This window comes from Cupressus sempervirens, chromosome 8, assembly GCF_028749045.1.
Source record: "Cupressus sempervirens isolate cs-2001-9-10 chromosome 8, ASM2874904v1, whole genome shotgun sequence".
Taxonomy (NCBI): Eukaryota; Viridiplantae; Streptophyta; class Pinopsida; order Cupressales; family Cupressaceae; genus Cupressus; species Cupressus sempervirens.
Genome location: NC_143125.1, coordinates 810874142 through 810946230, shown reverse-complemented (window position 1 = coordinate 810946230; position 72089 = coordinate 810874142). Strand labels below are relative to the sequence as shown.

The following is a 72089-nucleotide window of genomic DNA, read 5'->3' as shown; positions in this document are numbered from 1 at the left end:
GCGACAAAAATAATTTGTTGCAATTGCGACCAACATGGGCATGTTATAAAACAAAAACAAAAATTTTCTTTATAACTCGACCAACCAACCCATTTAAAATACTTGGTCACAATTTTTTGTCGCAATTTAGGGTAAAATGCACTAGTGACCAAAGGTTTCCCACTCCTTTCCAGATTCCACCATGGGGACTTCTCACCACATAGTTTGAAGGCACAATCTATTATCTTGTTACCACCAATCCATTGCCTCACTTGTTCCCAACCTTTCCAAATGGCTTTAAACACTACTAATCCACATACTTTGATCTTCCATTTGCCTGATAGAAGGTCATGGATATGCAAATTTTTCTAAGTTTTTCCCCTACATGGGACCTCCTGAGAGACATTGCTTCTGATTAATATCTTCCAAGGTTCATCAACTTGGAGAGCTTTGGCAATCTATTTCACTGCAAGTGCACATCCTTGCCACCTTAAATCTTTTAGCCATAAACCACCAATCTTCTTCTTTTTGGTACACCATTCCCATTTCACTGCATGTTTCTTCCTCTTACCTATGTCATCTAACCAAAGAAAATCTCTGATAACTTTTTGAATATAACTGATGTGGGCAAAATTGAAAAGGTATGCTAAGGAATAGTAGATGGTATAAGTCACTAAGATTTTTTGACAAACCTAAACTCTTCCAACCAGGGATAGGTAATTTATGTTCCATTTACCTAACTTCTTATCAATTTTGTTTTTGACTCAAGTTCACATGTTATTTAGGTTGGGAGATACTAAGAAGGTTATATCCAAGTACCTAAAAATCTAATTTGGACCTCTTGATGAAAATACTAGGTTGGAGGGTCTTCTTGCCACCCTAGCATAATGGATTTTCTAATAGAGATCTTACTGCCAAAGGCCCTACAGAAGATGTCAAATTTGTTTACAAGGTTTTGGATGTTCATTTCTTAGATTTTAATGAGGAGAGTAGTATCATTAGCAAACTCACATTGCAGACTTCTTCATTATTAGGAATCCTAATGCCTTTAACTTTGGGAGACACGGAGTTATCTCTCAGGATATAGTGAAGGCAATCAACTGCTAGTACAAATGGGGAGGGCGCCAAGGGGCACCCTTGTCTAATAGATCTGGAGAGTTGGAAGTCATCTGATCCTTGATCCATTGACTTCAACTACAGTAGTAGAATCTTTCATGAGAGAAAATACCATATTTATGAACATTTTAGGGAATCCAAGACATTTCAACATCATTTTTATGAACTTCCAATCTACCCTATCATATGCTTTCTCATACTCTACAAGGAACATAGAAGCATTCTAATCTGATTGATTGGCCCAATCCATAGCTTCCCAGTAGGTAATAAGGTTCTCTAAGATATACCTTCCTTTAACAAAACCTATTTGTGAGTGGCAAACAACCTTTGAAAGAATATCTTGTAGCCTATGGGCTAGTATCTTGGCCAATATCTTATAGGAAACATTTAGTAATGTGATTGGCCTCTAATTTTTAATGAGTGTTCTATCCCCTTCCTTGGGAATAATTTTGATTATACCTTTGTTAACAATGGGACCCAACGACCCAACCTACAAAGCCTGTTCATATAGTCATCGAAGATCTTGCCAAATCCACTCAATATGCTTTTTATAGAATTTGACAGGGATGACATCTGGTCCATGGGCTTTACCATTATTCATCTACAGATTGCATTGGTGATTTCTTTTTTAGATATTGGTTGCTCTAATTTAATCTTGTCCTCCTCTTCTAGTTTCTCAGGAATAAGATCTCTAGACTTCCTTCTATCCTCCTCCATCCTAAACCCATCACCTTCAGTAGAGAAGAGAAAAGTATAATAGTTAGCAAAGGCCTTGATAATATCCTCTTGTGTTGAGATGGTAGAATTCCCCTCCACAATAGTTTCAATTCTATCTCTTTCTTCCTTATATTTCAGGTTCTGGAAGAAGTACTTGGATCGTTTGTCACCATGCTCCAACCAGTTTATTCTAGATCTTACTTTGGCTCCTTGAATTTTATAGTTTTGGAAACTCTGAAGGGAGTCTCTAGCCTTCACTAATGTATCAAATGAGAAAGGGTCACAAGGGTTTTCTTGGAGGTTACCTTCTACCAACACAAGTTCCATATGTAAGGTGTTTTTAGTTCTTCTAGAGTATTTAGCTTTCTTTTTTCCCACTATTTGAAAGAGATTCCTCCAACTATCTACCATAGTACTCCATCTACTAACTACATCACCATGTCTAGCCATATTCACATTATACCATCTGATGAAATAGGTAGCAGAGTTAATTTCACTCATGTCCAATAGAGAGGTGTTAAGAGAAAAGCTCAAAGTCGTAGGGTTAGGAGCCTTAGAATTCTTGATCAGAAATATAGAGGCAATGACACCATGGTGATCAAACAGGGTAAAGGGATACACCTGAATGGAATCACCATTGTTGATCTTGTTAGATGAAAAGGTATCTCTGCAAACATAGAACCTATCTAACCTCGAGTATATTATTTTATCTCCCTTTTGAAAGTTAGTCCAAGTGAACTAGATATTTGTATGCTCTTTTTTATTGCCATCTAGGGGATCAAAAAGCTTGAATTTGTTAATAAATCTACTCCAAGAAATCTTTTCTTCATATTTTCATTTCACTTTTTGCCCCCCGATCATGTCTCGTTGATTCTCTACCATGTTATAATCTCTTGCCATGATCCAAGGGATCTTTTTTAACTGATAACACCAATTCCATAAGTTTATTCTATTAAATACTTCATATGGGGCATAGATGGAGCATATCCCCACCTCTCTTCCTTGGAACAATACATAAATCTAGACTATCTTATTGCACGGAGAAGTAACCTAGTCAAGAACATGATTAGACCATTTAGGGTGGACTAGGATGGCAGAGCCCCCTCTTCCTTTAGGATGATTAGTGAAGAAGGGTTTAACATCCTTCCAAATACATTTTAAGGCTACATCTAATTAAAATCCACAAGCTTTAATGTCTTGGAGCAAAAGGAAATCCACATCTTCATGAGCTCTAAAGAGTCTCTTGATTATATACTTCCTGTTAGGGGACTCTAGTCCTCTAACATTCCACATAATGAATTTAGCATTCATTAGCACAAGGCTAGAGGATAGATTCACCTATGGGTTCAATATTCTTAAAGAAGCTACGAAGCTTACATTTTTTAATCTTGCCTGGCTTGGATGAAGTAATGGAATAAGGAGGTCTCCCTCTCTTTGTTTGTACTCCAGGTTCTACATCTTCCTTATTGAAGACTTCTTTCAATGTCTCTTCTCCAACTTCAGTATACCACCTTCTTGGTTTCCTAATTTTCTTCTTTGCTCTAAGGGCGAAGAGAGTATCAATCCTAGCAATAACCACTAAACTCTGGCTACTAGTTCCACTGGACTCTATCTCTTCACTACTCCTACATTCCTCATTTCCCAGTATAAGGATGGCTAAAGCTAGTCTCCTTGAAGACTAAATAGTATCATCTTCCATAGAGGCTGGAATAACCATTACCTTAAAGTTATTCAACTTATCTTTATTTCCAAGTGTGACACCAATACCATCACATTTTTTGGATTGTTCCAGATCTACACTTTTGAGAGGTTGAGGATTCTTGTCTACATCCATATTATTATAAGCTATTGATTCCTTCTCCTTATGTGAAACAAGAGGGGTACCAGATAGGAATACTTCTACTTCTTTAGGAGGGGGAAGGACAAGCTAGACAACTTCCTTATTTCTAAATTTATGCCCTAATCTATTCTTTATCTTTTCCAATACGATTTGTTAAGAATTCATAGTTCTATGCTTGGGGCCTATATTAGCAAAACCCAAAGAAATTGGATCTAGTGTAGGAACTTCAACATTGAATGTATCAACACCAAAGTGGGCAGGGGGGCGGCTACTAATGGGGATTTGAATGGCTCATAGAGTGAGTCAAGTTTCATAGCAAGCGTAGAAGAGAGGAGGATGGGTGCAACATCAAGTTGATGCCTCCACTCTTGAAGTGAATCATAATTCTTGGAGAATTTAGGGCCATGAGCTTACAATTTTTCAGTCTAGGGCAGTACCTCCTCAAGTGTCACTCTTTCCTGCAAAGGAAGCAAGCATTAAGACCACCAAGAAAGGTAATAGGGCAGGTGTATCTACAATCTTAAATTTCAAAAAATACTTCATTGGGAAATTCTTTTCCTAGATCAATGGAAATCAAAATTATGGCATCCATATGTAGAATTAAGGAGGAAGATTTGTCAAATCTAATGACCTTGCCAAGGGGTTCCAGTGCTTGAGCAATCAAGTTCTAAAGGAAGGGTGGAATGTTCCCTACATATACCCATCTAGGGGTGGAGAGAGAAAGCACTTCATTTGTTACAACATATGGGGACCAAGGGATAACCCTAAAAGTTGAATACCCTATTGTCCATAACTATTTCTCAACAACTTTTTTTTGAGAGTCCAGGTTGTTGAAGCAAACCAAAAACAACCCTTTCTGAGCCATACAAAGGAAAGAGAAGTGAATATCTAGTTTTTTACTCCAATTATTGTGAAGCAAGTCATTCAAGAAGGCTCTAGAAGGGATTTTGTTAGGGTCTTGAGTGACTAGGAAGATGGCAGTATTGTGGAGTCCAAACATCTCTTCTTTAATGGTGGATTGCATCTGTGAATTAGGAACGATGATACAAGAGGAGGACAACGAGTTTTTACCTACGTCTCATGACTAGTTTCCTTTGTCGACCTCTCCTTTTCTTTGCTCAAACTTGGCTCCATCCAAAATGGTTAGTACATTCTTTAATGCCTAAATGAACGATCTCCCAGCACCAAGGCTTGCACTCGCTTTTGCCTAAGATGAGATATAAGGTTTTTTGGATACCAAAGGTGGTCAATTGAAACCTAGAGATTTATCGTACATTGTAAACAACCATCCACACCTTTGTATTAATTATTTGCAAGGCTCGTAGACTTTGGTGGGTGGCCATGAAAATAGATGTATATTTCTTTCTTTTTTATTAGAAATACTTTTTTTTTTCTTTTTTAGTATTTATCGATAGGCATATACTATTGTAATTAGTTTGGCTTAACTAGTTACTAACCAAATTCATTTACACCCAATTAGAATGATGTATTTTGATTTTGTAAGGGTGCGTAAATAATTTTCTAAAATAATGTGCAAAATATTTAAATAACAAATTGAAAAAAAAAAATTCTTCACACTCATTGGTTAATAAATTTGAGGTCTTATACACGAATTTAATGGAAATTTAATGACTTTGAAGCCAATTTCTTCATATCCACTACCTCATTCAAATGTATGTTATGAAAAAAATTAAAGTTTTTTTTTTTTTTTGCATTGCATATCAAGAAAACAAGGATCCAAATACATCGAGAGTATCAAAATACAACCATTACAACTTAACTGAAGCGGTCAAGAGTAACAAAATACTAGGAGAGCCCAACTAAAAATACAATTGATTACATATGATTCACAACGAGTTGACTTAGCCAAAAAAGAGATTTATGAGACCATGATTAACTTTCTTCATCATTGGAATTTGAGGTGGTACAGCGGGTGAAGGCATGGAGCTAAAGGACTACCTTTCATGCTGTGGGACCCAACATCCTTCCTCACGAACCCTTTTTTGCAACTAAGATAAAAGAACATTGAAGATATCCTCTTGCTAATCAAGTTCTTTGCCACTCACGGTCATAAACCCATAATGAAGATCCTTCTTGGTGAAGGTACCCTATCCATCTTTAAGGAATTTGTTGAACTGCTCTTCCTTAAGCTTGAATATGGCTATAACCTGCATGATGACATCCACAAGGTTGAGTCTCAATCAAGAATCAGTAAGAATGGTTCTAGCTCCTTGAAATATACAATTATTCCTAAACTTCCAAATTTGCCGAAAAATACACGACAATAGGATAGACCAGAATAGATTGAGAAATTTGCTACCACCACAAAGTTTACCATAAAAGACATTACCAATAGTGAAATTGACACCAAAAAAGAACCCAAACATATTCCAAATTCAAATAGCAAAGGGACAATCAATGAAAACATGCATGATAGACTCAGTTTGGCTACACACAGAGCACTTTTTAGGATCTCCACCAGGTTTGGAAAAAGGAAGCTTGTTCAACAGGAATCTCTAGAGAAAGCATGTAATTTTGGGTTCAATAGGTCTTCTCCACAAATTGGTAAGAATTTTTGTCCACTTTACATGGGGAAGGGTGAGATTCTAGTAGTAGTTAAGATGATCAAGGATAGAAGAATTAGCAATGAGCAGGGAATAGATATATTTAGCTTTTACCAAATGCAAGGGAGAGGAATCCGGCCAGTAGATATTGAAAGTACAAACATCAGAGCGGCACTTCTCACCCAATCCATCCTTGTTCAATGATTTAGATATAACAAAATACGTTCTCTTCTGAGAGTCCTCCAATGAGAACCAGTGTTTCAACACAGTCCACTTAGCAAGCTTGCCATTGACTAGAATATCACTGAGAGTTCTAACACCCAGACCTACCCACCTCTTAGCCAAACACTCTTGAAGAAGAGCCAGGGGTTTATTATTACATCTAAGGTTCCACCAGATGGAACATTTCCCACACCAAATATTACTCTTCTCCTTTCTCAAGACTTCCCCCAATAGGGGTCTAACATACTTCCAACATTTCCACAAGGCTTTCAAGACATTAGACCCAAGAACATTTGTTTTACAGTCTAGAGTAAGGAAATCCAAGATGTTCAAGATACTCCAAGATTTGGCACCACACAGATAGCCACTACACAAGTTATGCCTAATGAGCACTTTCCATGGTTCTTCCCCAACAGTGGCTTTAGCAATCCACTTAGTTGCTAAAGCAATGCCTTGAATCCTTAGATCCTTTAGCCCAAGCCCTCCCTTAGCCTTCTCCTTAATACACCATTCCCAGTGGACAACATGGGTCTTATGAACGCCTTTCCCATCAGACCATAAGAAATCTTTGACAATTTTTTGAATATAAGAAAACTGATTAACATTAAACAGCCAGGCTGAAGAAAAATAAGTGGTATATGAGGACAAGATCTTTTGATAGACCTGAACCCTCCCTACCATGGATAAATACATATTATTCCACTTACAAAGTTTCACCCTAATTTTGTCTTTCAGTCAACTCCACATGTCATTGATATTAGGATTAACAGGAAAAGGAATACCAAGGTACCTCACTACATGGTCAGGGCCTCCCTAGCTAATGCCAAACTTACCACATCAGCTAGGAGGAGAGGGATCGCAGCCTAGAAGAATAGATTTAGGCACTGAAATTTTCCTACCAGAGGCTTTGCAGAAGATTTTTAGTTTGACCATTAGCCAACTCATTCTATCCTCCTCCAAAATGAATAAAATAGCAGTATCATCTGCAAACTGGATGTTATAAATTTCTTGCCCATTGGGAAGGAGAGGCTTGTGGATTCTATGAGATAAGGAATTATCATGGAGAAGGTAGTGGAGGGCTTCAGCTACAATAACAAAGAGAGTAGGGGCTAGGGGACAACCTTGCCTGATGGACCTAGAGAGCTCGAAGCAATGAGACTTGTGCCCATTAACATTCACAGCAGCATTAACATCCTTCATTAAAACTTTAACCATAGAGAGAAAAGGACCTAGAAACCCCATAGCATCCAACATCATGTAAATAAATTCCCATTCAATCCTATCATAAGCCTTCTCATAATCAATCAAAAACATCCCAATTTCTTGGCCAAAAGATCTTGCCCACTCCATAGTTTCCCAACAGGTGATCAAATTTTCCAAAATATACCTACCTTTCACAAATCCGATCTGAGTGGGGCTAATAATTTTTGGTAGGATAGAAGACAACTTGGAAGCCAGGATTTTTGCCAAAACTTTATCAGAGACATTCAGTAAGGTGATTGGTCTCCAACTTTTTACCAGGGTTTTATCACCTCCCTTGTACAATAGCTTGATAAGTCCAGAATTAATACTAGAGCCCAGGGTGCCATTCATCAATGCATAGTGGTAGAGGTCAAGGAGTAGGGGACTAATCCATTCAGCATTGACTTTGAAGAATTCAACCGTAATGCCATCAGGGCCAGGAGCCTTTTCTTTTCCCATTGTAGAAATAGCCCATTTAATCTCACATAGAGAAATAGGAGCCTCCAGCCTTAAAGAGTCGGCAGCCTCCACTTTGCTCGAAATAATAGCTCTGATCCTTTCCTTGACCACCTTCATTTCATCCCCATAGTCCTTAGAGGTAAATAGCTTTTTCTATAATTGGGAAAAGGCATCCAGTATACCTTCAGGATTAGTGACCCATGTTCCCTCATCACAAATATTGGTAATTTTGTCCTTAGCCTCCTTGACTTTTAAGGCTTTGAAAAAAAACTTAGAACCTCTGTCTCCAAGGTTCATCCACTTCAATCTAGACCTAACCTTAACACCTTGAATCTTCCTAGTTTACAACTTTCTCAATTCATGTTTAACAACAACATCTTCACAGAACTACAGATTAGATGGTTGACTTTGCAAAGTCACCTCAGTAGAATGGGGAGAGTTAACAAGAGAAAGTTCATGGGCCCTAGGAACCAGGATACAAGAGGATGAGCTTTTACTTGCATCTTGTGACCAATTTCCTCTATCGACCTCTCCTTTTCTTTGCTCAAACTTGGCTCCATCCAGAATGGTCAGGACATTCTTCAATACCTGAATGAATGATCTCCCAGCACCAGGGCTTGCACCCATTTTCACCTGGGATGAGAAATAAGGTTTTTTGGATCCCAGAGGTGGTCAAATGAAACCTGGAGATTTATCATGCATTGTAAACAACCATCCACACCTTTGTATTAATTAGTTGCAAGGCTCGTACACTTTGGTGGGTGGCCATGAAAATAGATGTATACTTTTTCCTTTTTTATTAGAATTTTTTTTTTTTTTCTTTTTTAGTATTTATCGATAGGCATATTCTGTTGTAATTAGTTTGGTTTAACTAGTTACTAACCAAATTCATTTACACCCAATTAGAATGAAGTATTTTGATTTTGTAAGGGTGCTTAAATAATTTTCTAAAGTAATGTGCAAAATATTTAAATAACAAATTGAAAAAAAAAAATTCTTCACATTCACTAGTTAATAAATTTGAGGTTTTATACACGGATTTAATGGAAATTTAACAACTTTTAAGCCAATTTCTTCAAATCCACTACCTCATTCAAATGTATGTTATGAAAAAAATTAAAGTTATTTTATTTTTTACACTATTTAATTTTAATAATGATTAAATAAATATATTTCCTATAGATATCGTGTTGATACTTTATTATAAAATTACTTGTTTTAATATATATATATATATATATAGTTTCATAATATTAATAAAAATTAATTTTTACTTTTTACTTTTTATTATTTATGTATAAGTTCACATATTAAATAAATATTATTCTTTATACTTATATTAAATTTTGACATTACCACTTTATTTTTACTATACTTTTATATTCAATTCTATTTTTATACTATATTTTTATAATCAATTTTTTAATATTATTAAATATTATAACTGTAATCAACAAATACTAGTGGTACTTGTTTGCTTTTTCAATTAAATGAAGTTGGGGACACAAAATATAGTTTAAATTAGAATAGCTGATAAGCAACTCATGATGACTATATGTAAGTTATTTTATATTTTCAAATAATTATTTAAAATATTTGATCTTTATATTGATGTTTATTTCAAACTAAAAAGTTTAAAAAGTTATTTATAAATTTATAAATAATTTTTTATGGTTTTGATTTATATTTTTTAATTTTTTTATTAGTAAAAAAATCTCAAATTTTAGTTAAAATTTCATTTTTTTCATTGATACATAAAGAAATAATTAATAAATACTTTAAGTCACGTGGCATTTATATATTTAGAAACTATTGAAAATGTTTGTTAGACAATAAGAAAATTTCTTAAACAAGATACTAATTATTTTTCTTATTTTTAAAATATAATTATATTAAAGTTTTTTTTTCAATTTAAATAATACAAAAACCATTGGATGAATAATAAATACTAGAAAATTGAAATACAAATATTACAACATTGATTTCCTGAAGTACAGCATTTGCTATTATTGGCCTATTTTTTGAGTAGCCCTTCCCTACCATCAAATACTCTGCTCTAATGTGTTGTTGCTCATTCATGGTTTGTGTTACCCTGCTTGTTGTATATTGTGTTGAGTTTTTGTGCCCATCTTGACTATTGGAGTTTTTTATTGGCAATCTTGAATTCTTTTTGCACATGGAGATTCCTTGTTGTGATACATGCGGTATTCTACATGTGGAACTCCTACCTAAAAACTACCATGTGTTAATCCAGCCTCTCCCCTCTGTGCTTCCGTTTCAACATAGGATTCATGGTCCTCAAATCGAGCAAGTGTTCATTTGTAATTCCATGCTCCACTATTGGGCTATTCGATGGGTAATTGGTGAGCAGGCACTTCTACCAAGGACAAAAGTGTTGGTCTTCCCTTCGCAACTCGTCTCAATCTTCTCGTCCAACTTAGTTGATCTTCTTCAATCAGCTGACCTCATGTTGCTTATTGCCAACAAACTCATTTGTGCCTAGTTCATTTCAGATGCTCGACTCATGGTTGCCCTTGACAAGTACGATTTCTTGTTAAGCAAAGCACTTGTTGGTGGTTTGTTCTCTCATCGTGATATCATGGTTAGTTACGAGCACTTCATGGCATACGATAGCTTTAAATGGGCAATGGAGAAGAGGAGTTATCGTATCGTCAATAACAACTTGCAGCAAGTATCTCCAGTTCTCGAGAAGGACCTCACAGATAAAATTTGGTGAACAACACATGTTGTTCTTGACCTACTCCTCTCTCCACTTCCTTTGGTTCAGCCTCCATCTGCGTTCCCTACTTCGAAGAGACTTCTAGGCTCCTCAAGCATAATGCCTGATTTGAATGTGTCTTTATCTCCAGTGCATTCTTCTACTATTCCTTCGGCTGCTCAACCTTCAGTGGATGGGTGGGATGCTGTATCTGCCTCAGGGTCACCTACGGGCTGGGAATAGGCTTGAAATTTTGTACCTCGTCCTTCATCTCCATTGGATAAGCATTAGATTTCGGTTCATGGTGGTGAATGGGTTTTTGGTTTGAAATGTTAAACTGCTTTGTATCTTCCCATTTAGTGGGACTATGTATTTTGCATCCATTAGATATGGCTATGTGGTTTTCATGTGTAAAACCAAATGTAATTATCGTTATTTTCTAGCATGTATATGATTACAACTCCAGGGTTTCTTTCTAGTTCTTCCACAGATGAGTCATTGAACTAGTTATATTAATATAATTATGATGGATCTCTCACTTTCGCTTTAAAATAAAAATAAAAAATCGCAACATTGATTGAGTGTCTCATTACAATACATGGAACGACTACTTATTATCAATGAACATATACAATTAGAATTAGATCAATGACAATTACAAAAATTAATAACAAAGTAATTGAAGTGTTTATGATTAGAACATAGTTTATAATTATCAATAAATTTAAGAATCTACTTTTAACACGTTTTAACATTTAATCTATCTTATAAGTAGGACATTCTAGAATAACAATGCACAAACTGAGCACTTTGTGGAATAACAAAGCCAACAAAGATTAAGTTTGGAAAATTAAGCAAATCCAGTCAAAAACATATAAAGAGTAATGTGTTTTCCCTTTTAATCGCACAAATCTATCTCTTAAAAGATGGGGACTCAAAGTATTCACATGCTTGACATACATTCTACCCTTGCCTTGGACTCCAGCTCTCCTAGAGCTCTTGTTGGTTTGATTCGTACAATTAATTGACGACGATGAACATGTTATACTAATGTAAATCCATTTGTGAACTATCTCTAATACAAAAACTATATATTACCATTAACATATAACATTACATCAAAATAAAGAGAAAAAAAAAAAGGATTTGCTTTGATAAATACAATGTACAATAAAATAAAACTTAACAAAATGTGAGAACAAACTTATTAAGTGGGACAAATGCTTATTAGTAAGTGAGGGTAGGCTAAGTACCATTGTATCACTTTTTGAATTGTGATGAATGCAATAAAGTGAATGTTCATTCCAAATAAATATTATAGAGTATAGTTATTTTAAATAAAAAAATTATTTGATGTTAAGAATATTATATTTATAATTACTATATATGTTTACATATATTTATTTTTATCTAAATTTTTTCTTAAATATTTATGATTGATATTATATCTTATTTTAAATAGTTTAGATTTATAATCATAATATGTAATTTCATTAACAAAATAATTTTAAAAATAGAATATTTAAAAAACTATTATATACAACTAAAATATAATTATTAAATAATACTATAATATATCGCAACATAATTTTAAAATATTAAAATAAATTTAATAATTTATATTTAAATATTAAATTTAATTTAAAAATTATATCTATATTTTATATTTATTAGCACTTGCTGGTAGGCTAAGTACTATTGTGCCACTTTTTAGATTAGTCACCTTAACTAGTTATTAAATGAGTTGTGATCCACAGTTCTAAATTTATTTGATTTGATATCTTTTTTACGAATATTATGTTTCTTTAAAAATACATGCAAATTTTTTAACTCTATAATTTCTCTATATTAATTTTCTAGCTTTTAATTGGATGAACGAATTTGAGTCTTATATGTAGGGTGACTTGGCGAGATGCAATTTTTTATTAAATATTCGAATTAGTTTTTCTTATCTAAACATTTCTTGGCTTAGTGGGTTTGTTATCTATTTATTGAAAGTTACATACAATTTCTATTTTAATACTTTAATTTTTGCACATAGATTTTTAGGATAGTCTTAAAAAATTTTATTATAATAATATAATCAATAATTTGATATTTCTTATGTTTCTAGAACGATTGTAAATATGTTAGAGAATATATTTAAAATAAATATGTTAATTATAAATTTATATTAATAAATTTAATATGGGTATATTTATCAAAATCTAATGAATCAAATCAATTAATTTCAAGGTGCTTTCCATTTAATACTTAGTAATATGAACATCTATCTCCTATGTATGTAAAATCATAAAATTGAATCTAAAATAAATATTTAGCCCATTAACTTATATTGAATTAATTTCAAAGCTCTTTCCATTTAATACCTAGTACTATAAACATTTATCTCCTAATTATATATGTAAAATAAATATTTAGTCCATTATCTGATATTGCCAAGGACTCTATATTAAACATTAAATATTATCAAAGGTACTATCTTGTCTATTAATGTTATTTATATGACTTTTTTTCTATTATATAAAACTTTATAGTAACATTACTCCTTTGTATATATATATACATAAAAACATTAGTGCTATGTTAAATTATAAAGAAATATAATATAAAATTAAAACTATAGTTAATTACATAACTAAAGGCAAGTACTTAGCCACTATGTGGCCCTTGTTATAATTTGGCAAGTACTACATGGCACTTGTTCTATTTGCTTCAATTTGTATTGATATTTATAGTTCTTCGACTTTCTTTTGTTCTCCTATAGCTCCTTTTAAAATGTTCCTTTTAATTGTTTTTTTTTTGTTAAATAGAGAAAACAAAAGAAACTTTTTAGAAATCAAGATAAAGAGAGAAAACAAAATATTTGTTATGAAACAATAAATAAAATGTACAATGAATAATCCTTCTAAAGAGAAAGAAGAATCTAAATTAAACAAGTGCCACATAGCGGCTTAGTGGCTTAGTACTTGCCTTTATTTTTTATATAAGTCTAATTTTAATTTAATAAATTTATTTTAGTATGTTAAAATAATTATTGCATATATGTGATAAATAAATTATAATATGAAAATAATATTATTTTCATAATAATAATATAAAATAACATCTCTTAAAAATTTATATAATATAAGTGATATTTTTTTAGTATTTATTATTGAACACAAAAATTATATTATAAGAAAATACAATATAAAAATATAAAAATCTAAATCAATGCACTTACATTCAAAAAATTATTACATATTAATGAATCACTAGAAAAACAAGTGTGAAAAAGTATTAGTTTTACAATCCATCAAATTAGAGCAATATTGCATCTACAATATGCAACGTATTAGTTTGATAAGGAAATTTAAAGAATGATTAATTCGAACACATAAAAATAATAATTTAATCACTAGTTAAAGCATAAAGTTCAAAAAGTATCACAATAGTACTTAGCCTACCGACAAGTACTAAAAAGAGGAAAAATAATCTAAAGGAAATTTCTACGTAAAGATAAAAATATATGTATTAGGATGAAAGGTTATCCAAATCCTAGAATGCACATGCATCCATACCCCTCATATTATATAATGGATATCTTGGTGCATCCTAAGCACTAATAGCCATTTCTTATTCTTATGAACTCATCATATAGTTTTAATAAGATTAAGTATCTAGTTAAAAGAACACTTAATTAATACAAAAATAATAATTAGTTAAAGAAATATCTTTTCAAACTTAACAACTTTTGTAGTGCTCATGATCTCATATGATTTTAATAAGATCAAATAGCTAGTGAAAAGAACACCTAATTAAAATATAAAATAATATAGTTAAAGAAACATCTTTTCACACTTTAACAACTTTCTAGAAAAGAAGCTAAAAACTTTAGCTAGTATTCCCCATTACTTTAATTTGTTTATTGAATGAAAATGTAGAAAATTATTGTCTTATAATTATAAATTAAATTATTAAATAGTTAAAAATAATTTATGAACAAAAAAAGGACCAACAACCAATATCAATATGGAGCTTAAGTCGACTTGAACCTAAGCCTTCTTAAATGAGAGACTTGCAATTTATTACAATTCTTAAAATGTTCCCAAAAAAATTATAATTATTGTAGGCAAATACTATTGCATTCACTTTCTTCGATCATTCAATTAATTTGAACCAATAGAAACACTTCATTTTTTTCATTTCTATAATTTGTATAATGTTCAAATTTATATTTCTATTTATTTTTAAATACAAATATAATTTATTTGCACTCTCATTGGTTCAAAGCTATTTGTGTTATAAGAACACTTTTTCCGGAATCACTTCCTCCACCTTCCATGATTTTTGCCTTAAAAAATGTTTCCCTTTTCAAATATAAAATGAATAGTGAGATCACAATTTTGTTTTTTAAAATGCACTCCCCGCTCAATACTCAATATTGGTTAAAATTAAATATCATTTCTAATAAGAGTAAGATAACAATAATGTGTTTTTCACAATTTTAAACTATGTCATTGAATAATAATTAGGTTTTCTATCATTTCTATATTCTACCACACAAATGTTAAATTAGGGAATTATTTTTTAACATATTTTAAAATTGTAATACCTAATATGATTATTTTAGAGAAAATTATATTTTTAATTTACTTAATAAATACATAAGAAAATGAATAGTTAGATCACAAATTTTTTTTAAGTCCACCACAAACTCAATATTGTTTTTAATAATATCAATTTTAATTATTAGAAAACAATATTATGTTTTAGTAACATATGTTTGACTTTTTGATTAATTTAAATTAAAATAATAATAATTAAATTAATTTTAAATTAATAAACACCAAAAAAGTTATAGTTTGATATTGGAGTTAATGATCTAATTTAGTGAAATCGTTAAAATAAATTATTTATTGTATAATCTATACTAAATGTCACAAATTATTTGAATTGCTAACAATTTTTTTGATATAATTAACAAAGGGTTAAAGACTTCTTCTTTTTTTGGAAAAAGAGGGGTAAAAATTTATTCAATCAAATCCAAGTTACAGAGCAAAGGTCGAAGGCCCAAAACAGCACTACATACTCCTATCCTCCAGTAACATCTGATCAATGATCTCACAATACTCAGAAGGTAACTCATCCCTACCATTAATATCCCATCTACTCACATTCTTTGAAGCCCACTTTGCCAAACAATCTGCCACTCTATTCCATTTATGAAGGATATGACAAAAGGAGACAGAGTCCAAGGAACTATAGAGACTAAGAAATTGTCTGGGCAAAGAGGCGAGTTGCCAACTAACATCTTCCAACCTTTGGTTATTCAGCATATCCACAACAATCTGAGAGTCAGACTCACAGATGATCTTCCTCCACCCTAATGAGCAGCCACACTCAATAGCAATCTTAATAGCCAGGGCCTCCATCAGATTATTATAATGTTGACCCTTGTAAATAGAGAGGAGAAAAATAGCACCACCATCATTGCCTCTACCAATAGCCCCAATACCAGCATGACCAAGGTTCCCTTGAGAAGACCCATTTGTATTGATCTTCAAGAACCCAATTGGGGGAGGAGACCACCTCCCATCTCTACACACCCGCTGCTTACCATAGCTCAATCTTTTTCTGGGAATGCATCCCCGACAGTTATCCTCCAAGTTTAGATTCCTCACAATAACTTGATCCCTAAGATCTATATTAATAGACATATCACACTTTGCATAAATTATCTCCTAGAGCCTATTAAGAATCAACTTCCACAATTGAGAGCTTCCACCTTTGGAATCATAAAATATTCTACGATTCCTTTCCAGCCAAAGGTTCCAGAGAATGAAGATCGGACCAACCAACCAGACAACTTGTAAGAAAGAAGTCTTCGCTGGAGGTCTGCCCAAGCTTTCCTAGAAATCAATAAGAGAAGTAGCATGAATACAACCATGACACCAAGCCTCACACCATCTATGCCATATCTCTCTCGGAAAGGGGTAGAGAAAAAATAACTGGGAGACACACTCCTCATTGTGCAAACATAGAACGCAAACTGACAGTCCCTAAAAACCTCGTTTGTGAAGATTCTCCCAAGTGAGGCATTTCTTCTGAGCCACCAATCATAAGAAAAAGTTACACTTGGGCCACGAAAAGCTACTCCAAACCTTCTTCCACCAATGCACTTTAGCCAAACCATGAAGGTTCCTATCGAGAATAGCGTAGCCTTGAGCCACTGTAAATTTACCTTTTGGACTTGGACTCCAAGCCAAGTTGTCCCTCCCTTTGAGAGAGCTGCAAAATCTATCCTCCAGAACTCTAGAAAGAAGGGCATGGTCCTCATCAGAGCCACCCATCAGCCACTCCTAAGGGTCCTTCTAGCAAGTCATCTCAACCTGCCCTAGGCCCTTGATGGTCTTAAAATGCTCCACCTTAAGCCACCCTACATTAGTAAAAGTTTGGGAGAGGGGGAGAAGCTGGGGAAAACTAGAAAGAATGGGAGGATGGCCATCCTATGAGTCCTGCCAAAATAGAGTATCTGGGCCTCTATTACAAATCCAAAAGAGCCCCTCCTTAACTAGTTGGGCTCCCTTCTTAAGAGTATCCCAAATATAGGAGTCTTTACCCACCAAAGGAAGTTGTGGCACCTCAGAGCAATTCGCACCAGCAAAGTACTTATGGGTAAGAATCTTGGCCCACTCTTAATCTTGACTGTTACACCATCGCCAGTATAGTTTGGCAACCAAAGCAGTGACAACAAGAGCCATCAAGCAAAGCCCAAGGCCACCCACATGTTTTGGCCTACACACATACTCCCACTTGACCAGGCTCCACTTCGAGGATAGAAGACTACCAGACCAAAGGAATTGCAAAGATAAAGCATCAAACTCCCTCACAAAATTAGAAGGGGGAACCTAAACACAGCTCCTATAAATGGGAAGAGACTGCACCACAGTATTTAGCAGAACCAATCTCCCAGCAAAAGATAACCATCTACAAGTTCAGTGACTAACCTTACTCCTGAATTTATCCAAAATCCCCTGCCAATAATCTTTTCGCTGAACACCCAAGGACAAAGGGACCCCAAGATACATCAGAGGAAGGGAGCCAATTTGGAACCTAAGAATTCTAGCAATCCTGTTCTGAATAAGCCAAGGAGTATTAAAGAAATAAATAGAAGACTTATCATCATTAATTTTTTAACCTAAGGCTTTCAAATAGATATCCAAAGCTTTCCTGATATTCACTGTCTCTCTGATTCTAGCCATGCCCGTCAATTTGGTATCATCCACCAACTGAAGATGAGAATACAAAGGAAGGTTATTATTCCAACTCCAACATTGGATAAACCCCTGCTGAACTTGAGCTTTTAAAAATCTACCAAGACTCTCTGCCATGAGAATGAATAAGTTGGGAGATAGAGGGTCTCCTTGTCGAAGTCCCTGAGAGGCACCAAACAACTCAAAAGGCTCTCCATTAATAAGAACTAAGAAGGAGAACGAGGTCACACAACTTAGAACTCATTCGACCCATTCCACAACAAACCCAAAAGTCAAAATAATTTTCTATAAGAACTCCCAACTCACCCGATCATAAGCCTTGGCCATGTCAAGTTTAATGAACATAGCTTTCTTCTGCCTCCATAGAAGTGGCCATAGAGTGGACTGCCTCCATTGCTATCACAACTCCATCCAAAAAATTTCTTCTGTCAACAAAGCCACCCTATTCAACAGAGATCAAAAAACTAAGGAATGGCTTGAGTCTCTCAGCAATCAATTTGGTGATGATCTTGTAGACAACATTACATAAAGCTATAGGCCTAAATTGATCCAACTGATTAGCCCCTTCCTTCTTAGGTATGAGAGCCAAGAAGGTAGAATTTAAAGACTTCAGCATATGTTTATTCCTGTATGATTCCTGAACCACATCTAGGAGATCATACTTTATTATCTCCCAGAATTCTTGGAAAAACTCAATCGAAAACCCGTCTGGATGAAGGGCCTTACCTTTCTTCATATTAAACACAATTTTCTCCAATTATGGAAGCAAAATAGGGCTTAAGAGGGCACCATTCATTTCTATAGAGACTAGGTGAGGGATACAATTTAAGATGTCTCACTCCACAAACCTAGCCCCAGGATCCTCCCTAGAAAAGAGATCAGAGAAGTAATTGATTGCTTCCCTAGAGATATCTTCACAAGAAAAGACCTGAGTTCCATCTATTAAGACAAGAGAGGAGAGAGAGTTCCCATGCCTTTGTGCCTTAACAAAGTTGTGGAAAAAAGTAGTGTTCCTATGCCCCTCCTAAAGCCAATCAATACGAGATTTTTGCTTCCAAAAAATCTCTTCCCGAAGCTCCCATTCTTCTAGCTTCTTAAGAGCTAGGGAATCAGCTTCACTCATCTCAAAGTTCAGCCCATGGTCACGAATCTGGCGGGTAATGTTATCTAGCTTGGTTTGAGCAACAGTCTTCTGAACATGTAGATAACTGAAACACTATTTATTCCATCTCTTAAACCTATACTTCACATGTTGAAGCCTCTTACTGAAAGTATACATGGTCGTACCATGATCAGACATCCCCTCATACTACCAATCCACCATAAGATCAGGTAAAGACATGTCTCTAAGCCACATCAGCTAGAATTTGAAAGAGGGATTCTTGGTGACCCTATATGAAGTGATGGAAAGCTTAAGGGGCTAGTGATCTGATCCCCTCCAGTCAAGAATTTCAGAACTGGTGATCCACCTGTTGTCCATCCAATAGCATGAAACCAAAAATCTATGAAGCCTTTTCGAGATAGCCTCACCACCACATCTCTGATTATTCCATGTAAAGACACCATTAGTCAACTTCACATCAATGAGAAACAAAGATCCAATCATATCTCTAAGCAGATTTGAAGATTGGTCCAACCTAGCTAGCCCTCCTCTTTTTTTCTCTAGGTTAATGACTACATTAAAATCTCCTACCATAATCCATGGGAGATAAGGTTCCAGGGATTAGATGAATCTAATATGGGCCCATAACTGGGATTTACCTGCAAAGTTCGTAGGAGCATAAATGTTGGATAAGAAGCACCTTTCTTTGTTCTCAAAACTAGTGGCAATCAAAGAAATGGATGATCAACTAGAGATCCACCATAATGGGGAGACTTTCCTTGGGTCCTAGAAGCAAGCCACCCCTCTTGAACTATTCAAGGCACCCACCCCCTACCAAGAGCCCTGGGGCTAGATATGCGTAGCACAATTAGCCAATCCACCCAATGAAAGCTTAGTTTCCTGAATAAAGACCATATCAAGAGACTAAGACTCAATTAATCTACGAACAACCTTTTGTCTGGGGATGCTATTCAACTCCCTTGCATTCCATGATAGCACAATCATTTATGGGGGTGAGAGAAATGAGAATCAATGGGTTTCACAGACCCTAACTCAACCAAATTTTCACCCATTATCTTCACTTTCTCTTGATTAGTCTTCCTACCACTTTTTGACGATTTATCTAAAGGCCCCTTTTTGAAGGGTTTTTGCTAAATGCCTAAAACCAAAGGAACCTTATTACTCTTAATAGAATTAGATGTCCTCTTAGATCTAAGGGGGTCAATGGCCACCAAGGCTGGGCCCTATGAACCCTGTGCTCCATGGAGATCCTCGATATCCTGAACAAGAGGGGGCTCATCAATATCCAATTGCTCAGCCTATAGGTTCCCTATAAATAAAATATGATCCTCTCTTTGCATATCCCCGACTTGAATCTCATGCTAACTTTTGGCCTCAGAGGAGAGCTCGACTGGGATACCTTCCTCGTGGACCATGTCTCCAAGAGCATCAAACTTGTTAAAGGTGTCGTCAGTCCGCCTATCCATCCAGGTTCTCTTCTTACCTTTGCCCTTGTTATGAGATTTAACTTGAGTAAATCCCTCACTATCAACTGGTCCATTAGGTACCGTAGCCTTTCCCTTGTCCTCCCTAGGGGGACCTAGAGCATCCAAGGAGGGATTCTTATACTTGGGACATCTACATAGTAGATATCCATATTCATGGAAAATTCTGCATCTAAATGGTAGAGTCTAGTAATCCAACTACTAGATCTAGGAAACTGAGCCCATACAAATCTCCATAGAGTTTGGCAACGGATTATTCAAATCAACTTCTACACAAATATGAGCAAAAAAAATTACCTTATGATCTTGAGTCTGTGTAGCCGATCCCACAAGTTTTCCATAAGCATAGAGATTGAGTGAAGAATATCTTCCCTCCATAATTCCAAAGGAAGTCTCAGTAAGCAAACCCACACTGGAACCCAAGAGGGGATTTCCTCAGCAGAGTTAAAGCCTGTGTGCCAAGGCTTGATGAATAGCCCCACCTGGTTAAAGAAATAAGGGCCACCTTCAAAAGCCTTATTTCTATCCAACATGCATGAGAAGATAACCATAAAATAATTATTAGCTGCTAACAGAATCTCCATATCTCCTTCTGGGTTCCACACACGACAGGCCCAGGAATCCAATGCTGGCAATGAAAGATGAAGGCCCATAAATTTGCAGATAAGAGCATGATTACTCCAGTACTCGACATCCTCCAAAACATGTTCAGGTTGAATGACTAGAATTGGCCGGACCTCGGCTTTCTACAAACATCCATTGATTTTTTGTAGTTGGAGCTTCCCATTCGAAGAGGATTCTCCTTTCCTTGATTAGGATTTACCATTCAGAGCCCTACTATTGGCATACACCCCTGAAACCGGCTCACCCATCTCCAAATCTCCACCAGAAGGTTGGGGAGAGGCAACACCAAGATCCCCCATTCACCCCGAGCTCAGGCTTAACAAGCAAACAAGGAAAAGACAAGGGGAAAGCCCCTCAATCCCACACTACTGCAGACTCCCACCAAAGACACAGCAATTAAAACACAAAATCGGGCTACAAGCAGTTTCCCACGCCTAAGGAGGAACCAGATGCCCAGAATATCGACGAACACCCATGTTGCAGCAACCCCCAAGCCCTGAAAACATAGACACAACACCACAGGGATCACACAAGGTTGCAAGTCGGGCTAGGGCATGTAGGCCCTAGCAGATCGAGAATCACACTCCATCATTCTTCATCAGTCATTATAGTCAATATTATTATTAACCAAAGGGTTATAGACTTATTGTAACGATCCCATAGTGTTATTGTTTAATACAAAAGCATAACAAATTTTAACTATTTATATTTTTATGTTATACTTACAATTTATTCCATATTAACTTCTTCTTCTTTCACTTTTTATAATAATTATTTAACGTTTTTAAATAATAAGTAATAAATATATCATGAATCATATTAATAGTATTGATATATAAGTTTAGTAGTTGTGATTTTTGAGGTCAATATTGGTTCCACCTCACAATATCCAAGACTAACACTAAAGTAGTATTTTATGTAATATTTTTCTATTTATATATTCATCTTATTAACAAATAATATATTACTATTTATTTATAAAATCATTTTGTATTGAATAAGGACTATATATATGTTACCCAAATATTTTACAGAGAGTTTAATTATATTAATTATTCAATAAGAGAGAGAGATTAGTCCTATTGAAAAATCAAATTTTCTCTCTCCTCGTACTTTTCTCTCTCCACGTACTAAAATCTTTACAGAGAAGTACGGGTTAAGGTTTTGGTTTGAGTTTCCACTCTCTCTCCTCCCATTTTTCTCTCTCCACGTACTAAAACTTTTAGAGAGAAGTACGGGTTAAGGTTTCGGGTTTGAGTTTCACTTTTTCTCTCTCCATGTACTAAAGCACTCTCTCTCCCCGTACTCAAACTTTTTAACCTAATTCTAACCCAAACTTAATTTCCAACTTCCAATTAATTTCCGGCTGGAAGTAAAGATTGAAAGATGCAATCTAAAACTAGTTCCTGACAAAGGTTTTGGAAATCATTACACAGGAAGAATGTGCAGTAAAAATGTTTATGGATAGCTACCAAAGCAGAATAGAGACGTAACTTTCAATCTCAGGCATAAAACCAAAGGAATACAATTAGAGATTATTATCAATTTTCAAAGACATCACTTTGGCAATGCAATTAGGGAGATTTTCGAACATGGTTATGATGATCTTACAATCATTAATGAAGATCACATACAAAGATAACACTCGCTGCTCACAAGGATTGGAATGCAGTTATCATGTCTCTCACTTATGCACATAGTGAATGGAAAGCCTGTGGAATCATTAACCCAGAATGTAAGATTGTTTCTATTGGCAATTCCCATGATGGCTAGGCAGCATGCCAACATTCTATCTATTGATCCTAGTGAAGAGCAACCGACCCAAAACAGTACAGTTGAAGTGAGAATGATACAAAGATAAAGCCGCAAGCGAGGAAAGTTAGGAGCAGAGGAAGTTTCCAAATGTTTGAGAAAATGTCCACATCAATCCTGCACATAGTAAGGAGGGAATACTGACGCTTGGCGTGGGTATATCTCACATATATACTCATAGATGGTGTTGAGATACAACCAACACAATAATGGTTTGAAGAATACATTAACAAGTTGCAGGTGGAGAGTGGAGCTTTTAAGTAATTCTCACTATGTCTGAAATATTGCTAGCATGAAATCAAAGGAGGATCATGTCATTTTAACACACTCCATAGTTGATAAGTAGTTGTGCAGGTTGAAATATTTCTCTAACCATTGAGAAATCAATGCTTTTAAACAGAGATTATAAAGTAACTCCCATCTTCCTAGCGTGCAGCTGGCTCACTAAAAACATCAGAATGCGTAGAATCTGTTTGACAGACTACCTCAAAGAGGCATAGCTACTCGATGACAATGATAATTGCTTAATAAAATCTAGTTTAGTGCAAAGTGTGAAGCCATGGATGATGCAATGAATCCACCTAGCACGATATTATTGCATTATGCATGAGCTGTTTGGAAAAATGGCAAATGAGAGTCAAATAAATTCAAAACAGAACCACACAAGTTGGAAAGCATCTACAAAAAAATTTCTCCTCCATCTCAATTCAACAACAAATGCTCATAATAGACTAAGAAGCTTCCAACTGTAGCAGATTTTTGTTTGATGGAGAATTCTCATCGCAAGGCTAAAATTGGGTAGAAGAGAATGATGGCATTGATGTGATTAAAAGAAGATATCGCCAACTTGCATTATCATTGCATCCAGATAAAAAGAAGCATCCCAAAGCAGAGGGTGCATTTAAGCTTGTGTCTGAGCTCTTTGTTTGACATTGAAGGGTGTGTTTGTTGCTCTGACTTGACCAAATCAATGACCTCTGATTTGCTATCTACCTTTCTTGGCCACAGTTGAAGGTATATAGATGTCTTTCAGACAAAGATAAACGCATGCTATTTGATGCTCATAGATCGAAGAATACCTGCAAAATTTGCTTGAAGAATTCTAGTGATCAAAATGGTAGCTCTGAATCCTCGGTTCTTGGGGAGGTTAAGCCAGCACAGAAGCTTCCAGAGTATTTTGAATCATCAATTGACAAGAATGATCATCATAAGAAAAACAAATCTGATGATGAGGAACTCCAAACATTTCGTGAGAGGGCGAGAGCAAGAGTTGATGCCTTGGCTCGGGCATGAAAAGAGAGAAAAACTAAATTGAAGGAGAAATTGAAGGTTTTGGAGGAAAACATTTTGTGGGTGTGTCATATTTGGGGGAATAAATGGGATCCAATAACATGAATAATAACAATCTAGTAAGTTTGGCACCAAACCAAGCGTGTGCGGCGTGCAAGCATCAGAGGAGGAAGTGCATAGCAGATTGCCCATTGGCACCATTTTTCCCTCTAGAGGAAGCGAGAAGATTTCAAGTAGTTCACAAGGTGTATGGAGTGAGTAATGTGTTGAAGATACTAAACCAGCTGGATTCCTTTGAAGATAAGAAGATGGTGGTGAACTCCTTGTGTTGGGAAGCAGAGTGGAGGATCAGAGAGCCTGTCTATGGTAGCATGGCCTTTCACAAACAGTAGCAAGATTATTTTAGGAATGAGTTGCAAAAGAAGTCTAATGAGGTGGAGTTTTATAGAAAGCTTCTTCATTCACACAAGAGAATAAGAGGGATTCAAAACCCTGAAAAGGAAGAAGAAGAAGATTTCAATCATCATAACTGTTAGAGTAATTTGTTTGCACTTATTAATTAAATCACTTTGATTTAATTAATTAAGTTGCCTATTACTCTAGTTTGCTTAAGCTATCTTGTAGGTGCATATAATTAATATTTTATTAATTATATTGTGCAACCCTAGCCTTTTTAGGCTTTAGTTTCCCTTTTCGGGTTTCATGATTCCTTTATAAGGATTCACCTCTTTGTATTTTAATAATTCACTTATTGGATTATATGAGATATTGCTCTTTGCATGTCCATAAGATGGATCTGGCTTTTTGGCCTCCTTGATTTTTCCTTGCCTCTGTTCTTTGCTTCATCCATGTGACAGGGTTATGCATGCAGGTGTTCTTGGGAGATTAGTTTTTCACCTAATCTAACATGGTATCAGAGCAAGCTTGTTGCTTGTTGTTCGTGGTTTGTTGAAGCGTTTCAGAAGCTGCATTTTTCGGAGCAGTGGGAGGCTATACGGACAACTTTTTTGCACTTATTGCAAAAAGTTTTTTTTTGGAGAACTTTGGGCTCAAACGGACGCTTCCATTGGATTCGAAAGGCTGTTTGCAGTCAAAATCCATATTAAATTTTTCCATTTTGGACACCGTTGGTCTGGGAGGCAAATTTTTTTGTCCGACAGGGCCGTACGGCCCCCTGCATGCAGTACGAGGCGAAAATAAAAAAAATTGTAAAAAAAAAAATTCTGCGGCTTGTTTTTTGCCGCCGCGATTATCTAACCGCTAGCGGCTACGCTGTGGTTACCGCAGCGGTCACCACTGGCGGTCACCGTTGGCGGCCCGCTAGCGGCTCCACCGGTGGCTCCGCCAGCGGCCCGCAGCGGCTCCGTCGCAACTCCGCCCCGAGGCGGCCCTCCACCCTCCCGCCACCCGGCCGCCGCTCCGCCGGCGGTGGAGGGATTTTTTGGAGTTTTTTGTTTTTTATTAAAAAAAAATAATTTTTTGCATTTTCAAAGGCCCTGGAGGTTTTTTCTCCGTAACTTGAGCATACGGACGTATTTTTTCAATCCGAAAAATGCGCCGGAAAGCTGGTTCCAAGACGGAGATGCTGGTATAGGTGTTTTTGGGTTTTGATGTAGTTTGGTTGCCTATTTTGGCAGTCAAAAGTTGGATGTTCTATTTTGCACTCCGGGAGGCGTATCTTGAGCATTCGATCTCTGATTTTGGACTTCTTTATATCGCTGGAAAGCTCTTTCTGTGCTCTTTCCAGCAATGCTGGTTGTTGTTCCAGATTCTATTCCAAGCACATCCTATTCAATCTTTTGCATTTTAGCATTCTGGTGGATATCCTGTTTGTTTCAGGTCCGGGGATCGATTTTGTTGCTTCAGTTGCTTCGTTTTGGGCTCTACCTTCTGTTGTTTCAGCCTTTTTCTTTTTTGATCATTGTTGATATTCATTGTAAGCATTTTTATGCAATGCACTGAGATAAAGTGCCACTCTTGCGTTTCAGGATCCTTTTCATCATTGTGATTCGTTGTACTCGCACTATTTTATAAAGTGCCATGGGGGGGATAGTTGTTTGCTGCTTATAGGCCCTCTCTCTCTTTTGCCTCATGCAGTGTCGATGACACATGCCTTTATTGGTGTCTGTACCTCACTCTCGATGTGTCTGGTTCCTGTGTTGTAGGAGATTTTTTTGGCCCACCTTTTCAGCTGCCTGTCACCTCACCTGCCTTAAGGGGAGGTTATATTGTTGTTCTATTCTTCTTTGGTTGATGGTTCGTTGGTGTGAGCTATGTATTTAGTACCTAATCCTACATACTAGGCGATTGTAGTGGCTGGCTACCTATGCATTTCGGTGAGATGGATCATCTACCATATAGACACACTTGGTTCATGCCTTCTATTTCCATGGAGATTCTACAGATCAACATTTTGACAGAGTTTTGCGGTTCTTCATGCTTCAATGATTCTCTTCTGATCTCTTTGTTCCTTCTTCTGGAACATTCTTTGCTATCTCTTTTTGGAGTAGGGTTTTTCCCATGTGGTTTTCTCTATTTCTCCTCTTTATAGAGATTTTGTTGTGATTGGGTACCTGATCTGGCCTTATTGCCAGGACCCAATTCTCTTTCATAGCTGTGCTAGGTTAGCTTCCTCCCAAGCTTCGCTTAAGGGGGGGTGTTAGAGTAATTATTTGTTTGCACTTATTAATTAAATCACTTTGATTTAATTAATTAAGTTGCCTATTACTCTAGTTTGCTTAAGCTATCTTGTAGGTGCATATAATTAATATTTTATTAATTATATTGTGCAACCCTAACTTTTTTAGGCTTTAGTTTCCCTTTTCGGGTTTCATGATTCCTTTATAAGGATTCACCTCTTTGTATTTTAATAATTCACTTATTGGATTATATGAGATATTGCTCTTTGCATGTCCATAAGATGGATCTGGTTTTTTGGCCTCCTTGATTTTTCCTTGCCTCTGTTCTTTGCTTCATCCATGTGACAGGGTTATGCATGCAGGTGTTCTTGGGAGATTAGTTTTTCACCTAATCTAACAATAACAACAACAACTCTTTGCTTCCTACAACAATGGAGGTGCCTCACTACTATCATCCTCACTTTTTTGTACACCAAGGTGCTATAAATTCAAATTTTGCGATATTAGAGGAGACCAGGGAACACATCTAACCAGGGATGGTGATTCAACGGATGTTTATGATCAGTCAATGTTAGATGAAAACTTAGGTATCAAAGGAAGAGGATCATGATTTATGTTTCTTAGCGAAAATGTGTGGAATTGGTTTTAGGATAAAGTTGTCTTAGAATTTTATTGATGTATTTTGTAAAAAGGTCAACTTTAGAGTTATCTCTAGTTTTGGTTTTTCTAACTGTAGTTAAGCTTTAAGGGTTAGAGTTGGTTACGAACCATCTTCAAGTAGTCCAAACTCCAACTTTTTGGGTAGTTACGAACCTCAAAAGTTGGTTATTCTAAATTGGCTATAAATTCCTAAAAAATTCATCTTACAGAGGACTTTTTGGACTTGGATAGAGGAGAAAACTTATGCTCTGATCACAAAGCAATTTTTGGAAAGTATGTACAATTGTTGTTTTTGTGTAATCAGTTATTTCTTACTTTCTTGGTGCAAGGAAATAAAGGAAGTACATTTGAGTTCTCTGATTCTAAATCTAAATTGTTTAGAATGTTGATTCTCTTTGTAGTGAGCATTCTCACGGTATGGTGTAGATGTTTATGAATCTGTGGATCAACATTGTGCTAGTAATAGTTTTCAAGCATAGATCTTGATTGTTATTATTAGCAGTTTTAATTTAGTAGTTTGGGAAAGCCTTGAAGTCGTATGGTGCATTCGTCATCATGAGCTTTCTCCCCTTTCAATTTTAATTTTATATCTATTTGAAAAGCTTCAAAATTATATCATACGAGGGAGCTACCCCTCTAAACGCAGAGGAAGGCCGCATATCAAGGGCCTATCCAACTATTGTGAATGGTTTGCCACACACTCTGTTGGGCCAATTCTACTGTGACAAATCTGTTTACCAACAGATTTTTGGTGACTCTGCTGGGGAGACTGAACAGAAAGATTGACAGTCGCCTGTAATGAAGCACAATGGTGCTTCCACATGAGAACATTTTTCCTATTCTCCAACCAAACCTCGACTTTCAAGACACCCAGGAGGATATCATCTTAGACTTGAGCGCTCTAGCCTGGAGGTGTAGACGAAGTGCATAGCAATATCATCAAGTAAACCAAGTTCTTGAAGAAGAAGAAGAGTTCAAGGAAATCTTGCGAAGGGCTCCTATTGGTCAGAACATTGTAGTTGATGAAAGGATAGTGGTCATTCCAAGAAGGAACAGGCAAAATCTTGGTCACATCCAAGGTCAAGTAAATAAAAATCACTAACTCAACTGATGAAGGTACCTTCCCTTGAAAGAAGGTTGGCGACTCTATTTAGAAGATTGAATATTGGCAACTCTACCTGAGTTTCAAATTTAAAGCATGGTTTGGTACAAAGGGAAAGTGGAAAGTGATAGTGACAGTGACTCTGATGAGGAATATTTTTCCTCTCCAAAGAAACCAATTCCTAATGAGCCTTTATAGGTAGATTTCTTGAAGAATTTTTATGGTGGCAGAAAGCTAGATCCAAGAATGGTTCATCCTTGCTGCAAATTTTTCAGAAGATCAAAGAAGATGATAGAAAAGAATATGGGTTTCTTTCTCATTATCAAGAATCCTTCTTGGAAAGAGGTTCATCATATAAAGATAAAGAAGGCCTTATTGAAAAATGTGCTTCATCTAAATCGGCAATGAAAAATAATGGGAATGTCTCTCATTCACCTGTCTCCCAACAAAATTAGATTTTCATTGATCCTAAGCAAGCTAGCTTCTTGAAGAGTTTCTATGGTGGGCGAAAACTAGATCCAGAAAAGATCCATCCATATTTGTTCCAAACTTTGCAAAAGATAGAAGAAGGAGATGGTAAAGATTATCAATTTTTCTCTCACAAGACAAATTCATCTTTAGAAAGAAGTTCCATACGTGAGCATAATGAAGAACTTGATCAGAAAAATAATTCATGTGAATCGAGAATGGATAATGGTTGTCGGAAGAATAGCCCAAAGCCTGCCCCTATTGCTCATCAAAATCATGCTTCCATTGATCCTAACCAAGTTGAGTTTTTAAAAAGCTTCTACAACAATGCATGCTTAGATCCTAACAAAGTACATCCTTCTTTACTTCAAAAATTGCGAGAACTTGAGAAAGAAGACCCATGCAAGAATTATTTTCTTTATGAGAGAACATCACCAGATCCAAATGTCTCAGCCAAATCTTCATGCGTGAAAGAAGATGAGGATTCTATGTCTAATCAAGGAAATGGTGTCTATGGGAGAAGGGTCTAGTAATGTAAAACAAGAGAACATATTCAATCCTAATGAGAAGGGAAAAGAAATATCAAATATTTCTCAAGGAATTACAAAAGATATGATTAAAGATGGGGGAAATGCGGATCAAGGTGAATTTCATACTACTTTTATTCCTACTTGGTGCCTAAATGCTTCACAATCTTCTACCACCACTAGTGAAGAAATAAGCTCAAGTGAAATATTGCAGACATCTCCATTAACTCCTGAGATTGAAGTCTTTACTTTTGCGGATGTTGAGGAGTTTTCAGAAAGTGGAATGATCATCACAAGAGTAGAAGATCATTTTCAAGAGAAAGATGATGAGCTATCAGGAGATCCCCTTCCAAGTTACATGCAAGTGGAATATGAAGTTTTCCCATTTTGTGAAGATGGTCATCAAGAAAAATTAATGCACCAAGCTTGTGTAAACATTGATGAATATTTAATGACAAGTACAATAGACATGGAAATAAAAGATAAGTTTCAAGTAAGAGGAGAAGACACATCAAAATCTCACTCTTCCTCATGCATGAAACCTGAATTCGAAGCATTCAAGTTCACAAGTGGAGACTATATTGAAGGAAACATTGTGATGATATCTCGCACTAGAGAAGTGCTTAGCCTTGAAGAAATATGTTGTGATCTAATGATTCAAAAATGTGAAGATGAGGGCATATATGATGATGTTCTTTTAAAAGAATTTCCCTTGCATCGATATCAACTGATGATCAATTCTCTTGATCGGATATGTAGTGCCTCTCCCATTTGACTTTTGTAAGTCATCCTGATGGATGCAACCTTGCTGATCTTTTTGTTGTGATGGATCATGATTGTGACCCTGAGTGGTCTACACCGTTGAGGTGTTTGGATTTATGTTTATGTATCAGTTGCTTTGTTTATGCTTTTGACTGATCTTTGAGATTATGATGTGAGTTTTGGTTCACTGAGGTTTGTGCCAGTGGTTACTAGGATCGATGTGGTATCATGAGGTTGTTCCGTTATTACCTTGAGTTGTGTGCAGAAATTGCACTATGTTCTATTACCATGCTACACTGGACTAGGTTCCTGTAGCAATGGTTAGTCATGTTTATGATTGTGTTTGCTTATGTATTTTAAATGCCTTTTTAATGCAGAGTAATCAACAATTATTAAATACTTAAGTAATTAGAATGGATTGTTCTTGTTGGATTATTTGGTTATGTGTTGCGGACATTTACCTTGTTATATTTCTGATTAGAGAGATATTTGTTACTCATGTTATGGTCACATTTGAGAGGACTTGAGGGTCAGATGTTCACTTTGATTTCAGTATCATAGATATTAGACTACTATGCTATTCAGTTAATCATATTGCATGATGATGCCATTTTGAGATGACAGTGTGTTTTATGATGATATTTGGTTATCTGGTATTTGGACATACCTTTGATTTTATGTGATGGATTTAATGCTATGGTTATTTACTTCATTCCTGCGTTGTTATGCTTTATGCGAATGTGAGTGATGTAAATAGATTATTTTAATATAATTAAATAAATGGTTAAATTAGGTGATTTAATGCATTCATTGCTTTGGCTATGTTATTATATGCAATTGCACTTGATCGTGTTGTTTAGTGTGCAGGATTTATATCCCTGGCAATGGCACATGGAGTTAGTGATTCAGCCTTTCATATTTTACCAATGTCATCCTTGTATGGTCGACATATCCTTTATTAAAATGTTTAATTTAAACCTTTCGGTGATTATTAAATCCGAACTCATTGCATTATGTGATTAGACCCATAAGCGTGTTTGTGCATTTAGAGGTTCGCATTGTCGCGAAAGTTGTTTATGGAGATTTATGTGTTTTTGGGTTTTCAGGCTTTTTAATTGTTTTATTTTAGTTTCTGGCAGTTTTGCCATAGATGAATTCCTATTTATAGGAATAGCCTGTTTTCATTTGGGTTGATTCGAGGTTTAACTAGATTGGCTGGTTAAATGCCCTAATCAATTATTCACTTGAAAAGTGAATAAGTATCCAAAGAGGAATTTAATTCCTCACTTCTCATTTTCAAATTGGAAATTTGGAGAGTAAAACCCAAAATCCTCTTCATGAGGATTTACTGTTTTGTTCGTTGTGGGAGCTACGGGCGTGGGATCGTCCCGAGGTTGAGCTTGTTGGATCCAGCTCGGGGAAACCTTCGATTTCCGCAATTTTCAGCTACTTCTGCGGGATATTTATTTTATGGTTTAGATTCCTGTTTTGCCCTTTTGGCTGTGAGGTAGGGCTTTCCTGTTTTATTGTTTCTGCTTCGTTTCTGCTTCTGTTTTTGGTAGCCATTTGTTTGGAGGCTGAGAACTAGTGTTCCCCTTCGTTTTTGTATGCTAGTTCTACCCGGTTGGGCAGGTATGAACATTTCCCTATTTTTTGGGATGAGGGTTTGGGATTTTACGCCGTTATGCTGGCCATTTTTGCATACGGTGTTCGATTCCATTTATTTTTTGGATTTTTGGGGTTTTTGAACCCAAAGGCCAAATGGGTTTTAATTTTGAAGTTTTCCAAATTTTTAGGGTTTTTACCTCATTTTGTGTGTCGCCCTATTTTCTCGAGTTTTCTTGGCACAATGTGGGTCGTGGACCTTGATGATCTGTTTGGATATCAGTCATACCACTTTTGCACTTTTATGTTGCATTGGGATGCGTGTTGCATCCGTACTCCCGATGTTGTGTTCGGTTGAGTGATTTTATACTTGTTATGGTTTCTTTTGGACCTTTGCTTTTGTTTCATGAACGCTAGGATTCGTGTAGAATCCATACTCTCGGATTGAGGCCGATTGAGTGAGTTCATGATGTTTGGTCTTGTTACATCATTGGGATTCGTGTAGAATCCATACTCTCGGATTGAGGCCGGTTGAGTGAGTTCATGATGTTTGGTCTTGTTACATCATTGAGATTCGTGTAGAATCCATACTCTCGGATTGAGGCCGGTTGAGTGATTTCATGATGTATGATTTTATTGGCTTTGGGATTCGTGTAGAATCTGTCCTTCCCGTGTTGCTTTCAGTTGGGTGTTTTCTTTGCATTGTGTTCTCATTCCTGTCCTTGTGTTATGATCTTCGTGATGGTGGTGTGCCACACACAAGTACGTGTGCGTACATTTGCTGGGTGACTTGTGAGGCCTGATCTTTCATGGATTTGCCAGAAGTTATGATCATTGGGGTTGGGATGGGAGTATGCATGCCCACGGGCACTTGTTGTAGGATGAGCATGGGTAGGGTAGGGTAGCATATGGAGGGGGCTTCTATCCTGTAACCTGGTGACTACTTCCCGATTGGCAGAGGAAGTTTTATATAAGTGATAATTAAATTAAAACTTTGGGTGGTAATAAATACAAGATAATTAAAATGTGTGGGTTGTGCACCTTCTGTCGTGAAGAGTAGCTGCCCTAGGTTGTGCGCCTTTTGTTGAGAAGAGTAGCTGCCTGTACTAGCTTGGGCTTGTCGATGCCAAGCGACTCTCCATGATGTTAGTCCCTACATAGTAGCCTATTGAGTGTCTGACCAGGACCTGTACTCCTTGAATTGTCTTAGGTTCTTGGTTGCAGCCATCATATTGTCTGGCGTGAGTGTTGGCCATGGATGTTGTGTTTTATGTGTGTTTGTGGTTGGATCATTATCTCCATCAGCACGGCGGGTGTGGACCTATGGGTGCCACGTGGTTGGGAGGCGTAGCTACCTTCACCACTGCTAGGGATTGGTGTACAGAGACGATCTTTTGTCCTAGTGCGACCGTTGTTGGATGTCTTCACTTGGTACTTCGGGTTCCGGAGTATGCTTTCTTATGATTTATGCTTTCATTGGGATGCTTGTATATCATGTTTAGATGATGTTATTTTATTTGGCGCATTCCCTTATTATGATGTTTAGCATATGATTAGATGCTGTGAATTATTGTATTAGCATATTTGTTGCTTATTGTTGTTTAGCATGTGATAGGTGATGTTATCTACTGTAGGATTATCTTATGCTTTTCTACTAGCATGTTAGATTTCCTTATGCTTATATTGTTGCATGTTTTTAGTAGTGATGTCCCTATTACGACAGTACCGACGACTTGGTCGGTGGCTTGGGATGTTACGCGCGGGGGATGGCTAGGATCTACGATGGTCTTATGATGCTATTGACGGTTGGGAGGAATCGCGTACTTAGTTTGGTTGTTTGTTCCTGAGATGTATTTCTGTACATTACGATGTTGCTTTTGTTCTCTACAATGTTTATTTCAGTGTGTTCTTTGTTGCTGTAGTTTAGATGGATAGATGTTCTCCTTTCTGTGTTGTTCTTGCGCTTGAGTGTTCATTCCTCAAGCCTTCGTGGATCCGGTACTCCTCGGTGTGGAGGTTCCTTTGTCGGTTTTTCCCCGTTTTTGAGTTTTGGAAGTGTTTTTACTTTCTATGGGCGACATTTGTTCAACATTGTGCGAGACTGATAAAGTATCGCACGCCCATAGAAAGAATGTCATACGGTACTATAAAGTGTCATACGCATTACTGGAGAAGTGTCGTACGACACTGGAAGAGTGTCACACGACTTTATGAGAAATGTCGCGCGATACTTTTCCAATATCGCACGCCTTCTTGAGAAGTGTCACACGTAGTAAGGGAGAAGTGTCACCCTCCCTTAGTGAAAAGTGTCGCACGCCCTTTGGTTAAAACCTGTGCGTGCCAACATCGAGCACTTTTTGTAGTGTTCTGATCTTTTTGAGAGTTGATCTGGATACCCTTTTGGGCGTTCTTCAAGCCTATGTTGTTGCATTTTGAATTCAGGAGGGATAAGTTGACGTATATTTAATTCCTTATACTTAAGATATATTTTAATATATGCGACAAATCTTTTGAAATAGGTTTCAGACCTCTCGGAGACAAGTTAAGGATTCTAGGAAATTTCAGGGCTTCAGAAATTCAGACTTAGCCAATTTTCAAGGCTTCAGGATTTTAGGCTTAGCCAAATTTTGGGATTCTGCATATTACCCCAGCTTGGTGTTTTGTTGATGAGTGGTTATTTCTTGTGCCCTCATCATGTGCGTTGTCGTTGTTGGCTTTGGTTGTGTGTGTCAATTTGGTAGTGGCGTTTGGAGATTCATTGGTTGCCGGGATTGTGTTGAAGTCTTCCATTGCGATCTTTGTGATCCCTGTATGATGTTGTCTTGTGCATTCATACTTGTAAAAAAAAAATTATCTTGGCTTGATTTGAATCCTTGTTTCCAAAGATCTCTGAGCGGGGCATTACAGGATAGATTCATTAGAGCATGTGTACACCAAAATGGAAAAGATGATTGTTTCTCCTTTGAGCAATCTAATGGGAGAAAAGGAAGGAATACAACATGGGAAGATTCAATGTGACAAGGATGTGTGTTCATATTGGAGTAATTTCATAGAGAATACAAAAAAAATCATTCCCGTGGAAAAGGAAGAGTGTCTAGTGCCAGAAATAAGTTCAGGAATTCATGAAGACCAATCACTAGAATTTCAAGTACAGGGCTTGTCAAATAGAGAAAAGGATCATAAATGCATTCAGGAACTGGAAAGCCTTATCCTCCAAGTCTTTCAAAATGAACTCATCAATGACATGCAACATGAAGCTAAGTTGATTCCGAAGTTAGAGATTTTTGATGAGACATGGTTATTTGGATACATTCCTTTATCGAGTGATGTGAGGCATGCTAAGAATCTTAGAATTGGAATTCAAAGAGAGAACATATACTTGAGTGCACAGGAACTTGAAAGTTGCCACATGTTAGCACGCCATGGTATCTATTTCCCCCAGCCAGTGAATGGATTTGCATGATTATACTTTGAGTTAGTGGAGGTAGGGACACCTGCCTTGTACATATCTTAGCTAAGAGTTTTTGTTGTGCCTTCTTTTCTTTTCAATTCGGTTGTGTTCCCATTTTTTTTGTGCTTAGTCCCTTTTTCCTGGATTTATCTCCTTTTGGTGTGACTCTATGCCCTTGTGATAAAGCACTATCATTTCTTAACTCTGGGTTCATTCTGTATATGAGCAATGTTAGTATGCTAATAGAAACCAAATTTAAATAAAGATTCTACAAACTAAACAAAATTCATAAACTTCAAGATAGACTAAGATGAGCTCTTAATTGAAAATATGAGTCATTAATGGGCTCTCTCAATGAGAAGCTCTCTTGTTGAGTGGCTTTATCTAAATGGATAGGATGTATGCTCAATATGCTTCCAAAGGCTTCAATGGATGATTGTGGATTTTTGGTGTGGATAGATGGCTTTAGTATGGATTTGGCTCTCAAAATAGCATTATAACTTTACTTCATGGATTGTGTTATTTTGCAAAGGGGAAGGATCCAATTTATAGGCAAGAGGCTTGAGGGATTGAGGGCTAAGATGCAAGGATGGGAAAAAGCTCATGGAGGGCTTAGATTGCATGAGAGAAGAGCACATGGATTGTGCTTCCTTATAGCCAATCAAGGAGTGACACATGTCACATGGTGAGAGGATGGAGGAAAGGGGAAGGATGAGTCAACAAAGGAGGCTCAAGGGATAAAATCTTCACAAAGACCCTCATAATGACTTGTAAGAGCAATAAAAGGGCTTGTAAGAGTCATTTATGACCTAGTGGACTTCATAAAGTTTTATGGTTGAGATATTTTGAGGGTGATGAGAGCAATTTCGACTTGGACTTGATTAGGAAGGTTTTAAGCTTGTTTAGGCTTGTGCAAATGATTAGAGGATGGATTAGGATGGTTTATGATTAGCTTAGGGATAGGCAAGTGGATGGCATTTAATGAGGGTGGGTGAAGGAGGAGATATTTGTTAACTTTGGCTTGGGTTAGTAATTCTTAACCCATGTTTAGGGAATGTGACAAGGTTAGGAGGGGATTAGGATTAGGTTTAAAGACATCTTCTAGAAGAGTCTAGACTTTGGATGAGGATAAAGACTTTCTAGAATAGTCTAGAATTTCCTAGGATGAGGATGAAGACTTTCTAGAAGAGTCTAGAACTTCTTAGGATGAGGATAAATTAGATTTTTAGGAAATAAATAAAGTTTTATTTATTTCAAGGGTTTGGGTTGAGGAGATATTTATTAAAACTTTTTTAATAAACATGAGGATTAATATTTAATCTTAATTAAATATTTTGAGTTGGGATTAGGGGTAGGAAATGATGGGATTAGCCTTTAATTAAAATTAAAGAAGGATTAGAAGATTCTGGAAGAGGTTAGTGGTCTTAAGGAAATTGGCCAAGTTTTGGGCAAATTTTTTTTTTAAAATTTATTTTGGATTTTTTGGTCAATTTATTAATTAAATAATTAATAAATAAGGAAATAATGTTTAAATAAGATTTAAACATTTTTGGGAGGGATTCCTTAATTAAATATTTTTAATTAAGATAAAGGGATTTAATGGCATAATAATTAATTAATTAATTAATTAATTAACTAATTAATAAATGATGATGTCATCAAGAATTTTTTAGAAAATAAAAATACTTTATTTTCTAAAGGTTTTTTAGGTGTCTACATTTTGCCCCTCTTTGATGTGATGCCGCAAGTGGCATGACATCAAAGATAAGAAAATAAGATGCCCAAGGCTAGAGCAGAAGAGGAGAGAATGGACTGTGAGATGCCCCCATAAGAAGGCAGCGTGGAGAGAAAGCGAGGCTCGGTGGCTTCTTGAAAAATACAAGAATTTGGGATGAGCAAGGAGACTCAGATTGGATTAAGAGAAGAGGTTTAGTTAGCTCAAACTCTCACTATGGGAGAATGATAAAGGGAGAATCAGAGGCACAAGAGGAAGCAAGCTTAAGATCTCAGGGATTGTAGACGATGAAGGAGCAGAGTGCTATAAAAAGGAATCCAGGATAGGGAGATGGATGAGGGGATTATAAAGCTGATGCAACAGGATTTCAAAGAGTCAGATTGGTGGAAGATGGGTTTTGGAGATCCCTAGGACTAGGATTGTAGATCTCGAAAGATGAGGCTTGGTGGATTGATTTGGATTGGTGGATCCCTAAGACTAGGATTGTGGACCCCTAAAGCTAAGAGTGATGAGTGATTCAAAGAGATACTGATGCATAAGCTAGGGTAGGAGAGACATATGCTATATATGGATGGGAGATAATGGAGATGAAGGAAAACTATTGAAGCTTTTTGAGCGGGGGGATACTTCAAAGAGAAGTACCACCATGTAGTTGAGCACTAGATTTGCTATAGGACTATTGGTTAATTGCCAAGGTTACCAAGAACATCACGGCCTTTTCACCAACCATCCAAAGGACTGAAAAACTAACTCAAAACAAACACGCAAGGATTGCCCCAGCATCACACATGAATCCTAGAGGAAGCAGCGTGGAAACGACAATGGAGAACCCACAAGCAGAAAAGAAAAACAAATGAAAGACCTGATCAAGACCTTACACTCTAATTGCCCCATTCGCAGCATACCATGATATGGAAGATTGTGGCAACCTTGAGGAGGGAACAAGGAGATTGCTTGGAAAAGATATTTCAAGACCCAACAGGGAAGAGTCCAAATCAAAAGAAAGCGAAAATCCAAAAGAGAACCGTTTGCCAACGAGATGGGTAGGATGAGGTACTAATGGACCAAGATCAGACATGAGGAAAGCTATATCCTACAAGGACCTATCGGAGAGCACCTAAGCTGGTGGATTTGGATGAGTGATGCGTCTAGCAAGCTGAACTAAGAAAGATAACACTTTGGTGACAAGAAATCTAGCTAAAGGATGCATTGGAATAGCTAACCAAGATGTGTGATGGGTTCAAGATGCTGATCAAGGATGAACTAACATGAACACTGGATAGATACAATGGTACTAAGCTAAAGAGGATGTACAAGCTGACAGACCAAGATATTTACAAGCTGAAGCTGACCAAGACAGTTACAAGCAGGCAAAAGCTCAGGATGATAGGATAGTGAGATGGTTCGATGTTGTGCAAGATGCGAAAGCTAAGGGTGGGGTGATAGCAAAAGATATGGATTTGGCAGGATGCATCCAATGATGATGAGAGATTTTGTGACCAAGGATAGCTAGAGGAGCAGGATGAGATGGCTGGATAGGATGGTAGATAGCTAGGATTATGATGGATATAAAGAGATGACATTGGGTTTGCATGAGGATAGCCTAGAGCTAGATACCAATGACAAGGGAGGATGGACAAGACAAGATGTCCAAGGAATATAGTGCCCCCAATCAGAAGATAACATGCGGAAGGAGGTCTTATGATGGATGTGACAGGATTGAAGCTAGGATGGAAAAAGCTGAAGGGGCTAGGGAGATGGATGATAGCTGAGATGATTGGCTGAAGCTGCATAAGATTAGTGGATGGTGTGAGATGGAAGTTGGAGAATGGAGGATAGGTGGATAGATTGGAAGATGGAGTTGGATGTCAAGAGATGACCAAAAGCATGAGGGTGATAGGCTAAGCTGGGGATGGCGGGATTACGCATGACGCTTGTTTGCCATGTTTTCATCATGGTACTTGTCCAAGGCGCTTGAATTGCCAAGTTTTCACCAGTGGACGCTTTATTTTTCTTTTCTTTTTTGACTTTTTGACTTTGGACTTAGCTGGAATGATTTTGGCTTTCTTCAGCTATTTTGGCTTTTTTGGGATTTGTCACTGGCTGTTGGAATGTTCAATTTTGTTGCTAGCTGTTGGTACACCAAATGTGTGATTTATGCAATAGATCGGATTAGATGGGATTGATGGTAGGAGATGGAGGGATGAAAATGCTGGAAAGGAGCATGAGATGGGGATGCTTGCAAGAGCAACATCGGCACATGTTGGGACAGGTGTGAAAAGAGCATATGGGGGATATATGGTAGATGCGGGCGTGATGGAGGATTTGTGGAAGCATGCTTGGGGATATCGGCACCCAAGATGGGGGATTAGCAATGGTGGATGCCATTATGCATTGGGTTTCAACTTTTTTCTTTGGGATCCACATGGTTTTGGTATTTCTTTTCATAGGCGTTTGCATTATTTTGCATTCTTTGATTGGATTTTTCCTTTCTGGAGTATGTCTTTTAGAATAGACATATGATTGCCTAGGATGTGGATTTTTAGCTTTATGCATTTTGAAGTTGGCATTCACATTGTTGTGGTAAGCTTTGGGAAGATGGTTCAGAGAAGCTTTGTGAGATGGAGAGGGTATGAAAGAGCATGTAGGGGGATGGTGATGGATGATGTGCCATGATATGTGCCTTTGTTGATCTTGCATAGAAATGGATGGAATAGGATTTTTATGATGGCTGATAGGAGGATGGAGGATGGTAGATTTTGGGACATAGGGACCCAAAATGGATTTAGCGGATGAAGGGGGGATATGGTAGGTTGTTTTGGGTTGCAAAGATGGTGGAGGGGGGATGACATAAGATTTCTTGAAGGAGTGATGGGAGGCTGGCATGGTGGGCTTGGAGATAGGCTTGGTTTGGGGGTGTGGTGTACCAACACCTTTAGATGGTGAGCCTTTGGATACATATCCAAGACCATGAAATCCTAGATTTTTTTGTGCAATAATAGGCTCTCTGATTCCTTGCTCTTGTGGTCCTAAACCTTGACCTTGATAATGCCATCGATTGAGCATTTGAACAAGCTGAGGAAACTTTTTGCTTGCAGAAAATGGTAGAAGTGATTTATTAGGTGTATTGCAATGGGGAGATACTGTTCTTAATTCTTCTGCTGAGAGAGGGCCACCGTGGATGAATGTAAATGAACCAAGAGGGTAGATTATAGATGGTGGAATAGCTTGGATAGGTGGTAAGATGGAAGCATGGAGCGGGGGAGATGGAAGGATAGGATCTTGATGTAGCTGGTGGGATGACAAGATATCTTGTAGTGGAGGAGATATGGCTCGAGGTTTTGGAGATGGAGGAGATGGTGACTGCACTATGGATGGAAGACATGGTATGATGATATCTTCATTTATGCTTTGGGGGATGTCAACATGCTTTTGGGCAGGATCTTGATAGGATTGGTTTGGAGTGGATGGTGCGATAGGAGGTGAAGGGATGGATTCTTCAAAGGCAGCGAATGGATAGATGGGAGATTCAGTAGTGGAGATGGGTGAGTAGAAGATGGATGCATAAGGGTCATTACAAGAGATTTGGGAAATGCTTGGAGGCGATGTGGATAGGATTTGAAGGGATTTGATAGGTGGTGGGATTTTGATGCTTGCGGGAAGTGGAAGGATTTTAAGCAATTTGATGGATGGTATGGGGATGATAGCTATGGGAGATGGAGGTGATATTTGTTAACTTTGGCTTGGGTTAGTAATTCTTAACCCATGTTTAGGGAATGTGACAAGGTTAGGAGGGGATTAGGATTAGGTTTAAAGACATCTTCTAGAAGAGTCTAGACTTTGGATGAGGATAAAGACTTTCTAGAATAGTCTAGAATTTCCTAGGATGAGGATGAAGACTTTCTAGAAGAGTCTAGAACTTCTTAGGATGAGGATAAATTAGATTTTTAGGAAATAAATAAAGTTTTATTTATTTCAAGGGTTTGGGTTGAGGAGATATTTATTAAAACTTTTTTAATAAACATGAGGATTAATATTTAATCTTAATTAAATATTTTGAGTTGGGATTAGGGGTAGGAAATGATGGGATTAGCCTTTAATTAAAATTAAAGAAGGATTAGAAGATTTTGGAAGAGGTTAGTGGTCTTAAGGAAATTGGCCAAGTTTTGGGCAAATTTTTTTTTTTTTTTTTTTTTGATTTTTTGGTCAATTTATTAATTAAATAATTAATAAATAAGGAAATAATGTTTAAATAAGATTTAAACATTTTTGGGAGGGATTCCTTAATTAAATATTTTTAATTAAGATAAAGGGATTTAATGGCATAAAAATTAATTAATTAATTAATAAATGATGATGTCATCAGGAATTTTTTAGAAAATAAAAATACTTTATTTTCTAAAGGTTTTTTAGGTGTCTACACATTCTGCGTCCTGTACAATCCTTGTCCCCAGTTAGAGCCAGCTGTTACCCAAATATTTTACAGAGGAGTTTAATTATATTAATTATTCAGTAAGAGAGAGAGAGAGAGAGAGAGAGAGAGAGAGAGAGAGAGAGAGAGAGAGAGAGAGAGAGAGAGAGAGAGAGATTAGTCCTATTGAAAAATCAAATTTTCTCTCTCCTCGTACTTTTCTCTCTCCACATACTAAAATCTTTACAGAGAAGTACGGGTTAAGGTTTTGGTTTGAGTTTCCACTCTCTCTCCTCCCATTTTTCTCTCTCCACGTACTAAAACTTTTAGAGAGAAGTACGGGTTAAGGTTTCGGGTTTGAGTTTCACTTTTTCTCTCTCCATGTACTAAAGCACTCTCTCTCCCCGTACTCAAACTTTTAAACCTAATTCTAACCCGAACTTAATTTCCAACTTCCAATTAATTGCCGGCTGGAAGTAAAGATTGAAAGATGCAATCTAAAACTAGTTCCTGACAGAGGTTTTGGAAATCATTACACAAGAAGAATGTGCAGTAAAAATGTCTATGGATAGCTACCAAAGCAGAATAGAGACGTAACTTTCAATCTCAGGCATAAAACCAAAGGCATACAATTAGAGATGATTATCAATTTTCAAAGACATCGCTTTGGCAATGCAATTAGGGAGATTTTCGAATATGGTTATGATGATCTTACAATCATTAATGAAGATCACATACAAAGATAACACTCGCTACTCACAAGGATTGGAATGCAGTTATCATGTCTCTCACTTATGCGCACAGTGAATGAAAAGCTTATGGAATCATTAACCCAGAATGTAAGATTGTTTCTATTGGCAACTCCCATGACGGCTAGGCAGCATGCCAACATTCTATCTATTGATCCTAGTGAAGAGCAACCAACCCAAAACAACATAGTTGAAGTGAGAACGATACAAAGATAAAGCCGCAAGCGAGGAAAGTTAGGAGCAGAGGAAGTTTCCAAATGTTTGAGAAAATGTCCACATCCATCCTGCACGCAGTAAGGAGGGAATACTGACGCTTGGCGTGGGTATATCTCACATATATACTCATAGATGGTGTTGAGATACAACCAACACAATAATGGTTTGAAGAATACATTAACAAGCTGCAGGTGGAGAGTGGAGCTTTTAAGTAATTCTCACTATGTCTGAAATATTGCTAGCATGAAATCAAAGGAGGATCATGTCATTTTAACACACTCCATAGTTGATAAGTAGTCGTGCAGGATGAAATATTTCTCTAACCATTGAGAAATCAATGCTCTTAAACAGAGATTATAAAGTAACTCCCATCTTCCTAGCATGCAGCCGGCTCATTGAAAACATCAAAATGCGTAGAATCTGTTTGACAGAATACCTCAGAGAGGCATAGCTACGTGATGACAATGATAATTTCTTAATAAAATCTAGTCTAGTGCAAAGCGTGAAGCCATGGATGATGCAATGAATCCACTTGGCACGATATTATTGCATTATGCATGAGCTGTTTGGGGAAATGGCAAATGAGAGTCAAAGAAATTCAAAACAGAACCACACAAGTTGGAAAGCATCTACAAAAAAATTTCTCCTCCATCTTAATTCAACAACGAATGCTCATAATAGACTAAGAAGCTTCCAACTGTAGCAGATTTTTGTTTGATGGAGAATTCTCATCCCAAGGCTAAAATCGGGTAGAAGAGAATGATGGCATTGGTGTGATTAAAAGAAGATATTGCCAACTTGCATTATCATTGCATCCAGATAAAAAGAAGCATCCCAAAGCAGAGGGTGCATTTAAGCTTGTGTCTGAGCTCTTTGTTTGACATTGAAGGGTGTGTTTGTTGCTCTGACTTGACCAAATCAATGACCTCTGATTTGCTATCTACCTTTCTTGGCCACAATTGAAGGCATATAGATGTCTTTCAGACAGAGATAAACGCATGCTGTTTGATGCTCATAGATCGAAGAATACCTGCAAAATTTGCTTGAAGAATTCTAGTGATCAAAATGGTAGCTGTGAATCCTCGGTTCTTGGGGAGGTTAAGCCAGCACAGAAGCTTCCAAAGTATTTTGAATCATCAATTGACAATAATGATCATCATAAGAAAAACAAATCTGATGATGAGGAACTCCAAACATTCCGTGAGAGGGCAAGAGCAAGAGTTGATGCCTTGGCTCGGGCATGAAAAGAGAGAAAAACTAAACTGAAGGAGAAATTGAAGGTTTTGGAGGAAAACATTTTGTGGGTGTGTCATATTTGGGGGAATAAATGGGATCCAATAACATGAATAATAACAATCTGGTAAGTTTGGCACCAAACCAAGCATGTGCGGCGTGCAAGCATCAGAGGAGGAAGTGCACGACAGATTGCCCATTGGCACCATTTTTCCCTCCAGAGGAAGCGAGAAGATTTCAAGCAGTTCACAAGGTGTATGGAGTGAGTAATGTGTTGAAGATACTGAACCAGCTGGATTCCTTTGAAGATAAGAAGATGGCGGTGAACTCCTTGTGTTGGGAAGCAGAGTGGAGGATCAGAGAGCCTGTCTATGGCAGCATGGCCTTTCACAAACAGCAGTAGGATTATTTCAGGAATGAGTTGTAGAAGAAGTCTAATGAGGTGGAGTTTTATAGAAAGCTTCTTCATTCACACAAGAGAATAAGAGGGATTCAAAACCCTGAAAAGGAAGAAGAAGAAGATTTCAATCATCATAACAACAACAACTCTTTGCTTCCTACAACAATGGAGGTGCCTCACTACTATCATCCTCACTTTGTTGTACACCAAGGTGCTATAAATTCAAATTTTGCGATATTAGAGGAGACCAGGGAACACATCTAACCGGGGATGGTAATTCAACGGATGTTTATGATCAGTCAATGTTAGATGAAAACTTAGGTATAGAAGGAAGAGGATCATGATTTATGTTTCTTAGCGAAAATGTGTGGAATTGGTTTTAGGATAAAGTTGTCTTAGAATTTTATTGATGTATTTTGTAAAAAGGTCAACTTTAGAGTTATCTCTAGTTTTGGTTTTTCTAACTGTAGTTAAGCTTTAAGGGTTAGAGTTGGTTACGAACCATCTTCAAGTAGTCCAAACTCCAACTTTTTGGGTAGTTACGAACCCGAAAAGTTGGTTATTCTAAATTGGCTATAAATTCCTAAAAATTTCATCTTACAGAGGACTTTTTGGACTTGGATAGAGGAGAAAACTTATGTTCTGATCACAAAGCAATTTTTGGAAAGTATGTACAATTGTTGTTTTTGTGTAATCAGTTATTTCTTACTTTCTTGGTGCAAGGAAATAAAAGAAGTAGATTTGAGTTCTCTGATTCTAAATCTAAATTGTTTAGAATGTTGATTCTCTTTGTAGTGAGCATTATCACGGTATGGTGTAGATGTTTATGAATCTGTGGATCAACATTGTGCTAGTAATAGTTTTCAAGCGTAGATCTTGATTGTTGTTATTAGTGGTTTTAATTTAGTAGTTTGGGAAAGCCTTGAAGTCGTGTGGTGCATTCGTCATCATGAGCTTTCTCCCCTTCCAATTTTAATTTTATATCTATTTGAAAAGCTTCAAAATTATATCATATGAGGGCGCTGCCCCTCTAAACGCAGAGGAAGGCCGCATATCAAGGGCCTATCCAACTGTTGTGAATGGTTTGCCACAGACTCCGTTGGGCCAATTCTACTGTGACAAATCTGTTTACCAACAATATACAATTAACTATAAGACAAGTACAAGTCACTGCATGACATTTGTTATAATAATAATAATAATAATAATAATTACTGCCCTTATAATGTTCCCAAATTATTATTATGATTAATAACATCACTTTATTTCATATTTATTACCATTTCAATGATAATTTCCATCATTTTTCATAATTTTCTAAACACGCATTAGAATTTTTTAATATTTAATAATTAAATTAAAAGCCAGACTCCACTTATATTCTTGTTTTCATTATTAAAATTTTAAATGTTAAAAAATGTGTTGACACAAGCAATCGCGGCGCCCCTATAGCCATTGACTCACTTTGACCCTACCAACCCCATCGAAAGACTAACCTAAAGCGTGCAATCGTTTCATGGCATGCGTGCCTAGATTTAGTGCTTTTTTCAAAAAACCCTTTTCCGCCGGGACTACAGGGGACTGCAACGCAGCAGCTATGAAGATCTTCAGGGTCAAACACTTGGACAAAGAAATATGGAGGTATGTTTGTTTTGCGTAAAGAGAATTTTGTCGGAGTCGAGCTACAGGGTATGAAACTTCATGCAGAATCCGTATTTTGGTGGATATGCGATAGAAGTTGGATTAAATGCTCTCTTTCTTGGGCATTTCATGCATTTCTCATAGCATAAGGATTGGGTAGGATTAGAATGTACTTGTGGGTCTTTCTTTCATAACAGTTGTTCTTCTTGAGTAAATTTGATTCATTTATCATTGATACTGTTAGAATTGGATTATGAACAGGAGTGAGTGTTCTTAGAATGCAGTTGTAGTGGGTTTGCAAGCATTTTTGTGCACTACCAGAATTGATATTCTTCGGAGGTATTCATGGGCATTTCATATGTCCTAGCTCATATGAATTGGATACTCTCAGAACGCCCTTCTTTGTGTTTCATGCATTTCCTCAAGAATAACATTGGATAATTTTTTCAACACACATATGGGCATTTCATTTATTTGTCATGGCATTTGTAAATTTTAAAAAAGGTGCTTGCGTGGATTTCATTCAGTTCTCTTAGAATTAGGAGTGACAGTCCACGGGATGTCTTTGTTCATACAAGTTTGTGTTCTCCCAGAATGTATGAGTACTTCAATCATTTGCCAATTCGGATTGGATATTTTCAGAGGTTACTTGTTGGGACTTCATCATTTTTCATGACATTATAAGTGGGCGTTCTTGGAATTTACTTGGGCATATTTTATTGTGTGATCTTTAAAATGTACTTGTGGGTAGCTCTTTCAGTTGTGATACAAATATTGGACATTTTAAGTTCTTCTCAGTATGGGGTAGTCACATAGTATACGTTTGTGCATTTCATTTATATGTCGAGTATATGGGTTGGATGTTTGTAGCTTTTACTTGTGGGTATCTGATGTAATAGGGTTGGATGTTTTAGCTTTATCTTGTGGGTATCTCCTGGATTTGTTACATCAGATACTTTTGGGTATTGCGTGCATTTGATATGCCATAGGGCATAGAGTGTAGTTGCTAGCATGTCATTCTCTTGTCATACCATTAGGGTTGGATAATTTCAAGAGGTACCTCCAAGGTATTTGATTTAGTTGTTATAGCATTAAGATTGGGCTTTCTGGGAATGTACAAACACAAGTTTAATTGTATTTTTATTGGGTTTTAGACCCTCCACATGAGTTACTTGATAACTCCCATCGAGTAATATTTTATTGCTTCTTCAACATATGCTCTTGACAGAAGCATTGTGTTTTCGACATTTCACATGTTTGCAAGTAAATTGGAAGAAGGAAATATGCGGTGCGAACATGCGCAGGCCGAAAATGTGGTGTTTTTTTTGCCTCTGTTAATTTTTCTGGTGACTGCACCCAACCCGAGAGCAGAATATTTATTGTTGAGCTGCATTTTTTGGGTTTTGCATGCGACACAAACACTTTTCCTTCCTATGTTGCCACTTGCAGAGGGTATGGTCATGATTTTATTAAGTGCAGGGGCATTTATTGGCCCATTTCCTATCACTTCATGGATTAGATATGCATGAAAATCAGATTTTTTCATTTACTCTACTTGGGTTGTCACTTCCTCATGCAGAGTTCCTTCATTTCTGTTCGTGTGTTGTCATTTAATGATCAGATGTACACACAAAATCAGATTTTATCTGATTTTTTTCTTGACAGCAAGTCTGTAACCTAACTCCATTGTAGTTGGGGTTTGATCTCAACTGTTGTAATCTGAGTTATGTCCGATATCCTTAAAAGGCAGTCTTGTACATATTTTCTAGGTTCTTCTGTGTGAGTTCTTCTTTGGTTCATTACAACAATATTATGCTCTGGATTTGTAACTCCGTTTATGCCTTTCATGAATAGAAATCTTTGATTTACGTTATTTTGCTAGTCTAATATATTGTGCATTTTATTGCCTTGTCTGGATTATTTCTCTTCTATTTTGTCAAGTTCACATGTTATGTTTATCCTGCTCATGAATATTGTCTTGTGAACATGTTTCCCTGCAACATCTTATTAGTTCTTGCCAACATGTTGGAGTTAAGATTAGTGTATTTAGGTGCTTTATTCATGTATATTGCAGTCCTAGGCAGAGAGAGTAACCATGTTTCAATCTGGTGCATCACCCCCTTTCCCTTTCAACATTTTAGTTTCATGCATTGATTCTCTCTTTTCCCTCAAAGCAGTAGTTAGTTGTATCCTAATTGTAAGGAAGTTGGCCTTCTCCGGAGATTTAACCTCAAAGCACAAGTCCCACACTTAGAGGTTGTTTCTATGTTACACAAGGTTGGTTGAGGGTCATACCTCAAGCATGGGTGCGAACATTTGTGTCAACAATTCTCGGCATGAATTTATTACAGTGCAGTTTTCTGTAGCCAATTTCATGGGATATTTTACAGGAATGATACTTGAATGTTCAATGGCATAATGCATTGCTTTATGAGGTTTAACATGAATACCATTTGTGATTTTATGTATCTGTGTGATATTGATGCCATGATTGGGTAATCTATTATGGTACTTGGGTCATTATGTTTTTCAATCTCAGAAGTTACTTTCATGTGTATAGGTCTAGACTCAATTCCTGAACTCATTTGCAATTCAATTGCTGCACAACTGATCATATGTAATTGAATATTTTACTCAAAGGGCATTAGATCTTCTACATCTGAATGTATTTTTCTCTTGAGTTTAATATGGATGGCATTGGCTATGTTACCTGGGGTCACATTTCCATCCGTAAGCCCTGGGTTTCCGAAACTGTTCCTGTTTCGGGGACTTGGGGACAGTCGGAAACATTTCCAAGCTGTTCCCACTGAAGTGAGAAAATGAGAAACATGTCCCCGAAACTTTGGAAATGGTCAACGTGTTTCCAGCTGGTGTTGACAGTCCTGTGGATTCCATAGCTGTTTCCTGTCCATCCTGGGGACTGCTTGAAGTTTCCGATTCCAATTAAAATTTAATTAAAAAAGCATTAATAAATGGTGATTTTTTTCCAATTCACAAGCCCCATGCATTGGAAGTCATTAAGAATAATAATATAACATAACATATGTTGAAAGTTTTTGTTTTGGAAGTCATTACAAACTTAGCATTCAATTATGACTGAAAACTCAGACTTTTGTTCAATAAACCAGACTTGAAAATAATTGTAAATTAGACTTATGTTTGATATTCATATTGCAGAGATGGAAATTAATACTGCTGGGTTGAGGAATACTCAAATCATTTGCAGCTTTGATAATGCTCCAATAGCAGCAATAATCGCCCAAAAATACAAATTGTAGCTGATTACTGTCAGACTAGGTGGTTGCTACCTGGCTAGGAAAGATTTGACACAATAAATTTAATTCTACTATTAAAACCACAAGCAAGGGCTCTAAAGTTTAAACATATCTCCCATCTATGGTAGATTGATTCTCTATTTCGATGTCATTTTATGTTCCTATTCTTAAATGATGATTTGATTTGATGCTATGTTCTATGCTGATTTGATGAATGAAATTGATTATTTTAAATTATGTTGCTATGATGAAAGTGACAGTGTTATGTAATAACAAAATTCATGAATATATATATATGTGTGTGTGTGTGTGTGTGTGTGTCCCCTGCCGTCCCTTGCTCAGGCCAAAAGAAATCTGTCCTAGAAACCCATTTCCCTCTCCCCCCGTCCTAGAAACTCAGGGTAACATAGGGCATTGGTGATTTCATTTCAGCTGTATTTAGAATGATCTCAAAGGCTTAATGGTTGAAGGCATTTTCATGGAGATGTTTGATTTATGCTATTGATCGTTTAATGCTAGAAAGACATTTTTTATGTAGTTTACATGATATCTGTTAATCAACTAATGTGGGAAATTGATATTTTTAGGAAGTAGTCTTAATTGAAGTCTTTGGATGTGAATTGTGCATGTAGTGTGGGAAATTCTGGTATTCTTCCGTTTATTCTTCACTGTGGTTACCTCACCCAGAGAAACCAATCGGGCTGGGGGCATGCCACTGTTACACCAGATTGGTGAGGCCACAAAGAGATCATATGCACATTCACCATCAGCGACAGTGGTCCCTCTCTCCAGCGACAGGCTCAAACTTCTCCGCACACAAATAGTTATCCTTCGGTTCTAGGCTATTTTTTGATGATTATGAACTGTTAGTTGTTTCGCAGTCTTGTAGCCTCACTTGTGTAGTTTGTTTCTCTTTGTTTGCTTCTTGCTCTGTCTGTTTGCTTTTTCTCAGACACCGTTTGGTGGTCTTGCTGCCTTCTGGCCCCTGTTTGTATCTTCAATCACTTAGGCCCATTTGTGGTCTCTTGCTGGACATTAATAGTTTATCTTATATTATCTTATCTGTGCTGATATTAGTGGTATCAGATTTTAAATGAAGTTTTTTGCTTAATGGTATGAGTTGCTTAATGCTAGTTTTTTAAAATCTAATTTACACGAATTATCTAAGCATCCAAGGTGAAGTTCTTTTTTGTTTTGCATAAGTTTTGGACATTATTGGCATTGCATGTAAAATGGGGTATCGCACACCTGATATTGGGAGATAGTTTTTTGGGCTCTGTCTGCTTAATTTGTAATGCTGATATTGGTGGTGTTTGATATTAAAATTTTGGAAAGATTTTCATGGGTTATTCCAAACAGTAAATGCAGATCTGATTTTTATTTATCTTTGGTTTGTTTACAGTTTAAATTTAAAACAGGATATTGAAACCTGCACGAATGAGGATCACAACTAGAAAGTCTTCTCAGGGGTATAGCAAAGGTTTTTTGCCTTATGACCCTAGCATGGATTATGCACATATAGCCAGGAGAACAAGGTCAGCTCAGAAAGTGATTTGTCAACAGAGCCATAAAAAATCCGCGAAACAAGTAGATTTTATTGAGGTTCATGACAATGAAGGTGATAGTGGCATTACCATAATGTCTAAAGTTCACTTAAAGAAGAGCAATGTCCGCAGAACAAGGTCAGCTCAGGAAACAATATGCCAACTGGCTTCCAAAACTTTTCCTGTGACACAAGAAACAGTCTTCATGAATTTTCATGACATTGAAAGTGATGTTGTGAAACCTCTAACGCCTGAAGCTAAAGAAATCAAGACACAGAGGTCTGTTAGTGCTATGAACCAAAGAAAATCAGGTAGGCCTAGGAAGTGTGAAGAAGACAGCATTATCAAATGTGAAGGAGACTCACACTCAAGCATTTCAGGAAGTCGGATTAACCACATTAACAACAAGTCTCAAGATCGGCTAAAGGATCAACAAGCAGACATTATTGAGGTGTCTGACACTGGAAGTGATAGGGAAAAGCCTGTAATGTCAGCAAATAAGGAAATCAAGGTAGAGAGAACTGTTAGTCCCATGAAAAGAAAACGAGGTAGGCCTAGGAAATTTGAAAGAGATAAGGCTAGGAATTGTGAAATTGATCCACAGTTAAAGATTCCAGAAAGTGGAAAAAAGCGCATTAGTAAAAAGTCTCAAGATTGCCTGAAAAATCATAATAACTCAAACCATATTGCATGTGATCTTGAGAATTTGGTGAAGCTAGAGGTGCAGAAGCAGATAACAAAGTTATTTTGTGACAATGCAAAGACTGGGGTGCTTTTTCAGAAATCCAGAATGGAAAAATATAGTGCTTGTGAAGCTAGGAGAAGAAGGCCTCTTCAAATTTCAGACTCAGAAGATGAAGAGATGGAGACTCGTCCATTCTTAAATAAACAGAGGAACACATCAGATATTGAAAGCTTAGAAAAGTTAGTCACTAAAAATTGCATTGCAAATATTGGTGAGAACAACTATGGTTCCAACTCTAACATAAAGTTGGAAAAGGATGCTAAAGTAAATAATGGAAGCAATTCTAATATAAAGTTGGAAAAGGATGCTAAAATAAAAAATGGAAGCAACTCTAATATACAGTTGGAAAAGGATGCTAAAGTAAAAAATGGAAGCAATGCCAAAGAATATTTGAAAAATCGAAAGAATAGCAGAGTGTCAGCACCAGTTTTTGAGGAGAATGACCTGCTATTTAACGACCTCGTGTTGGATACTGAACAACAATCAGAATCACCTTCAAAACATGGTGATTTAGATGAAATGTGGAAGGCAATGGACAAGGCCTTAAAAGAGCAGGTATGTAATATTATTTTACTTCCAGGGGGAACTCTTGGCTAACAAAATAATCAATTTATATGGACATTTAAAAGAAGAACCTAAGATAACAGGTTTATAGATTTTTTTATTTCAAAAGTACATAAATCTTTCTTTTAAAAGCAAATTTGTCAACAAATGGTCTATGTGCCTCTGCTGCTTAGTATTTAATTAGCTTTTGTTATTGGCAAACTTTTGTGTGTGAGCACAGTTATATATTCATTGAATCTTGTATTTTTTTGATTGTAATAGGCAGTATTGTCGTGGACTGCAAATCAATTCATTTAATATATTACAATGTGTATCTTGGATGCTGTTCAGGATCCTATTGAAATGGATGGAAGCAGAAACCCCAAGATTGTTAACCGTGTGAAAGGTCGTGGAACAGAAATTAAGGAATACCCCAAGGTTGTTAATTGTGTGAAAGGTCACGGTACAAAAATTAAGGAATCCATAAATGGGAAAGGTGACACAAATGCTGATACAAGACAAAAGAAACGTAGCAGAGATTTGAAACCTGTTGTTAATGAGAAAACACAATTGCCTTTCTTGCATCTCTTATCAGAAATTGAGATAGAAGCAAACATACCACTGGCATTTGAGAATATATTTGAAAACCAGGAGAAATCACAAGAAGACAAAGATTTGGAGGAAATGTGGAAGGACATGGAGCTGGCCTTGAATGGGAAAACACTAAGTTCAGGCAGCAAGGTAAGTAATTTCGGTGTTCTTGAGGTGTGAGTTTCATTTCCAATGATCTTCTTTTTGACCAGAATCTGAATCAGTCAATAACTTCAATGCAATAGTCTCCCGCTTTTCACATAATAGCTTTGTCTTTGTGATTAGACATAAATCTGACTCAAGAAAATCAATTATATCTCTTGGTGCTAGCCTTATAAATTGTGTTGCAGATATCAATCTCAATTTGAACGCTTCTTGGTTAGAAAACCTAAAGTTATGCTTTAAGATTGATCTTTTTTAACAAGGATTTTGCCTTCTATGCTTGCAATATTTTCATTTTGTTGTACCAGGTGCTATCATAAAAGTTTGGAAGTCCTATGAGTAAAATGACTTTCATGTCCATGTTTGAAGTGTCTAATCATACAAACTGGATCTTCATGTTTATGCACATATATATGATGGATGGTTAACTGGCACACTAATGTTCCATGTAAATATCTTATCAGATCAACTGTAAAAATGCCGAGGACTTTCCTGAAGCCAAATTGGACATGTATGACATGTACTGCACGGAAGATCATATGTTTGTTTTAGATGAAGAAATAGGAATTATTTGCAAAATTTGCAAATTTGTAAGACAAGAAATAGATAGCATTTTACCTTCTATGGTAACTATTCTCATCCTGAAAGAAAGACAAATTGCTTTTTAATTGAATAATCAGAGAGATTATATCCAATATATTTCATTAAGTCTAAATTATATAAACCAGGGAAGCACAGCTTTAAGTAATAAAATTCTGTAAATCTTACTTGCGATTTTCTCCAATTTTGCAGTTTGTAAACACTGGAAGAAATGAAAGCAGAAAGGAGTATGTTCATGGAGAGGACTCGTCGTGTTCCCCAAACCTATACTTCGAAGACTACAGTATAAACTCTTCCGCTGAAAGTCATCCTCCAGAGAATTCTGTGTGGAATCTAATCCCAAGCTTAAAAGCAAACATGTATGCTCACCAACAAGACGCATTTGAATTTTTGTGGCGAAATATTGGAGGAGGTTTGATTCCAGAAAAGGTGAAGCTTCCTACATCAGATGAGGTGGGAGGTTGTGTTATTTCTCACGCTCCAGGCACAGGCAAAACATTTCTTGTTATAAGTTTTCTTAAGACATACCTGGAATTGTTTCCCAGATGCAGGCCTTTGATTATTGCTCCTAAAACAATGGTTTACCCTTGGGTTAGAGAGTTCAAGAAGTGGAGTGTTGACATTCCAGTTTTCTTGCTAAACAGATCAAAACCCTTTTGGGATGAAATTTGTTCAAACAGTGAATATGAAGAGATCATAAAACTGGCTAAGAGCAACCAGATTATGGGGAAAAAGTTAAAAAACTACAGGCGTTTGGTGATGCTACGTGAGTGGCACAGAAGAAAAAGTGTCCTTGTTATTAGCTATAAGCTTTTTGTACACCTAACTTGTGAGAAAAATGCAAGCCTACCTGAAGAGGCTAAATATATTCAAAAACTGCTTTTAGGGAGCCCAGGCCTGCTTGTTTTTGATGAAGGTCATCAAGCCCGAAATAGTAAATCAAATATATGGAATTCATTGAAAAAGCTTAAATCAAAACTACGCATTATACTGTCAGGAACGCTTTTTCAGAACAACTTTAGAGAGCTTTTCAACACGTTGTATCTGGTAAGACCAAATTTTGTCCATTGCTGCTTGGGTAAAAACTTGAACCTATCCTCAACACCTGGTCAAGTTACTGCTAACAGCAGCATGTACAGGCTAAGGAAGCTCTTCATGGATGAAATTGGGAATAAAATTCAGAATGGAAGCGAGAGTGGAAAAGAAGAATTTGATAGAACTCTTGCAAAATTTAGGTTAATGACTGATGATTTTGTTCATTGTTATGATGGGAAGATTCTTAACAGCTTACCCGGATTAAAGGATTTTACTGTAATTTTGAGAGCATCTTCTATACAGCAGTCTGTCTTAGATCAAATAACTGAAGCAAACAATCATGAGAGAGCCAGCAATTTTGAATTTGAAACTATGGTGTCTTGTGTGTCCATCCATCCATCACTCTGTAGGGATTTTGGTATGAAGAGGCTCTCTTCTGACATTGATGCGTCTACACTGGAAGCCATAAGGAAAGATCCTTATGAAGGTGTAAAAACCAGATTTGTTTTTGACCTTGTTAATTTATCCCAAGTAATGGAAGAAAAGGTGTTGCTATTCAGTCAGAACATACCACCTTTAGCTTTTCTGGTGGAGATTTTTGTGGCCCATTTTTCGTGGATTAAAGGGAAGGAAATTTTACAGCTAGATGGAACTGTTTCTTTGGATGAACGGCAATCAATTATCGATCAATTCAATGACCCAAAAGGGGAAGCCCGTGTTTTGTGTGCATCTATCAAGACATGTTCTGAGGGCATTACATTGACTGGGGCTTCAAGGGTAGTTTTCCTTGATCTAGTTTGGAACCCAGCCATAGTTAAGCAAGCTCTTAGTCGAGCATTCAGGCTGGGGCAAAAGAAGCAAGTGTATGTATATCGTCTCATCACATCAGGGACTATGGAGGAAGAGAAGTATCAAAGAACAGTCTGGAAAGATTGCTTGTCAACATTAGTTTTTGTTTCTCAAGGCACGGGAGAAGATATGGAGGCTAGTGGTGGAACGCAGACGATACGCTGTGAAGACAAAATCCTCGATAAACTTGTCGAATCAGACAAGGAAACAAAAACTTTTCATAGTATTTTTGAACACCGTCGTCTGAAAGGACAGAGAAATCCAAAGTCAGAGTACCCCCAGGGGTACCATAACTTAAAAGATAATTTCTTTAGTTATGCTGGTTAATGATTAACCATATTTCTTCAAGAAAACAGGCATTACACGTGACATGATATGCCCTTGTCTTGTTTTTCAATATGAACAAGATAGGAACAGTCAATTTGTAATCCTCTGATTTATCGTCGAATCCGACCCCGATATGTATTATAGATCTTCAAAGTGAATTTTTTTAATTTAAAATAGATCGATTAGTAGGAGACTCTCTACCATGATATAGCGTGCTCCGATTGTAATTTTCTTGTCCAATAGAGGCAGGACAACTACTTCAAGATTGGGGATCGGCAGGGCAGGGATGCAAAAACCTCACCCAATTTTTTTTTTTAACGTAACAAAATTGTTAAAAGATATTTCTACAAATAACATGGGATTGCTAAAATAGAAGGATTATAATTATAAATATGAGGAATGAGTTTATGATGGCATGTACTTGTTATAATTTTTTTAATAATTAGAAATTAGAATTTAAATACTGAATTTAATACTTTAATTATAATATTGTATAGTAATTTGAGAAAAAATTATATAAAAATTGATGATTAAAATTGATTGATAAAAAAATAGTTAAATGTAATTGGTGAAATTAATATGAAAAATCTATGTTACTTAGGATGATAGTATATGACCTAAATAAGATTTTTGACATAATCAAAAGTTAACTGATGTGTCATATTCTTGTTTTAGAAAATGAAAAACAAAAATATAGCTTTTTAACTTTGACCATCTAAACTTTGCATTTATAATTTTATTCTTATTTTTTAACAAATAATTAGATCTATTATTTATAGATGTAAGAAAATTCAATTAATTACAAATTATTTTAAGTGAGGTCAATGAGATGTACCACATATGTACACCAAATTTAAAAAATAATATACATATTTCTACTTAACTTGAAATGGTACAACATGAAGGAAAAATATATTTTGAGGAGTTGCAAAACAACAAATTATGATTGTTCAAACTTTGAAAAATATATTATTTGAAAAAAATAGTAATAGTTAATGTTTGTTAGCATAGAGTAGTTAAAAATTAAAATGAAAAATAGTATGTATTCATTAAAATTGATGACATTAATATTTTTTAACAATTTGATAATACGTGTTGAGTTTATATATTTATGTTAGTAATTTTTAATTATGAAAATAAAATATTTTTGATTTAAAAATTTTATCATGTCCAAAACTATATTAATGATCATGTTGAAAAATTAGTAAAGCTTAATAACTATAGAAAATCTAGCCCAAAAAATCAATAAGGAGGAAGCTTTCAATAAAAGGGGTCCTACAACACCAAATCAAATGAACCAATTATCATTGAGATAATAGCTTATATATAATATTATAATAATAAATTAATATATCAATTTTAGAAATATTTGATTAATTAAAAAATAATTCATTGTCATTGGTTGATTGATTTTAAACTAATTCGCTATGTGAAGTGAATGCAATAGTACTAGCCTACGACAAGTACAAAAAAGAAGATAAAATCAAACAAAAGACGTACTTGAATTAAACAACATGGATGAGGAACCATATATAGTTTGAATGTTTCCAAGGATGTGTGTCTTTTTTAAATCTTGAGTTATAATAGGGTAAGTAAATTGTCAGCTACGGGTGATAGGAATGGTTGATGAGGGATATAAGGAACTAAGATTGATGTAAGAGATTAAGATTTCAATTCTGGGATTTAAGAATTTGAAATGGATTTTGAGGATAATGAAGATTTATGTTTTGAGTCTAGATGGAGGAATATAGGATGTATTGGAGATACAAACATTTTAGAAAATGAGTTGTGTAGCCAAGGTCATAATAGCTAAGATTGTATTATATAAAGGGGTTTCAATATATAAAGGGTTCATGAATACCCTATCTTTTTCCTTGATAATTCATGCTCATTTTTTTTTTAGTAAAGTGATACTTGTAACTTTTGAAGCAAGATGCAAGTCCATTTTGAGGTGGATACATCAAGAAAGGATAAATATGATAAAGCCATAATAATCTTTTTGTATAATTTTCCCTTACAAGTTTCAAGTAGAGAAGGTGATCTAAACATTCAAGCACATTAGACAAGTCAACAAGCCTACTTAAGTGGGATTATCACTCTTGCATACACAAGAAATGATGGCCAAAATGTTCAACTATATGTTTTACAAGTTCAACTAGGTGATATCCTATATGTACCATAAGGGTACATTAAGGCCTAAATTTACATATGAAAGAGAATAATGCAAATGGTTGGAAGGAGATAGTAAACCAAATTTTTGTGTTCACTTTCCATAGGTACAAATTTCTTTGGGGCTTACCTAAGATTGACAAGATTTTACTTCCAACGGTCGCATCCTTTGGTTCACACCCACTATTTATACAATGTTGCAGGGCACTAACATCATCCCTTAGAGTGATCATTTCTCAAGGCAGGTCCCTAGAAAGAAAAAAACCAAGGCCCTTTATTATTGTTTGCAAGAATTTTCTTAAAGCAAAAAATGAAAACGCCAAGATTTAGAAGCTCAATTGATGGCACAAACCAGAGAGACAAAATGATATGATCATATGATTGATTCAGTATTGATCAATAATCAAAACAATAATGGATAAGATGCCCCTTGATATTTGGATGTGTGCACTGTAGATGTGCCTAAACATATAGACAATACATGATAACTAGGAGTGATGCTGATGATAACCTATCAACTAGACAAGGTGCAATCACATGTCCACCATAGGTGAATCATCCTTTAGTGTGCAATGAAAGGATGATAATGCAATAAGAACTCAAAGGTGGATCTCACAAACAAAGAGGTGTGAGATAACAACTAGTACAAGTGGATTTCACCTACACCATGTGCTACAATAAAATGCAAATTCCTATGTGTCTACATAACAACTAATATGAAAATGCATTATCCTAAGTAAACTTAAGTAAAGTATAATTAGTAATACTTAATTGCACCAACATTGTCCACTCAAGCTTCTACAAAGGATGCAAGAAGAGAACATACATAGGGAACCCTTGGGGATTAAAAGTAAAAGGGGTTAATTTTAAACCAAAGACCATATGTGTAAGATTAATTTTAAGACCTTTTTAAATATGTAGAAGACATACTAAACAAGTTGAAATTGAGCAAGACAATATCCTATGATGATAAAGACAAGAAGTGTGATCACTTGTCAAAATGTACACAAGGGTTTGGAATGATAACAACTTGATCAAACACTTCCCAAAATTGATTTATGTCCCTTTGATCAACTATGAGTCTTGAGATATCAAATGCACAAGATTGAAGAAACACAAGTGCAAAAACATAACTTGCGAAACTTCAACTAGATAAAAAAGTGTTAGAAGCAAAAGCATCAGGAGATGAAGCAACAATGTAGGAAGAAGTCATATATGCACAAGAATATTGAAAACTACCAAAAAAATAGTTAAAATGTAAAAGATAAAAGTATATATGCAGGTCTGAATAGAAAATGTCTAGTTTTGCTGACTTTGATGATTCTAGACTTGCAACTCACAAAAACATGTCTAAAAATAAGAAAAATGATTATTAAAGAGATAAGATTCCCACTAGGCATGCTAAAATGATGATAGTGGAAATTGACTACCTAAAATGTGAACCCTTTAAGCCCAACCATAAGCCCTAGGTGCACAAAGTAAACTAACATAATCTAATAGAGCACTTTCTTTAGAATGCAAAAGATACAAAATAAAACTAAAACAAGCATACCATGCACTCAAGAGACACTTTAACCCATTTTCCTCCTATCTTCCAAGATTGTGTGTTTTAAATGTTGGTGCTCTAAAATTTGTTAGCATGTGCATAAGAGGCTATGAGAGAATGGAGATTCATTGATTTTTGTAAACCTATGCAAGCTATATTATGAAAGCAATGATATTAATATGATAATATTTATGAAGACAACATGATAGATTGAGCTTTAGAAGATCAAAATAGAAAAAGCTCCTAAGATTTTTCATTAGGACAAGAATTAGGGTAGAATAAGATCATTAGATTCAAATTAAAGGAGAAAGTTTTATTTTATAGAAGACACATAAAAATAAAGGGTTAGAACTAAGAGGTACTAGGTAAGTGGGGATTGAAGAGTAGGTGAAAAATCATTGAGAGTAAAGGAGATTGAGGCATTATGAAATGAGTGAATGAGATAGAGTGGTAAGTAAGAAATATTGACTTAAAAAAATATTTAGGTGTACCATCATAAATTGTAAGCACCTAATATTTGTGCAATTTCATTATTATTTAGTAGCCACCTTAGTGTGTTGTTAATGGATGACTTTGTGTGACACTTAATGGAAACCTAATTCAAATATAAGTTCTCTATCATTTCAATCTTGTTTAAAATCGAGGTAAGCTCTTATTTCCAACTATGCTCCTCTATTTTTTCTTCCATTCAAATAATTTATTTCATCACCTAGGCCCTATGTTAGTATTTGTTGCCTTCACATTTTGTCCCAACCTCAAAATCAATTGTACCTTGCAATCTAGCATCCCGTAATTATCTAGGCATGTAGTCCTAATTTGAGCTCTAATTGGGTGGGTAATACCTTAGACGTTGTGTCCTTAGGAACATAACACATAAGGCATTGTGTTCCCCAATGATTAGGTTGAAATCAAAGCCAAGGTCATGTATCTATGACTTAGTGGGATATTTAGATTTATGGTCAATGTGCTTGAGTTTTAAACCTTGATATGTTGCCAAAGGTATATCTCTCCTCATTTTGGTATCTCTTATCAACCACGATCAAGACATTCGTCAAGTTTAAGATTTAAAGGAAAGCATCCAAGTGCTCAAGATCTATACATTGTTTCTTATGCGTTTAAGGTGCTCTTCTCCATGGATCAAGATTATTTCCCTCATTGAAGGTCAGGAAAGGAGTTTTCTATCAAGGAGATACACACATCTACATTCATCCAAGCCTTCTTTCTTATTCTTAATCAACACATCCATCATACAAGGTTGTCTTTCATGATATTCTTTGGGGTTTGTGTTAAATCAAATTTATTTCATCAATTTATTTGTTAACATTCAAATAAGCATTTGCATCTTTGAAGTATGACATTCTATTTTCCAAATAAAGTCTTTTCTATATGACATCACACTTTCATTTCCTTTATTTTATTTCAAGGTTGATTCAAATCAAGGGTTTTATTTAGGCAAACCCCTCATCCAAACCTATTTATTATTTTTCTATGGGTAGGTATAAGTATTGTAGCTATTGAGACTAATCTAGAAATTACAAAACCTATTAGAGTGACCGTGAAAATTTTGTCCAAATTCATGGGAACATAAAATAAAATAAAAAAATTGTTGCTAAGAACATAATGCCCATTTTATTTTGTACCTTGGAAAATCACATCAAATTCAAACTACAGGTTGGTACATTCTTCTAGATCTAGTTTCAAGTCATTAAAATGTATCTAGTTTTAGTCAGTCAGTATTTATGAATCTCACCCATTCTCCTTATTTAGACTTCTATTTCATATCATCATATTATCATCATCATTCCAATATCATTAAAAGTGAAGGATGTTGCACTCTCTTAGCATTTGATTCCTACTTGAGCCTAGTGGACCATCTTCCTTCCAAGTGTGCATTAGGAAAAGGGAAATAGTCTATATTGCATACCTTTTCTTATTGTACATTTTGGTCAACCTGACTTTTAACATTTGTTTTCTTTATTTGGTGTTAGAACTCCTTTGTATACTTAGACTTAATACATTTTATCCTTGGATCTAATTTGGGTAGCTTTTATGGAGCTTACTAAGCCTGATTGATGTGTGATAATTTATGTTGTTACATTTTTCCTTCTCTTTATCAACCATATGGAGGGAATACACTTCCTTACAATTAACTATAATGTTTATATTCCTTCAAGGTGTTCTTGCATATGGTATTATGAAACTTTCAAATATTTTTCTTCCTTATAAGACATGTTTTTAATTAGTATTCCATGTATTTTTCTCATTCAAATTCTAGCAAAATGAATAGAATTATTGACTATATAAGGGTTTTTTTTTAATGAACCTAAAAATAACATTAGCATAAACTACCTTAGTCCTAATCCAATGGTATCTAATATTGACCAAACAAATAGAGAAAAAAATCCTAATGATCCTATATTAGTGAGATCTAAACCCTCTTATTCTAAACCTACCTATTCCTTCATTTTTCTTCCCTAAGTAAAATATTAAGAGTCAAGTCATCCTTCTTAAAGTTGCCAGTCTTTTAACTTTTCCTTTTCGGTCTATTAGAACTAATGTAGCAATTGGAACTTTGTTCCTTCCTTTTAGTATTCCCTCTTTATCCTTTAATTGGTCTTGTCATGAAAATGTCAGGTCTTCTCAAAATGTCATCAAGTTGATGTCTTTCATGTTTCAAAGTCATGCAATGTATCCTATGGTTGATGTCAGAAGTATGGTTGAGATTTGACTGTAAATGGAACTAGTAAGCAAATGCAGAAAAGCTCCTTAGATAAAGACACAAAGTAAACAAAGAAAAAGTGAAACCTAGTTCCAAAAAAATGCATTGGAATGTGACAAGTGAAGTGGAATTCTCCAATACAAGGGAAAGAAAAATAATCTCTGGAAGGTGTGGCTCATACAAAGAAAGAAGTGACTTGAGCTTATTTATAGATTCTTCATCAAGGTTAGGGACAAAGGAAAGAAGACATAAATGAACATTGGTTCTAGAAATGTCCTTGGAGCTTGAAATGTGAGATGGAAAATTGAAAGATGAGATTAATTATTACTATTTAAAATTATGGAGGACAAGAAACTTAAAAGAAATACAATGAAGGGATAATCTTTAGTTCAAGAACCACCTTTGAAGGCCAAGGCCATAAACGTAACTTGTAAAGTAAGAAGAAAAGAAATGAGGGGATGTCTTCAAGTTAAAATAAAGTTACATTTCGTATGCTCTGGTCCAACATTGTTGAAATAACTCTTCTCATTAAATTAAAAAAAAGGCTGACGTATCCCATGATTGAAAAATCTTCAACATTTAATGCATAAAATGAGCTACATTAGTGGTGCCACTGAAATGCAATTAAATAGATTTAATAAATATTTGAGAGGAAATTTTTAATTTTTCTTCAGAGGAATTGAAAGAAGAAGAGAAAAGGTAGAGGATCAAATGAATTCAACCTACAAGTAATGACTTTTACCACAAGTGAAATTTGTTTTAATTATTTTCACTAGTTGTCTCAAATTTTATCATTGTCTTACTAAATAGCTATTAATCATAGTTTGTTTGTAAAATAAAGGAAGAAATATGAGCTTTAAGCACATGAGTTATGATTATTTAAATGGTTTAGAGTGTGCATTGTTTGAGGTGGGTGACACCAAATTGAGGCATATAAATTTAAGAGAATTATGGGGTAGGATTAGACAACCTAATAACACAAAAACTAGTAGAAAGAGGGTTTTTGGAAGTCATTTTTTTATATATCATTGTGTAGATCATTGGTTTGATTACAAAATGCATAAATAGATGCAAACCAGACAGAAGGAAGATGAAAGAGTCCTTGTTACTCTTGATGGGTAGACCATACATAATTTCTTGTGATTATCATGAGTAAGGTAATTGTTGGTGTAAATAAGTATTTACTTATTACACTTACTTAAGTTTACTTAGGTTAATGCATTATTTAATTATTTTGCATTATTTAATTATTATTTTAGGTGAGACACTTAGGAGTTTGTGTACTCTCATTGAGTTACGCAACTCTAATTATGCACATGGTGTCTACAACATAGGAGTATGCATCATTCACTGAGTTGTCATGTTGACAACACAGTTATCCACACTCCTTGTTTAACACATGTTGTCTACATCACTGATTTTCGTGCTACACCATTGTAGGCTTATCCTCACATCATCACACTTAATCTCATGCTCAATGGAGGATAACCCATATCTGGTGGACATGTGCTTGGTTGTATGACATATCACGATGTTGACTTTTATGCATTCTAGAAGCTCTCCTGAAGCCTTTATATACAAGCACTCCTAGTGTAATCTCAAGTTGGTGAAGCTGGCATATTGAATGAATATCGTCTTTCTAATCATACTCTATCTATTTTGGTCTACTGTGTGCTTGTGTTGAGTTCTTTAGTTCTTGGGTGAATTTTGGCCTAAGCCAAATTCTTACATGGTATCATTATATATTATTATTGCAAGGTTATAATTATAATCTTGCGGGCACCTCTGCAATTAAATACGGGCTATAACACCCCCACGGACCATACTGTGCATTCCATCTAAGCACAATCAAATTTTTGGTAGTCATATAACCCACCAGCAGCATATAACATCCGACAGCTTCTACCGGCGGGCGTCTACATTTCAGAACCCGTGACCAGTCTTTATTTAAATGCTTTGTGAGCTTTGCTTTTAAACAACTCATAATTCCCATTCCCATCCATGTGGGACAAACAATTTTTAAAAAAAATATGGCACAGAGGTGTCGCATAACTTGAAAACTGGCAACAGAAAGTTATTTCTCCAGCGACGCACAACTCAAAAGTTAGAGACATGTGTTGCTTTCACAGTCTCCATGCGGAGACAACCCTGTGAATTTGCCATCCACGTGTCTACCACACGGCATGTTTTGGTTCACCATTTTTGCAGCTGTCAAGCGACCTGTGATGCCATTTGATTCGGCCACACATAGTCCACGTGGACCAATCCTGCGTCGCCACGTGGACAAATCCATGTCAGACGCCTGCGTTGTACCTACCCCACAGACAGTGACTCAACATCCACATCAGCCACCCATGCCATAAAATTCTATACAAATTTGTATAGTACGGCACGCCGCATCAGCTTCTGATGTCATCAATGCATGATAGTGCTGACATCATCAATTTTGTTGTCTTAAATTTGATGCCTATTTGGATGTCATTTCAAGGTGAAATAAAACTGACACGATCATCGTATGACCATCAAATTTAATCACTTTATTCGTTGATGCAACCCCTTTTCAGATTGATTTCCAATTTTGTAGTCTGACTTCGGGAGGCCATAACTCAAACATTCAGACTCCAAATTAGGTGCGATTTTTTTTTGAAATTGGGTAGAATTTCCTAAACTTTTTAGTGGAGTAGTTATTTTTGGTTTTGGTGTAAGGATTGTTCAAAAATTGTATTTTTTGGCAACTATACCTGCATAATCCTACATTTTGCAACTTCAAATGCTCCGTACGGGCACATCTAGAGTCAAAAAGAGGTCCTTTTTTTTTTGAAAGTGCATTATTTTTCATCTACTTTCTAGATCTACTATCAAATTATAGGGTTGTGTGGACAAAAGTGTCACTTTCAGTAATAGGGTTTTTCTTTTCTTTGTAATGCTTCATAATTGTAAAGTTCTAGATTTGTAATCATTTTAGAAGTTGTAACAAGCAAAATCAGAAGTCCGTGAAGGCCAAAATTGGCAAGTGGCCCATTGTAATCGCACTATTGATAAAGTGCCCAAAGCATCTATTTTGGTGGGGTTTCTTGATTTAGTGAAAAGGGGGGGTGTTCTTGGTGTTGTGTTCTCTCTTTTTTGCACTTTTCTTTCATTTTCTACATTATGGGGAACTTTAAGTTTCCTAAATTAACTCCTCATAACTATGCTACATGGTCAATCAAAATGTTGTATCACTTAATGCATAATGGAGTTTCACAATATGTAGATGGTACTGTTCCTAAACCAGTAGGTGATAATGTTTTAGCAAGTGATATTTCAGCTTGGGTAGCAAAGGATAGGAAAGCCCTAGGTGATATATGTTTGGGGGTAGATGATAAAATCATGTATCAAATCAAGAAATGTACTACATCCAAGGAAGCTTGGGATACCCTTGAAAGCCTTTATGGTAAAGTGTCTGAAGAGGATGTGTTCAAAATTGAAGATGAGCTTGTATCCTTAGATCCTAAGTCATATGACTCCATCCAGGATTTCATCATCAAGGTGAATGAATTAAGGAAAAAGCTTACTGATTGTGGGAGTTCTATAAAAGATGACCGACTGATCTATCTCATCCATAACAAGCTGCCATCGAAATATTCCACATTTGTATCTTCTTTTAACACATCAAAGACTACCTTAGGGTCCGCCTACAAGAAAGTCACTTTTGATGAATATGCTAAACTGTTGGATGATGAAGAAAAGAAATTGAAATCAATGGAAATTCTCAAAACACCTCAGTCCAAAGCATTGGTGGTTAATGAGGGTTCTCAACATTCAGCTAAACAATCTTCAAATAAAGGAAAGGGTAAGAAGAAATGGAAGAAGGACAAATCTGAGGATGCAGAAAAGACAACACCACAATCCAATCAACAAGGCAAGTCTTCCTCAAATTCCAACAAGAAGGGGGACAACAACAATAAGGAGAAGAAGAAGTGTGCTTATTGCAAGAAATTGGGTCATGAAGAGCATGAGTGTTATCTTAAGAAGATTGATGAGTTGACCAACATCATGAAGAAACATAATGTTCCATTGCCTAATGCTTATAAGGATAAAGGGTCTTCTTCAGATTCCAAGGGCAAAGGGCAAGCACTCATGGCTAATTCAAACTCTTCAAAGGAATGGATATTTGACTCAGGTGCTTCATATCATATGGGTTCTTCAAAGGAGTATTTCTCTCCATTGAATTAGTCCGAGGTAACACACATCTTAATGGGAAATGATAGTAAAATGGCAGTTGAAGGAAAAGGAAACGTGGAGATGGAAAATGGAGAGTTTCAAGAGGTTCTCTATGTTCCAAACCTAAGTTCAAATCTCCTTTCAATCTACCAAATCACTCACCTTGGAGATGGACATAGAGTTGAGTTCCTTCCAGACTCAGTAAAGGTGCACAATCTTAAAGATGATTCCTTGGTTGCAGTGGGGAAAGTGGATCATAACAAAAGGTTGTACTCTTTCTCTCATTTTGTACCCAAGTCTCCTTCAAAGGCCTTGTTATCTCAATCCAATTCAAACATGCAAGTATGGCATGAGTGGTATGGTCATCTTGACTACCACTACCTTCAACAACTTTGCACATACCACATGGTAAAAGGTCTACCTCAAATCAACTTTTCTAAGGGTGAATGTTCCACAGATTCAGTGGACATGCATCCAGAAGGGAAGTTACAAAGAGGGAAGTCTTCGAGAGAACCAGGTGTTCTTCAAATGGTTCACATGGTATTAGTAGGTCCTTTCGCATCCAGCCAAGTTCGTTACATACTTACCTTTGTTTATGACTTTTCAAGGTTCACTTGGGTCTACTTTCTGCACAGTAAGAATGAAGTGTTGGACACATTTCTGGCCTTCAAGACTCATGTAGAACAGAAATCCAAAAAGGCCATCAAAGTACTCCGCATGGACAATGGAAACATGGATGTGAATAGAAGACTTAAGGAATTTTGCAGACATGAGGGAATTGATCTTCAAACTCTGCCATCATTTAGTCTATATAAGACAGATGTTGCAGCTTTGAGGATTCACACTCTCGAGTCTATGGCAAGTTGCATGATTCATGCCAAGCCTCTAGATCCATCATTAGAGGTCGATGCAATCTCAAGTGCCACTCACATTCTTAATCGTTAACCTCATCTAGCCTTAGATGGTAAAACTCCTTTTGAGGCATGGTGTGATAGAGAACCTATTGTGACACACTTCAGAGTCTTTGGTTGTTTTGCATGGGCAAAAAGATCTTCTAGGGGATGCAAGGTACAACCACCTCAGCCTTGTACTTTCATTGGTTATGAAGACGGTGTGAAGGCATACAGACTTCTAGATCCTAAGACACATCAAATTTTTTTGGAGAAGGATGTACATTTTGAGGAAAGTTCACCAAGTTTGTCCTCTACTCCTCTCCGCACATCATATAGTGTGGAAACTGATAGTGATTTCAGCGACAGTGCTTCAACAAATTTAGACATGTGGTGTTCTATCAATAGTTGCAGTGAGAGGTCACTTTATCAGTTCAGTCCACATGCATACATCACCACAGTGATAGGTCCAAAACAGTAGGGTACATCCAATCTTCCAGATACAGATTTAGTAACAAATTTGGGGGATAGTATTCATGATCTGCCTCTTCTTCTTGATGCAGAATCACCTTCTTCAGTTGTCATGAGGGTTCCATTTGACTCTCTTGTTCATTCTCTACATGATCGATCCTCATAGGTTGAAGTGATTGTGGATACTTATGATCAGCAATTGTAGTAGGGTTCTTCATCAATTGCAGAGACAGACAGTTCTTTGGGATAGGTTCTTCAGTTAGTTGAGAATGTTTCAGAGACATCACTTATCCATGGGATACTTTCCACACATAGCGAAAGCGTCTCATTTGTACCTTTGGCATTGTTTCTTCCTAAGGGTAGGAACACCATTCTACAGTCTTGGATTAGCTTCTTCATCGGAGCAGTCACTATTTGGCATTCTTCTTTGTAGTGGGGGGGGGGGGGGAGGGGGGAGCCTATTCTATCTCTCTTCCTCTTCTCATCATTCTCTTATGTATATACTGGATGTATGTCATAATGGGGGGGTCTTTATTACTCCATCCATCCCTATTTATCTCTCTTTTTGGGGAGGGCTTTTCCCATGAGGTTTTCCCTCTTTCCTTGCTTTATGGGAGATTGCATATCATTATGTACATGGGTACCTAACATGGCCTAGTAGCTGGGACCCATATTGCATTTCATCCTAGATTTTGTAAGCTTAAGGGCATTCCCCTAAGTTGCACTTAAGGGGGGGTGTTGGTGTAAATAAGTATTTACTTATTACACTTACTTAAGTTTACTTAGGTTAATGCATTATTTAATTATTTTGCATTATTTTATTATTATTTTAGGTGAGACACTTAGGAGTTTTTGTACTCTCATTGAGTTATGCAACTCTAATTATGCACATGGTGTCTACAACATAGGAGTATGCATCATTCACTAAGTTGTCATGTTGACAACATAGTTATCCACACTCCTCATTTATCACATGTTGTCTACACCACTGATTTGTGTGCTACATCATTGTAGGCTTATCCTCACATCATCACACTTAATCCCGTGCTCAATGGAGGATAACCCATATCTGGTGGACATGTGCTTGGTTGTATGATATATCATGATGCTAACTTCTATGCATTCTAGAAGCTCTCCAGAAGCCTTTATATACAGGCACTCCTAGTGTACTCTCAAGTTGGTAAAGCTGGCATATTGAATGAATATTGTCATTCTGATCATACTCTATCTATTTTGGTCTACTGTGTGCTTGTGTTGAGTTCTTTAGTTCTCGGGTGAATTATGGCCTAAGCCAAATTCTTATAGTAATAATACACACACCAAGATTTTACTTCTTCCCAAACTGAGCTTGACATGAAGAGGGGTGTGTATAGGACATAGATTGCTATGAATTGGTTCCATCCTCTAAGGAAGGGTCAATCAAAACTATCCTTCTATGTATGTTAAGGGTGAATTTATGGATATTTTATTATATTGATCCTATAGAAACTCAAGGGAGATGAAGATACCATTTTCCTAGGTAAATGATTATTGATTTTCTTCTAGATGATATGTGTCAGGTCAAGAAACTTAGATTGGACATGGATAATTAGTGAATGAATACACCAGTTTTTCAATGTATTCCCACTGAATTGGTTATTTTATGCCATCATATTTAGCGTATGCTCTATCTTGCACTCAACATTGGTTTGGGATGGAACATGTGCAAAATTTTGAAGTTGACAATATTCATATTTGTGACTTTTATTCCACTTTGTAATTATATAAAAAATTATGCTTATTTAAATAGAGTAAATATTGTGTCACTATAAAATTGGTTTGTGAGTTACATGGATGCTCAAAGAGGAGAATTCCTTTGAATCCTCTTTGTCAATTGAGGCTTATGGCAACTATTTCATCCATTTTCCCATTTTCACATATATTAGGTTTGGTGCCTTTAATGATTTATCGTGAAATTGCCCGGCTACATTGAGGATAAAATTACTAAGTTAGGCACGTGTATAAAAAAATTAAAATTGAATAAGGGGTGTACAAAGAGGTATAAGATAAATATCACTTTTCCTATTTCAATTGGAGTATAAACATGCTTGTCCCCTTCCAATGAAATACATATAACTAATGAAATGCGAAAATATATCATGAAAATAAATGAAGTTCCAAGAGGTCATTTTGTTCTAAACAATTTTGTAAGGGACAACTTATAGTTGGTGTCTTTATACCATTTTTATCATCTTAAATTGGAAGCACTTCAAGTTAATGATGGTTTAGCACCCATTTAGTGAGATTTAATGCTAGATTTACATTCTCCCATTTCTTCTCATCTCTTTTTATTTATCCTAGATGGAAATGAGGTAGGACCTAATAGATCATCCTTCGTATTCATATTTCATGGCACAAAGCTTGAGGTAGGAGCTATCCACTTGGGTCCTCTTTTTTCTTCTTCCAATCACTAAAAATATATTTTTTTGCGTTGAAATATGCTTTTTCTCAAGATCTATGTGAATCTTCCCAAAACTAGTACCTCTTCCAGGACCTTGGGGGAATCCCAAGGATTTCTAGGCCCGTAGGTCAGGAATGGAGTGCGTCACTACGCTAGGTTAGGCATGTAGTGCATCCCTACCTAGGTTAGGGACACAATGTGTCCCTAACCCAGGACCTATTTTGGCTCCCCTTCTTGGCCCTTATGTCCTAGTTTATTTGAGGCATTATTTTGATTGCTTGGTTAATCGACAAGAGGAAGTTTGTTATAAATCCTTTATAAATACCTCATTTTATCTATTCTGCATCACACAAATACAAGAATCTAAACACGTACACTCAAGAATTCAAGTCATCTTTGAGTAGATCCAAGGATATCCTTTTGCAATCCATTGGAGAGGAGATCTCTTACATTCAAGATTATTTCAAGGAGCTTCAAAGGATTTCATTGGGGGGCTTCATCATCCATCTTCCCTGCTTGTGCCACAACCTTTCAAGATCTAGCTTCCTACATTAGTGATAGTGAAACGTGTCATCAAGAGAGGGTTTCATTTTTTATCCTTCTTCTACATTCACACCTTCTTGATCCAAATCAACTTGGTAAAGTGATCTTATTGAATTTGATTGATAAATATTACTATTGTAAGGTGAATTCACGTATTACTTTACATTTCCAACATTTCAATTTATTTAATTTCAAAGTTAATTCCTAAACCAAGGTTTGACCAAGGAACCCCCCCATTATCAAAATAAAACAACTTATCTTATAGGTTACAGATCTTAGAAGGAAAACTAGAACCCAAATTTAGATACCCTTTTCATAGAACTTCAAAGATCCAAAATTTGCTTTGGGATCAAACATAGAAGGTTAGTGATGCATTATGTTCCTACCCCCAACAAGTCCACCCTAACCTAGATTGACACCACCCCTACATATCAACCCTAACTAAGAGCCGAATGATTTCTAGGTTTTTCAAATCTCACATTTTTAGGTGCAAAATTAGGTCTATTCATTGTCTGGAGCAGTACATAAGGTAGAAGACTATATTTAATATTTCATCCACTTTTTAGGGTTAGTCATTTATTTTCATTATTCATTTCAACATATTTCATATCTATAATCTTAATTTTATTTTATAGTAATGTATACATTAGGGTTTTATGGATCTTGTATTCTTTCTATAATTCTATAATCATTAAATATTTATTTGCATTGGTGCTCCCTCATCATTTGGATTGCACTAATATGCTTATTGGTGCAGGAGCACCTATGATAGGGAAAATAAGGATCTAGGAGTATGGATAAGACATAAGACCTAGTAGATAGGAATAATGAGTCATGGGTCATACATGTGAAACATCAAACACTAATGTAATGCATGAGATGAGAAAATTAGATGAAATGATGTATTTGTTGTCAATTAGGAGCAAAAGTGCAAAAAGTGGATTTGGAGGGCTAAGTAAGCATAGAAGGGTAGATAGACATGAAAATGGTCTAAATATGGCCTAAATACCTTCCATGCATGTTTTGGAGTCATAAGGTATAATCCTACCAAGTCTAAGATGCAAAAATGCAAAAAATGCAACTTTTCTTATAAAAGTTGCAAAATTGTTTAATAGTTACTAGGAGGTTGCCAAAGAATGAAAAGTTGGTTCAGTTAGGCATGGAATGAGTATGTAAGGCCCTCGAAGTCACTTTTGTACGGTTCATAAATTTGGTATTGTACGACATCATACAACATAACAACAAATTGATGGTAGTTGGAATGAAAGTTTGAGTTTTAGATTCCTATATGATGGAATCAGTGGTTTTGTTTTGCAATATAGTTTCTACATTTTTTTTACTGGGTTTTTTTTTGGGGTTGAAGTTTTGAACAATCCATTGGTGTGCAC

General features: G+C 36.1%; 2 protein-coding genes across 3 annotated transcripts; both read left to right on the top strand.

Moving 5' to 3' along the window:
- The first annotated feature begins 44102 nt into the window (after positions 1 to 44102).
- On the top strand, positions 44103 to 44411 carry LOC149544882 (LOB domain-containing protein 2-like). The gene has a single exon (XM_089796020.1). The coding sequence runs from the start codon at positions 44103 to 44105 to the stop codon at positions 44409 to 44411; it is 309 nt and encodes a 102-aa protein (XP_089652146.1).
- Positions 44412 to 45818: 1407 nt separating this feature from the next.
- LOC149544881 (SNF2 domain-containing protein CLASSY 4-like) lies at positions 45819 to 56136 on the top strand. 2 transcript variants are annotated; one of them, XM_089795438.1, is made up of 6 exons: positions 45892 to 46049; positions 46311 to 46388; positions 50727 to 52168; positions 52508 to 52897; positions 53374 to 53535; positions 53702 to 56136. In XM_089795438.1, the coding sequence occupies exons 3-6, from the start codon at positions 50762 to 50764 to the stop codon at positions 55718 to 55720; spliced, it is 3978 nt and encodes a 1325-aa protein (XP_089651564.1). In that variant the 5' UTR covers positions 45892 to 46049; positions 46311 to 46388; positions 50727 to 50761; the 3' UTR covers positions 55721 to 56136. The 2 variants fall into 2 exon arrangements, with proteins under 2 accessions (XP_089651563.1, XP_089651564.1); XM_089795437.1 differs by lacking the exon at positions 46311 to 46388 and having other exon boundaries at positions 45819 to 46049.
- Positions 56137 to 72089: the final 15953 nt, after the last annotated feature.

Excerpts from the sequence above, each read along its gene's own strand:
- LOC149544881 (XM_089795437.1), top strand. The coding sequence starts at position 50,762 with ATGAGGATCACAACTAGAAAGTCTTCTCAGGGGTATAGCAAAGGTTTT. Across the intron at positions 52,169-52,507 it reads ACAAGGCCTTAAAAGAGCAG|GATCCTATTGAAATGGATGG; the intron begins GTATGTAATATT and ends GATGCTGTTCAG. Across the intron at positions 52,898-53,373 it reads CACTAAGTTCAGGCAGCAAG|ATCAACTGTAAAAATGCCGA; the intron begins GTAAGTAATTTC and ends ATATCTTATCAG.
- LOC149544882 (XM_089796020.1), top strand. The coding sequence starts at position 44,103 with ATGGGATCCAATAACATGAATAATAACAATCTGGTAAGTTTGGCACCA.